This window comes from Nicotiana tomentosiformis, chromosome 3, assembly GCF_000390325.3.
Source record: "Nicotiana tomentosiformis chromosome 3, ASM39032v3, whole genome shotgun sequence".
NCBI lineage: Eukaryota > Viridiplantae > Streptophyta > Magnoliopsida > Solanales > Solanaceae > Nicotiana > Nicotiana tomentosiformis.
The window spans coordinates 141,463,626-141,532,509 of NC_090814.1; the positions used below are offsets into that span (position 1 = coordinate 141,463,626).

General features: G+C 35.6%; 3 protein-coding genes and 1 pseudogene across 3 annotated transcripts; 3 read left to right on the forward strand and 1 right to left on the reverse strand.

Moving 5' to 3' along the window:
* Positions 1-4,309: 4,309 nt before the first annotated feature.
* On the forward strand, positions 4,310-4,873 carry LOC138908592 (uncharacterized). The gene has a single exon (XM_070199268.1). The coding sequence runs from the start codon at positions 4,310-4,312 to the stop codon at positions 4,871-4,873; it is 564 nt and encodes a 187-aa protein (XP_070055369.1).
* A 9,304-nt stretch (positions 4,874-14,177) lies between these two features.
* Positions 14,178-15,997, forward strand: LOC117276480 (uncharacterized). The gene is made up of 2 exons (XM_070199270.1): positions 14,178-14,781; positions 15,357-15,997. The coding sequence occupies exons 1-2, from the start codon at positions 14,178-14,180 to the stop codon at positions 15,995-15,997; spliced, it is 1,245 nt and encodes a 414-aa protein (XP_070055371.1).
* Positions 15,998-18,262: 2,265 nt separating this feature from the next.
* LOC104095012 (uncharacterized) lies at positions 18,263-22,307 on the forward strand (annotated as a pseudogene).
* Positions 22,308-24,419: 2,112 nt separating this feature from the next.
* LOC138908593 (uncharacterized) lies at positions 24,420-25,237 on the reverse strand. Its single transcript, XM_070199271.1, has 2 exons — positions 25,030-25,237; positions 24,420-24,874 (listed from the first exon to the last, which is right to left on the reverse strand). The coding sequence occupies exons 1-2, from the start codon at positions 25,235-25,237 to the stop codon at positions 24,420-24,422; spliced, it is 663 nt and encodes a 220-aa protein (XP_070055372.1).
* Positions 25,238-68,884: the final 43,647 nt, after the last annotated feature.

The following is a 68,884-nucleotide window of genomic DNA, read 5'->3' on the forward strand; positions in this document are numbered from 1 at the left end:
TAGGGATATTTTATTCTTCAGCGTCGTCACTTGGAATTGATTTTTGGGTGTTCCAAGTCATCTTTTATTTGAATTCCTATTCAAAGGAGGAATTGACTCTTTTATTATTTGGTCTGCGAAAATAAAGTTCGGGTAAGGAATTCTGTTGAAAGGGGAAAGGTGTAAGACATTTTTCGAGTCCCGTGGTTCTAGCACGGTCGCTTTAATAATTATATTTGACCGGTATTATTTTTGGACAAAACTGTATTTTATTGCTTCTCATGTTTTACCTATGTCCCTTTTATTGCTTGCCTATTTAAATATGTTTTGAATAAAATAAGATGCTGTAATCACACTACGCAAGCGAATGCGTGATCGAGACAAGAATTATTAATTTTATCATAACAACGCTACGCACGCGAATCCGCAATCATGACAAGGATTATTACTACGATATTACTTTTGAAAAAAATTACTACTTTTTGAGAAAATTAGTTTAGGAAATTATTAGATGCCACTATCGCGCTACGCAAGCGAATCCGCGATTATAGCGAGAGATTAATTAAATTAGAAATTAATTAAGCTATTGGGATTATTGAATTAATTTATGGAATGTTAAACATCATGCTACACAAGCGATTCCATGAAGTTAAAGCGCGCCTACTATTTGCCTAGCATTTAAATTAATTAGAAGGAAATGAGTTAATTTAATTAGTAACAAAAATCTGATTATTATTATTTTCTAGCCTTATTGTTGGGAAAAATTATGCAAATAAATGTTGAACCAACTCTCTATTTTTAAAAAATGGGTCAACTTCTTGTAAAAGGAGAAATGGGTCTGTTTATGGATTATAGAGCTATTGGGATGCTGGAATTTATTATAAAAAATGGGTTCAACTAAAATATTTATTAACTTGGTTCATGATGTTCAATTTATGTGGTCCAAATTCATTATTTTGAACTCTAATAACCAAATGGCCAACTGAGTTTGAATTCGAGGTATGATATTCTTGCCTGGTGCACAAAGTATCTCGCGTTCATGTAGGATTCGGAAAAGGGACGCACCCCAATGGGGTGTGACGTAGACAGTCTACTCTAATGCAAACATTAACGATTGATTCCACGGCTCGAACATATGACCTAGAGGTCATACAGAGACAATTTTACCGTTGCTCTAAGGCTCTTATTCCGGGCAGAGGCGGACCTACGCTATACCGAGAGGGGTCACCGGCACTCGTAAAGTTCGGCAAAAATTTCATGTATACATGTATATGTCTTTAGAAAATAGTGATATATTAATAGTCGGAACCCTATATACAAAGTAAATTTTGGTTGAATCCAAAAGTGCATCCCAAAATAATAGTTCATTTTACTCTGTAACAACTTATATAAAAAATATCCTTTAAATTTTAACATGCTAAATCATGGCAATAGAGAGACCCTCATATGAATCAACAAATTAAATCAATCCCATGCTCAATCAAGAAGAGAAGTACATTGGCAGTCTCACACTCAATTTTAGAGCAAATGGCCATAATAAATTACATGTGAAAATAACCTTTTTTATTGTAAACCAAGAACCTATATTAACCATATTCATTCAACCTTCAACTGAAAATCCATTTGTAAATGTCTAAATAAGTCTACTACTGCAAATGAGACCATTTAACTTAAAAATGAAATCATAAGTATGACCAAACAATGGCCACTGGAAAAAAAAAGGTTTAGCTTTGGCAACTAACAAAGGTCTGGAAAATTCTCTCTCTAGAATTTTTTCTCTCAAATTTCCGCCGTCACTGTAGCAGTGAACAGTGCCAAACAGTACCGTGAACAGTGACTTCGTTACTGCTCATCGCGGACAAGCTGGAGCTTTAGGCTTCAATGGTCACAATAGCCGGCGACCAGCCATTTTTTCCGGCTGGTCTGGCCTCCTCTAGCGTTGCACAACAACATACAACAACTAACTCCAACCCAGCTCCTCTAGATTACTCTAAGATTTTTAAACCAAATTCTTTAAATCCTCCAGCGATGGCTACTGCTGCAGCTTCAATTCAACTCATTCCACTGCGACGAGCAGTGTATTTGAATGGCCAACCAGTGGTTAAATTCACAGAGGCAGAAAATGAACGTGATTGAAGGCCTCCAATATGATGTCATTGGCAAGCTTTCATATAGATCTCCAGAGATTCACTAGCTTCGCCGAATAATTCCAACTCAATGTGGTATCAAAGGTGAGTGTAATATCAGATTCCTTAGAGATCGTCATGTGTTAATTAGATTAACTCTATGGCAAGACTTCTTAAATTTCACATCGAAGAGTACGTACTACATCAAAGCCAAAGATGGGTATAAAGACCAATTGCGTACTCTTATCTACGATGCAAAATTTAAGGCGGGTGAAGAAACTCCGATGTCGATGGCGTGAATTTCTTTTCATGGACTGCTGCCTACCTTTTTTGTAAAGGAAACTCTATTTTCTTTGGCTACAGCTGTGGGAAGGCCAGTGTGTCTTGACGCGACAACTACAAATAAAACTAGGCCGAGTTGCGTAAGAGTAAAAGTTCTTGTCAATTTGTTGGCCGAAGTACCTAAAAAGGTGTGATTGGATATTGATGATGAAGCTACTGGTGGTGTTCGAACAGAATGGATGAGAATTCAGTATGACATGCTACCAAAATATTGTAAAGAGTGTAAACTACAAGGACATGATGAAATTGAATGTTGACGTTTACACCCCGAGCTTATTGAGAATCGAAGCAGCAAGAAAAGAAATGATCTTGCTGAGTCGAACAACTTGAATACTGCTGCTGATGAACAAGGAAAAACCAAAAATCACACTACCCCTTTAATGATTCTCATGAGTGGAAAAGTAGTCAGGAACGTAGGTGAACAGTGGAAGGAAGTTCGGGATAATCGAGGAACCAACAAAAATAACAAAACCCAGGTACAAGGGAAAACTGGCTGGTGTACAGCAAGTGCACACTACTAATAACTTTGCACTGGTTGATGTTGAAGAAGATCAGACAAACAAGGTTCAAGAAAGGAATAAATTTTTTCAGTATTAGAGGAGGAACAAAGTAATATAAACGAGAACAACCAACTGGTTTTGTTGGGGACAAAACCGGTCTTCAGTTCTAAAGATGGTCCTACTCCTTCTGGGATTCAGTCCACAATCGACTGGGTTCATAGAAGGTTTGGGACTAGCAAAGAGGAGCTAAAACAACTCAATGTGATCACAGACCAATCTTGTCATGAGATTCCATCTCAAACATTTAAAGATTCTGGGCAGATTGAGGATCTTGATGAGGTAAACTCTACAAAGGTCTTATGGAGCGATGCAGTTGTGGTTAAGGATTATCACCTGGGCAAAACTAAGATAACAGAAGACAAGGTGAAGAAGGACAACAAGCCAAGCTCACTTGGCGATTGCCTAGCGATGCCAGGCCTAAAGCCAGGCTCACCAGGCGTTAGGCTGGCGATGCCAGGGCTAAAGCCAGGCTCCCCAGGCATTAGGCTGGCGATGCTAGGCCTAAAGCCAGGCTTCCCAGGCGTTAGGGTGGTGACGCTAGGCCTAAAGCCAGGCTCCCCAAGCGTTAGGCTGGCGACGCCAGGCCTAAAGTCGGGTTCACCTGATGAGGCAGCTACAATAAACCCCAACCTTAGTGCAACTGGAGAGATTTTGGCCTATGTAGATGGTGTTCCGGTGTATGCATCAGAGAACAAACTTGATAGAGATGTTGATGTGAAGATTAGGGATGATATAGTGGGTTCAGACCAAATTTTAGACAATGGGAAGAGTGGTGATCTCACTAGAACAGTGCTTTCAGAGCATACTGCTACAGTAACTCCTGGGCTAGGTAGTGTCTATGATCTACAATTCAAGGAGTATGAACAGGCTGATGAGCGGGCAATTATTCCAAGAGCATCTGGGGAAATAGAGGAAGTGCCTATGGAATCTGGCACTGATCTAATTTTGCAGCTACATCTTAATGTTCCACTTAAGACTCCTCTACAACATTTACATGATTTAGTTACACACAATATGACAATTGATGAAGACTTATTGAGACAAAATCCAATGGAGGATGAAGGAGATGATGAATCAACTGCAGAAAACTTCAAACAAGTGGCTAGGGAAGGGGATTTATCACCCACAACTAGTGCTAAAAGAGGTAAAAAATACTAAGAAGAATCAGAGTAAAGATCCACCACAACCTTCAAGAATAATGCCCAGGAGGACAACTTCTCTATCTAAATAATGATGATCAAAACATTAATATGGAACATAAGGTCTGTGAATACACAACAGGCCTTTTCTAGGGTGATCAACATGAATAGGAAGCATAATTTTTGTGTAGTTGCATTGATGGAACCTTTTCAAAAGAAGGGACGCATTGATAGATATAAAAGGAGGTTGAATATGGAGACTGCTTATGCAAATATTAATGGGCAAATATGGTTGTTCTTCGATGCAGTGGTGGAATGGAAATTAGTGGAGGATACTGAGCAACAGGTGACTGTGAGAGTGTTTGACCATGACCTAGGGCAGCACATGATGATGACATTTGTTTATGCAAAATGTTCAGCAATGGAGAGGTTGGATTTGTGGGATCACTTGTATTACTTAGCAAGTGATTTGGAATTACCATGGTTGGTAGGAGGGGATTTCAATGTGATACTGCATGAAGATGAGAAAATAGGGGGACTTCCAGTACACCCTCCTGAATATGAGAATTTTGCATTTTGTGTAAACTCTTGTGATTTGTTTGAGCAAGGGTACAAAGGAAGTTCATTCACATGGTGGAATAAGAGATCCAATGTTGAGTGTATATTCAAGAGATTTGATAGGATCTTTTGTGAATTTGCCATTTTAGAACATGTTGCCAACTATTAAAGTTGAGCATCTAATTAGAACTGGATCAGATCATGCACCATTGCTAATGACATGTGGGGTGTAGACAACCAATTTTGTCAAGCCTTTCAGATACTTGAACTTTTGGACAAAGCATGCTACATTTATGGATGTGGTGAGGCAGAATTGGGAAGCTGATTTCATAGGGGATCTGTTTTTGATGTTCAAGCAGAATATCAAGAGGGTGAAGACAACACTCTCAAAATGGAGTGGGGAAATATTTGGTGATATCTTCAAGCAATTGGCTATTTTGGAGGACATTGTTAGGGTGAAAGAGATGTTGGTTGAAGAAGAGCCTACAACTGAGAATAGGATTGTGCTTCAAAAGGCTCAATCTGAATTGAAGAAATACTTCAGTATTGAGGAGCAGTATTGGAAGAAAAAAGCTGGGATGACTTGGTTTGCTGAAGGAGATAGGAATACAAGTTTCTTTCACAATCATGTCAATGGAAAAAGAAATAAATTGCAACTAAAGAGGATCAAAAGTGGCAGTGGGGTATGGATTGAAGATCAGGAATAATTGGCTACAACTGCAGTGGACTTCTATCAAAAAAAGTTCACAAATGAAGGTGATGCTTCTGAATTTTCCTTACTCAATAATGTACCTTCAATGGTCACTATGGATCAGAATTTGGAACTTAGCAGATTGCCAACAATTGAAGAAGTAAGGGCAGCAGTTTTTGAGCTTAGTGGGGAAAGTGCTAGTGGTCCTGATGGATTCACTGGCCTATTTTATCAAACATGCTGGGATGTTATTGGTGCTGATATACACAACATGGTGCTACACTTATATGGAGGAGCTGCATTGCCTAAATCCATCACTCACACCAATCTAGTGTTACTGCCCAAGAAACCTAGAGTTGAGACCTTCTCTGACTTAAGACCTATTAGTTTGAGCAACTTCATTAACAAGGTCTTGTCTAGGGTGTTGCATGACAAATTTGAGAGTTTTTTGCCATCTCTAATAACTCCTAATCAATCTGGATTTGTAAAGGGTAGGAGTATATTTGAGAACATCTTATTGACTCAAGAAATTGTCACTGACATAAGGTTAAGGGAAAAGCCATCTAATGTGGTGATCAAGCTTGATATGGCTAAGGCTTATGATAGGGTTTCATGGAAGTACTTATTGCATGTGCTAAGGAAGATGGGATTTTCTGAACACTTCATCAACATGGTGTGGAACTTGATGTCAAATAACTAGTATTCAGTATTGGTGAATGGGCAGTCCTCAGGTTTCTTTAAGTCAACAAGGGGTTTGAAGCAAGGTGATCCCCTATCTCCAGCATTGTTCATTCTGTCAGTTGAGGTACTTCCCAGGTCTTTGAATAAGCTCTTTGAAGACAAGTCATTTGTGGGATTTGGAATGCCTAAGTGGTCTGATCCTTTAAAGCACTTGGCATATGCTGATGATATGATAATCTTTGCATATGCTCATCCTCCCTCTTTGGGCAAGATTATGGCAGTGTTGGGGAACTATGAGAAGATATTAGGTGAGATGATCAACAAAGATAAGAGTTCATACTACATGCATTCAAAGGTTGCTAATTGATTGTTTCAGGCAGTTGGAGCTATTACAGGATTTGCAAGAGGTAAATTCCCCTTCATATATCTAGGGTGTCCTATTTTTTACACTATAAGGATGAAGGACTATTATGAGGATCTTATCAAGAAGGTGAAGACTAAATTGCATTCATGGAAAGGAATTTGGAGGAAAGGAAGCACTCATCTCTAGTGTGTTGCAAAGTATGCCAGTTCATATGTTATCTGTCCTTGATCCTCCAAAAAACATCCCAAGATATCTACATAAGACTTTTGATAGGTTCTTTTGGAGCACAAAGGAAGAAGGGAGAAGCAGACACTGGGCTTCATGGCAAAATCTTTGCCTTCCTAAAGAGGAAGGGACCCTAGATTTTAGGTCCTTACATGATGTCTCAAGGGCACTGTTTGCTAAACTATGGTAGAGGTTTAGGACCACAAAGATTTTGTGGTCTAATTTCATGTGGAATAAGTATTGCAAGAAGGAGCTACCAACAATGGTGTATTTTAGGGAAGGGTCTCATGTTTGGAGACAAATGCTGAATGCTAGGGAAAAAGTAGAACATGAGATTGTATGGGAATTGAAGAGTGGAACAACTAATATTTGGCATAAAAATTGGACTGGATTGGGTGTACTTTATCATGTATTACCTGAAGACTTTCCAATCAATGAAGATCTTCAGGAGGTGGCAGAACTGCGGCAAGGGGAAGCATGGGATGATCAACTGCTAGATCAAACTTTCAATGAGGAAATTGCAGAACATATAAGGCTAAATATGCATTATGAAGGTAGTGAGGGATATTGGGATAGGCCATACTGGATGCCAACTCCTTCAGGCAAGTTTAGTGTTAGCAGTGCTTGGAAAATATTAAGGCATAAGGCTGATCCTAATCAAGAATTCAAGTTAATGTGGATTAAAGGTTTGCCATTCAAGATATCCTTCTTTTTGTGGAGATTGTGGAGGCAGAAAATAGCCACCGATGACATGTGGAGGAGGCAAGGGCAAATGGTGATATCTAGGTATTGGTGTTGTAAGCAGGCCCAAGAGGAATCCATTGAGCATATATTTGTCACAAGTCCTACTGCCTCTAAGGTATGGAACTTGTTCATGAGGGCTGCTGGAATTTCGGTGCAATTGATTCAATTGAAGCAGATTATAAGGCATTGGTGGTATGCTCAGTGTTGTCCAAAATTAAAGCCACTATTTCAACTGGCAAGGGTGAGGTATGCTTGTATCCCTAATATTCCATTGTTATGGCCAGACATGATTCAATACTTTGAAGGATATAAACCTATATTGATCGCTACAAGAGTAACATGACAGCTTCCTTTTCATGGTTGGTACAAATGTAATACTGATGAAGCTTCAAAGGGCTAGGCTTTTGTGTGAGGGATGATGAAGGTGATGTAGTGTATGCTAGGGCAGTAGACCTGGGAGTGACAACTAATGTGGTAGCTGAAGCTAAGGCTATTCTTCAAGGATTGGAATACTGTGTGGAGCATGATCTTCACCCTCTCATATTGGGGACTAATTCATTGGTGATGAAGAAGGCGATAGAAGGAGAATGAGATCCTTCTTGGGTAATTGCATAGGATGTGAAGAAAATTATAGAGATAAAGGACAACTTCTATGTGATATTTCAACATGTGTTCAGAGAAGGCAACTCAGTGGCCGATGTTATAGCTAACATTATGTTATCTTTTGCAGGTACATCTGAGTTTCATTCATTCTTTGAACTTACTAGTGCAGGGATGAGGTTGATCAATCTAGACAAATCTCAATCACCTAGCCTTAGGGTTAGGATAGCAAAGAGAAGAAACCCAGACTGATGGCTTCACAGGATTGGACTCTGCACAAACCTGTATGTTTCTTTGTCTCATTCAGTATGCTATTAAGGTACTTTCCAATGGTATTAGCATGGTCCCATGCTCATTTTGGGGGTGCTTTGATAATGTACAGAAAAAATGCGATAAACAGGTGTGGGATGGTACAATTTATCCTACTTCTGATATGTCCAAATGCTAAGGAAAATGCTGAACTCATCATATGGTATTTTTGGAGATTGTTGAATCATTTCTCAGTGGTATTAGCATGCTTTAATGCTCATCATGAGGATGTTTTAGCAATATTTAGAATGATGTCTACATTAAAGGTTCTAGTAGGGAATGATCTGAGCTTACAAGATCACAAAAAAACACAATTGTAATGCCTGACCTTTGCCTTGCAAAGCCTGCTTAAAGCCAGCTCATTCCTGGCTTTTGCCTTGCAAAGCGAGCCTAAAGCCAGCTCATGCCTGGCTTTTGCCTTGCAAAGCCTGCCTAATGCCAGCTCAAGCCTGGCTTTTGTCCTGCAAAGCCTGCCTAAATCCAGCTCACGCCTTGGCTTTTGCCTTGCAAAGCCTGCCTAAAGCCATGCTCCTCTTCTACACATTAATTTTGATGAGTGAGAACATGATTAATACTTGGACAAAATCAGTCCACTGCATATGGAGATCATATAGTAGCTACACTTGGAAGACTATGCTGGCTTCAACTCTGTGGTGGAGATGTTTGGAATTCATTTTAGCCTATGGATGGTATACCCTGGCGCCTGGTGAGAGCTTGATAGGTGCTTCTTGATATTTGCCAATGACAATTGGATTCACATACACTAATATGAGAAGGAAGCATTCAACTTATCATGTTGTGATAGCTAGTTCATTAGATTTTAGCTTTTTTATCTTTTTAATAGCTACTAGCTTCATGCAACTTCTATTTTGGTTTGGACATCTTGTAAGCTTTGGACCCATTTTGAGATTTTATTTATATATTAGCCACTAGGCAAGTGCTGCCGAGTGGTATAGTTGCTTAAAAAAAATAAAAGGACAAACACAAAACTGCATGGGTTCAAAATTTAATTCATGCTCCTTTTACACAACCAAACAACTGAGGGCCAAGCAGAATTATATCCTAAACTTTGGCATAAGACTAAAGTTGCTTGACACAGTTTAATTAACTAACATATAGTCATAATATTATCCAACATTCAAGAGCATGTAAAAATAAATTACAATAGACGAATGAAACTACTAATATTTTCAAGCATCATTGGCTTTCATTCCAATTTCATTTTAGGATTTTACATGGTCCGAAAGTTGCCTGGACAACAAAAAGAAGAACAAATACAACAAAGTCAGTTCTTTCCAAAATCAAAAAGTGGACAGCAGAACAACAAAACAGTGAAGCAGCAAAAACAACAACAAATGGTAGATTTCGAACCCAAGAAGATCGACCAGAAATACCCAGCAGTACAACACTTGAAACAAGTAGCTTATTTGCTCCAGAAATTGACTAGAATCCCTCTATTTCTTACAAGTTTTGTACTCTAAGAAACACTCACCAAGCTTAGAAATTTCAGCTTACTATTGGATATGTTTAGCTATTTTTTGTGTGTGCCTTTTTTAGTGTGTAAAAGATGGGTTCTCAGTTTAAGTAGGAAAAATAAGTCTTTTTGGACAGATTTTGGTTCACTAAAAATTGTCCAAAAGGACTACCTTTTGTGTGCCAAAACAATCTACTTTTCACCAAAAATCTGACATAAAGCAAGGTAGTTGTATTTTCTAGTATGCTTAAACAGTAAAAGTAAACAACTATGTACTAAACCTTTTTTAATTTCAGCTTTTATCAACACAAACTCAAATACTCAAACTTAATCCAATCATGAAATTGATAAAGCATCAAAAAGACAACAATTGCAACCAAACTAAATATCCAATGAACTAGAATAAATAAGTTTGATTTATGCAACTAACAGAAACAACAATTGAAATTAGGAAACACTGCCTAACACTTAACTTAAATGAATATTGGTAAGCTATCGAACAACATTAAATATCAACTTAAACAAACGACTAAACAAATGACGATTCGACTACACTTAACTAGCTAGATCGATAAACAAGCTGTTAAACAACTAGGTAAACAGAGATAACTTAAATAATCAATCATGCTAACATGAAACTCTGATTAGCAGCGATTGATAAAAAATATAAAGAAAAATAAAAATAAAAATTAGGAACTAAACTACTACTACTGAATTAAAAATAAAACAAAGGCATGACGATTATACCTAACAAATATACTGGATGCCAAATCGAGCAATGGGGTGAACTTCAAGCACAATTTTCTAATTAGTGGATCGTGACAATAATTTCCGGTGAGCCAACGGTCAATCACGATATCACCAACAAGAAACTCGTGCTTTGAGGCACGAGATAGGCCAAGACAGAGGCGTGGTAGTAATTTTAGGGGATTTTTGGGCAGTGGTGGTTGCCTATAAAAAACACGCCAGAGTTTTAGGTCAAGACCAATGTAAAACGATAGCCTTCGTTGAGCTCTGTCATGTATGTGAACATTGGGGAGGAGAAGATGACTCAATCTTCACGAATTTAAAGAAAAATGGGCGGCTAGGGTTTCGAATTAGGCCAAATTCGTGGAGATTCTGAGGATTTGAGTCATGGATTTTTAAAGAGGAGGAAAATACAAGGAGATTTTGAAAATTTTAGGGCATTTGGATCACTTCCCTCAGCAGTGGACGATGGCAGAAATGGCGGTGCGGCAGGCGGCGACTGAGAGAAAGGGGAGATAAGAGAGGGGGCTAGGGTTTGTGTTATGTGAAAATGGCCAAAAATCTGATTTAAAAGACATTATATACCTTAGAGGAGGTTAAATTAGGACCGTTGGATCGTGAGAATTGAAGGGCTGATATTGGATATTGGTTTCACTTAATGAAACAACATAGTTTAATCATGGAACTAGACCATTTTGGACCAGGTCTTGGCATGCCATTTATTGGACCGAGTATGACCGAACTGGGCTCAAATTTGGGCCAGTTTTGGCTCAATTTTAATTAAAATATACTATCCCAATCCCTTTTACCACTAATGAAATTATAGTCTTATTTTGTCCTAAAGAAAATGTACAGGTAGAAAGAAAATCTTTTTGGTAGATATAATCTAAAAATGCAAACTAAAGTATACAAATAAAAGCTAAAAAATATTTTTGGTACTTTATTTTAGTAAGTAATTCACATAAAAATGTACAAATAAATTAAAAGAAAAGCAACAAAAATAGTTAAAACCATCCAAAAGTTAGTTTTTTTTGTCGGAGAATTAAAAGCATGCAAAAATTAGTTATTCACAGCTGTCCCTTTTTGCTCGAGAACATGAAAAGTTTCTATGCAAAGAAAAGTGAATGTCGTGGCTAATTTTCGGTCACATAATACTCCAATGGAATCATTTTTTGAAAAAAGGTGACCGAACCTTGCTTCCGAGGTTGCCTACAAATCCTTGGCTATAAAGGAATCAAGTCAGTGTAGTTCTGAAAAGATTTGGTAGCTGGGACTACCAGACAATGGATCTAAGACTGTTGTTGTTGTTGTTGTTACTATTACTTGCATCAAAAGGAAAGAGAAAAGAGTTGCATATGTCTGCAAACTAGGAGTTACAAAATTCCTATCTATGTGCCTTCTGGAGTCAAATTTTGATTCTTGACATGCTCGCCTATGTTGACCTAAGATTGGATCTTGTTGATCTTTGAAGAAAAGATTATGACTCAATCTCAGTTGCTTGCTTTCCTGATACAAAATTGAGAAGATGAATCTTGAGAAGCTGGATTGCGACAAATTGTCAAAGTTAACTCCAACAATCCTGTGATTGAAAGACTTCTTTCTTCTGATGATAACAGAAATTGCAAGCTTTAATCGTCACAACCTGTGCTCTACAGAGAGACCTGCAAAGCCATCAAAGATGAATAAAACGAACAAAATCTTCTTCCCCGGTTTGGCATTGAGAAAATTTTGTGAGTTATTGGGTAAACCTGCAGATCAGCTTATTTTATTTGAAAGATGCAAAAATGATACTGAATACTCCAAATAGAATGTGCTTCTCTTAGGTGTAGAATTGATAAAACTTAGACTAGGAGGTGCATCTCCCATGGGTAGCCCTGGAATAACTGCGAGATTGAAGGACTCGAACTAGGAATTGCGTCTCCTAGGATTAATGATTCATATTAGGAAGTGTGTCTCCTATTGGAATGAGTAGGGTTGAATCAAGCTAGGAAGTGTGTCTCATACAAGTGAGGTTGAAAGACTCGGATTAGGAAGTGCGCGTCTCCTTAGGAATAAAATCTCCAAAGTTAGTTGCGGCGAAATTTTCCATCGCTAGTTTCCTAAAAATAAAATTTCCCTAGTTATTTTTAGCGATAGAAATTATGTTCGTCGCTATTTCCGTTGCTAAAATTTTTGCCCTTAAAATAAAATTTTCCTAGTTAACAAACATTCCAAAAGTCTAGGGCACAAACACTCCCACTTTCTCTCATCTCTATCAAACTCTCACTTGCACTCCTCTTCTACAATGCGGGTTTTTTCTTCAAATGCAAAAAATTGAGCGTGAATCTAAGGCTCATTTGCTGCAGAATTCTGAACTTGCCAAGAAATTCGAAGTAGTGTGCGTTCCTGATCCTCGTTCTTCCCTTTATGTTTGCTGCTCCGCAAGATTCTCAGACGAAAGCCCTCATTTTTACTATTTTTTTCATTTTGTCTATACCATTATTCCTATCTTTGGTGAGGTAAAGTTTCTCTGTTTTTGTTTTTCTTTCTCTTTATATAATTATGTTGAGAAATTTTTGATATGGTATTTTTTGTTTGATTGATGCTTTGATTTTAGGGATTGTATGTCCTTGAAGCAATAAGAGTTAGATTAAAAAATTTCTAGTTATAAGATTCCCTAATTTGCCTTCAAAAGATGAATCGTCGTTTTGCACTGATGAATGAGTCTCAATGGAGCAGAATTATGTGAATGATTCATATAGGAAAGTGAATGCGATTTACAATGGAAAAAGTGAGTGCTTTTAGCCATGTAGTGCAAGATTTTGGTATGGACGCGAGAATTAGGTCGTTGTTTTGAGCTTTAAAGTGTTTTTGTGTCGAAATTATGGCTCGGATTTGTTTGGGTTGACACCAAAAGTTTTGGAATAGGAAAAGATTGGGTGTTCTCCAAACTTTTTCTTTGGGAAGATAAGTAGAAAACTCGTCAAAATCCTCACTTAGAGTTTCTTGTGGTTGTTCACTATTGGATTGGCTTTTAAGGAAATATGTTATAGTCATTTTAAGTAGTGTTGCTTGCTAGCTGAATGATGAATGGATATGGAATTGATTTGCATAAGAAATTAGAGCTATATAAATACTAGTAGTAAAATGGTCTAAGTTATTATTTCTTAACTTTATATCCATGAAAAACATGAGAGATCTAATTCAAAATATTCAAAGCAAAACAACTTTTAATACGCTAATTTTGTGGCTAAAAGCACTCACTTTCTACATGGCTAAAAGCACTCACTTTTTCCCTCATTTGTTCTTGGATTTTGGTTATTTTTCCATTGTAACTTTTCACTGTTAATTTTCTAAAGTAGGATTTTTCCAGAAAAAAAGGCATTCTGATGTCAACTTGTTAATTATTACCTTTAGAAAGCATTCTAATGTCTTATTAAATAAAGAACTCTAAGATCTTATTTATTTTAATATTAAATAGGAACACGGATAATCTAGAGCGTGATTGGATATACAAAAGGTTGGATGGTCGAGGGGGAATTAATTCAAGTTTCATAACTGGTGTGAACAAGTTTTTACAGTTTGCTTGTTCTCAGCGCAATCGCATGAGTGGTGATGATGTTAGATGTCCATGTAAAAAATGTCATAACATTAAATACATGGATGTTGAAACTATTAAATTGCACCTTTATCGGTATGGATTTGTTGAGAACTATTTTCTTTGGAAGTATCAAGGAAAAAAAAATGTGACTGATGAAATGTCTTCTAGTGATGATTTGCATGGTGGCTCTCAACCTGAATCGGGATATGAGAATCCATATCGACAAATGGTCTTGGATGCAGTTGGACCCAATTTTGGCCCTGGTTTGAGCTGGAAATCTTATAATAATACTGAACCTGAGTCGTCTAATTTTTATGAACCTTCAATGGAGGCGGAGCCTAATCCTTCAATGGAGGAGGAGCCTAATCCTTCAATGGACGAGGAGCCAAATCTTGAGTGCCAAAGGTTTTATGATTTGCTACAGGCCGCTGATGCAAAATTATACCCTGGTTCTTCCCTCTCTCAACTCGTAGTAGTTTTCAGGATGCTAAATATTAAAATGGAGAATACTTTATCACAACGAGGTTATAACCAAATGATACAATTGTTGAAAGAGGCTTTACGAGAAGATAACACAATACTTGATAACTATTATGAGACCAAGAAGCTAGTGCGTAGCTTGGGTTTGCCAGTTAAAAAGATTGATTGTTGTAATTCTGGATGTATGTTGTATTGGGTGAAGATGAGGACGTCACATCTTGCAAGTTTTGTGGCCACCAGAGGTACAAACGTCGTGTCGGTTCTCGTAAGAGTAAATTAATCCCTTACAAAAAAATGTATTATTTTCCTTTGATTCCTAGATTGGGGAGATTATATGCATCTCATGCTATAACCACTGATATGAGATGGCATCATGAGCACATACAAGAGGAGGGTGTAATGCGTCATCCATCAGACTCTAATGAAACTCATCCCTTTTTTGAAGAAATGTGAGGTTGGGATTATGTACCGATGGTTTTCAGCCCTTTGGTCATTCAGGGAGGAAATACTCTTCATGGACAGTGATTGTCACTCCTTACAATTTGCCTCCAGGGATGTGTATTAAAGAGGCGTACATGTTCTTAACTGTCATTGTTCAAGGGCCAAACAACCCTAAACAAAAAATGATGTTTATCTACAACCTTTAATAAAGGAATTGACCTTGTTTTGGGAGACGGGTGTAGAAGCATTTGCCATCTAAAAAAGTAAAATTTTCAATTAAGGGCCGCTTTGATGTGGACAATCAATGACTTTCCAGTATATTCTATGTTATCTGGATGGAGTATTGCCGGTAACTTAGCATGTCCTTATTGTATGGAGGAATCACAATCCTTTAGATTGTGTCATGGTGGGAAAACAACTTGGTTTGACAGTCATAGAATGTTTCTTGACCAAAATCATCTGTTTAGGAGAGATCGTAAAAACTTTCGTAAAGGTCAGACTGTTAGAAGGCTACCACCACCTCTTAGAACAGGGGAGGAAATCTTGAGCCAAATTTGTGAGTTGGGACTGAGGAAAGTAACTGAGCTAGATGCACAAGAAGTTAATGGGAGAATTTCTAGGTCTTGTGGATGGAAAAATAGAAGCATCTTTTGGGATTTGCCTTATTGGAGCTCTAACATGATCCGACATAATTTCAATGTCATGCAGATTGAGAAGAATGTCTTTGATAATGTATTTAACACAGTTCTTAATGTTGATGGCAAAACAAAAGACAATCCAAAGGCACGTGAAGATATGGTAAACTATTGCGATCGACCGCAATTGGCAAAGAATCCTATTGATGGAAGCTATCCCAAAGCTGCATATACAATAGAGAAGAATGAAAAAATTGTCTTGTTCAATTGGTTGGAAAATGTGAAGTTTCCAGATGGGTATGTTTCGAATTTGAGTCGATGACTAGACACAGACAAGTATAAATTATTTGGTATGAAAAGTCATGATTGCCACGTGTTCATGCAACGATTAATGCCTATTGCCTTTCGTGAGCTACTTCCTAGTAACGTGTGGCAAACACTTACGAAATTGAGCTTATTTTTGAAGGATCTCACCTCGACTGTTCTTCGAGTGGTGGACATGGAGAGATTAGAGGCAAACATCCCACAGATCTTGTGTAAGTTAGAGCGTATATTTCCTCCTTGATTCTTTAACTCAATGGAACATGTGCCTGTACACCTGCCATATGAAGCAAAGATTGTTGGACCTGTACAATATAGATGGATGTATCCTTTTGAGAGGTCATGAACTTTTTATGCTCTTATTATGACATATATGCTACACATGACTTTATGAATTTAATAGTTTATCCATTTAATTGTATAGGTACCTTCGAACTCTTAAAAAATAATAGGGAATAAAGCTAGTGTCGAGGGTTGAATTTGTGAAGCATACTTGATGATGGAATTAACACAATTGTTTTCTCATTATTTTGAACCTCATGTCATGACACGTAATCATAATGTGGCTCGTAATGATGATGGTGGTGTTATGGAAAATTTTGAAGGAAATTTGTCAATATTCACCCGTCCAGGCCGACTATGGGGAGAAGGAAAAAAGAGAATTTTGTCCCTCGAAGAAATCAAGGCAGCACAAACTTATATTCTACTAAATTGTGTAGAGGTTGAGCCGTTTGTAAGGTATTATATTTTAATAATAATAAATATATCCATATATTTTGAGTCTGTATTTAACTTATTTTGTTGCAATGAAGTATGTACATACAATGGTTGCAAGAAGAATTCCCCAATCTATCTCTGGATCAAATAAATGAGAGTCTCGAAATGTGTTTTGCTATATGGTTCAAGGAATATGTAAGAATATAAAAATCATTATCTTTTAAGCAATTATGTACTTGAATTGGCTTGATATATTTAACTAAGTCTTATAATTTTTTTGAAATAGGTTCGATGCAACCACATTGAGAACCAATTCTTGCATAGTCTTGTTCATGGACCATTAATAAGCGCAAAATGTTATCCGGTGTATTTTGTTAATGGATACAAATTTCACACGGAATGTTATGGTAGTACAAGATCAATAATTAATAGTGGAGTTTGTATCTCGGATCCAAATATTGGTGACTATTATGGACGGATACAAGAGATTATACAAGTGAAAACCGCGAAGAACCTTTAAAGCAAATTGTATTATTCTAAGTGTGAATGATTTGATCCAACTATGAATGTTGGTGTCAAGGAGCATAATCAATACAAATTAGTCGATGTGAGTCATCACCGTTGTTTTAGAAAGTACGAACCTTTTATTCTTGTGATGCAAACAACTCAAGTGTGTTATATGACAATGATGACTGGATAGCTGTTTTGAAAATTAAACCTAGGGATGTTATTGAACTTCCTGATGAGGCAATAACATCAACTCTAGAGCCGAATCTTCCGTGCCAAGTAGAAGAAGTTGAAGTCCATTTGATAGATATGAATTTCACCACTGATGAGAATATAATCTTACATGATCTAAATGGGGATGTAATTAAAATGGTTGAACCCATTGATGATGGATTATTGATAGAGCATCAAGAATTCGAAGAAGAATCTTCAGAAGACGAGTATGAAACTGAGGATGAAAATGAGGAGGATGATGAGGAAGAGATTGAAGAAGAAACAGATGGTGACTAGTGTGTTGATAAAAATGCACTACTATATTTTTATTGAGTTTTATTTTTCTAGTAATCTGTGCGGTATGTTATAAGTTATGTATCCATTTTATAGTATAATCTATAGAGAATCAAATCGAATATCACGTTTGTAGCAATCTAAATGGTATAGTACTCTTCTAGCTTACGTTGTGTTCTGCCTCTTTTTATATTAGTCTGACTCTTTTTTTGTAGGAGTAGAATAGTATTTATTATCAACTTAATCTTGTTACCTGATTAATCTGTCTAAATTCAGAATTAATTGGAGCAAAGATCATTGTATTTTGGTCTAAAGAAGTTATCAAATTCAACAATTCAGTGAGTAGTTCAAGCATTGGATAGTGCATGTATTTTTTTTATTGTGTTATGTCTCTTTGTATCAATTTAATAGTGCCTTTCTGATATTGTCTTTAGCAGAACATTTTATTTTGAATCTTCATAAGCCATATGTTATTTAGATATGCATTATTTCATATCCTTCTTTTATTTATTTATTTTGTAGATATGCCTCGAGGTAGCACATGCCGTGTAGGTAAATCTTCAGTTAGGAGTAATTTTACTACTCGTGAAAATATGCCTACTGTTCCCATTCCCACAATTAGTCCTCAACAAGGTGGTACGAGTTCCTTAGGTGTACCGAATCACATCAATCAAGTTCAAACATTAGGTCCTAGTTGTACGCCACCTAATCAAACATCAGGCCATGGTAGTACCCCAACTATTAATTTGGAACCATCTCCAAATACCCCTAATCAGAGCAACACAATAGGCAAGGGTACATCTTCTCAAAGCAACATAATAGGCGAAACTGAGTGTAGCAGTACCCGCTGGCAGCGGGCGCTTCTTATTATTTCTCCTACAGGATTAGTCCATACTTGTACTATTACTTTTGGTATATTTTTATTGATATATGATATGCTTTTAAATAATGTCTTCTAATTTGTTCAGGTTAGAGCCTTCATATGAATGCTCTGAGTGTATAACTAAGTCTTTTAAGCATGAACTTGATCCTAATGGAGTCAACTGGAAAAGCGTCTCAGATGAGATAAAAAAATTTATTTTGGAGAATTCAAGGTATAATCCATCATAATTGGATTTAGAAAGTATATTAACTTTTATATGTAACTTATTAATGTTATTACTTTATAAAATTATTTCAGAAGGCATTCTACTGGGATTCTTCAATTGATAGTGTTGTGCGGAACCAGTGGGAGCGTAGGGCTGCAAAAAGATACAGTGATTTTGTTAGCAAACTAAAATCAAATGGGGTACAACCGGACTTTATTCTAAATAATGTGTGGCAAAATTGGATGAGACTTTGGAAAGATCCCAAGTGTGTTGAAAAATCAGAAATAAATGCAAAAAATCATTATACCTGGAGCGGAGCTTCCACTGGGACTCACACATGTGGCTCTATCAGTGTTGGGGAGCATCGCAAGAGACTTGTAAGTGTATATAAAATATCTGAAAATCTCATTTAAGTTTGCTCTAATTCGAAAATGAATCTCATTTAAGTAGGTTACCTGAAGTTGTGAGCTGCAGATTGTCTCTTGTTCTATTTTTAATATTTTGTGCTTGAAATTATGGTTTGAGAATTTATTTTTGAAAAATATTTGCTGGGCTGCACCAGATTTTCCTGAGAAGTCAAGCACCTGCCCAGTTCCTTTCTCCTCCTCCTCTGTTAACTTATGTACACTAGTTTGCCCTTGTCCATTAGATGCTTGATGCCTAGCTTCATCAGCTTTTTGTGCAGCAATTGGAATCTTAGAAATACCAGCTGAACCTTGATCTAACACAACTGTAGCAACCTTCAAGTCGTTAGCAACCCTATAAAGAGCTGCTATAACTGGAACTGTTACAACAACATTAACAGTTGTTCTTTAGCTTCTAAATTCACTTCCTTATACCCTGTAGTAGCTTTATCCTCTAATGCCAAAACACCAACATATTCTTGCCCCATAACATCCACACCGTTAGCCTTCACACCTGCTGAATTATCTAGTACGATAGCTGGTTAATCACTAGATGCCACTTTACCAACCCGAGAACCTGTAATGCTATCAACTCCCCCTGAACTTGGCCTTTAGCACACCATTGTTATGCCATCAAATAATATTGACCAAGGAACATGCATTTATAGAAAGCCCCAGAACTTTTAGGTGCTTGCTAGTAGTACTATTACATGCAAGAATAGCTAAAGAAATGTAAAACAACACTAGACAATTCCAAAAAAAAAAACAAACTAAATGACTAAGGAATAGTCAAGGAAATTTGAACGATACCGCATGAAGGTACTCAATGGAGAAGAATGTCTCATATGTATCCTGAAAAGAGCAAAGTCATCAGTGAAATAGTAATTCAAATTTGAGTAGAAATCAGTATCTTCTTATTCAGGAAGCTTCTGATGGTACTAGTATGGTTGCTTATAGTATTGTCGGTTGTATGTTGAATAAGTTTGCTCAGTTGGATGGGCTACAGTTATCTGATGATGATGTATCATATCTCCAAGGCAATACTTCAGATCCCAAAATTTTTGAAGGTATCTGAACATAGAACTCTCCTTGTGCTGCTTCTGAGTCTAAACAATTGGGTAGTCACTGAAAAAAGATAATGTTTTTTGATTGTTTTAGAAAGATTCTCCATTCCTGCCTTTGCTTTTTCATATTTTCTATGTCTAAATAGCACTCCATGGGCATTTAAATTTCTAAGGTGTCACTTAAGGAACATCATGCTTGGAAAACTCTCGTAAGGTTTAGTTACCTGCATTTTGAGTTACGGGAAGCACTATGCCTGCCTAGTGAATTGGATGTTCTGAATATCTTGTCCTGATCTCAACTGTTCAATCTTGCTCTGACCAACAAGTCACACCTTTAAATATTATCTGGGGGGATTATGCACTATATGAGCCTACTCAGATGTAGCATGAAAATATTTCTATCTCGTCTCGGATCGGTTGAACTCTTTCTCAAAGGCAGTTAAACATGCCTGAAAATGCCTTTGGAAACACAGTCTAGGGGAAAGACCTAGTGCGAGTAAAAAAGGGAAACAATTATTACGCGTTGGTGATAATGCAATTTGTTCTGATTGTTGTTTTATCTTTTCGGTGTTCTGTTTCTTCAGGTCAATTTATCTTCCTATTTTGACTTCTGAATGTTGTCAAGAATGTTTGGGATGTCACTTATGTGATGCTTTTGAGGTGGCAGACTCTACATTGTATGAATGGTTGTATGTATGAATGGTTGTTTATTATTTGAATGGGAGTAGAATGGTTTCTTATTATCTGAAGATAATATGCTTAAGTGAGCACCATTCCACTCAAAATTGATTCGGCTTATATAATCTAGCCTATTAAACTTCCTTTGTCAATTAGGAATTCAAAGCTTTTTCCCAGCAATTGTTACCAATGTGGCGGCTAACACATTCAGTTGCTATTCCCGTAAATTTTATGATTCATTGTGAAGTGTCTTTCTTTTATTAGTATGCTATAAAGGTATTAAGTCATTGTTCAAGTTAGGTTGGCTAGTCAATAGCTTTCTCATGAATGCTACATTACAACATATATAATTGGCAGTACATGAATGCTACATTACCACATATATAATTGAAAATTTCTAGATGCTATGTTTCTTCAGAATGAAATATGAGGCAAAAATAGTTGGCTATAGTTGTTATTATGGATCAACAAAGACTAGTATTTCCTTTGTGTTATTTCCAATCTCATTTTTACAGACATTTTTTTGCAAATCTTCTTAATTGAATAACTTTTGTATAGGCTGTTAAAAATGGTCGAGATCCAACACCAAGTGAGTTGCATTTACACATCCATACACATGGTAATGATGAAAAATCTTTTGTTGTTGAGAAATCCCGAATAGTACATGTAAGATAACTTTTTAAATAATTTTTTTGGCTTTACTTTCATATATTTTTTTATTTTGTAAATTGAATGCTCAATATTCTTTAGTCTTTCTATTTCATTTTCACTAATTATTAACTCTTCTACAGGAAAAATATCAGGAGATATTACAACAACAAATACAGACTCAATCTGATATTGATCAGTGTATAGCATGTTATCAAGCCACGAGAGGAGAAAAGAAAAGAAGAGTATATGGTCTTGGATCTCAAGCAAAATGCTACTACGGGCCAAATCTTCATGACTCTTTTGGATCTGATGCTACATCGTTAGCAACACCTCCAAATGCTCAATCAACATCGACAAGGAATCTGGATGAGTTAGTGATGCGATGGATTCCTGCACTAATAGATCATATAGTTCTTGTAATCGTTGAGCGGGTAAGCGAATTAGTTTCCTTACCCTCGCATCAACCAAATGATGATCTTACCAACCACCTATCAGATATGGCACCTACAGTTCCTACATCTTCTACTGCTGCTAACATTGATGAGGTTCATGCATTGGGTTCTGATGATGACCGTAACTCTCCAGCCTCGCATAGTTAGCCTATTTTGTTTGGACTTTAATGTTGGTCCTTGTGGAGTTTTTGTACTTAACGATACCGTTATATGCATTATGCTATATATTTTGGACCTTGTTGAATATATGGTTAATTTATATTAATATCAGTGACTTTTTATTAAGTGTATTAAATAGCTTTAATGTAATATTCTTGAACAGAGTGTATTTAAAATAATAAATAAAAAGAATTTTAAAAAAATAGCAATAGATTAAAAATAAATTAGCGACTGATACTTTCTGTAGCTAAAATTACTGCGCAAAATTAAATCTTGCAACGAATTGGCGACAAAAGGTTTTTGTTGCAAAAAGCAGGGAGAATTAGTTATAACACCACTAGCGACGGACGATTTCGTCGCTAGTAAGAACAAACGACGAATTTTGTTCTGTATTGTAGCGACAAAAGTCGTCAAAATAGCGACAGAAACAAGCAATATAGCGACGATTATTTCCATCGCTAAACTTTGCTACATATATATTCCGTCGCTAATTCTGCGACGGTTTGGTATTTTTCATCGCTATGAGCCTAGCCACGAGCATTTTAGAGACAAACTTGAATCTGTCGCTAAACAACTGTAGCGACGAAAAATAGTGGTTTAGCGACGGAATACATCTATCGCTAAACACTATTTTTTTTGTAGTGGAGGGAGCCGGGAGTCTATCGAAAATAGTCTCTCTATCCCAGGGTAGGGGTAAGGTATGCGTACACACTACCATCCCCAGACCTCACTAATGGGATTATACTGGGTTGGTGTTGTTATTTTTTATAATCAAATTGTCCTAGCTCTTATTTTCTAGTGTCATGGATCTTCGATTCTTCTTTTTTTTTATTCTATACTTGATTCCAAAAAAGGGGGGTTAAAGAAAAATGAAGTATGCTCAAACGGGGTAACGAATGGTATAAAGTGTTTGGGTAGTAAAAAAAGGGCCTCCCAGTACGGTATTGATGGACATGACTGTCTTCTTGGTTTTGTTAGTTGTATAGCTCCGTAGTCAATATCTTGTTCGCAACAAGTGACCTTTGACAATTTGGAGCCACTTTCTGTTGGTCTTTGTCCATATGTGGAAGGATGCACTTCAATACCATCTAATCCATTTTAAATTCCCCGGATGCACCTTCTTTGGGATTTGGATCATCTTCCCTGATATGATTGGATTATGCAGGACATGGCAAAAAGCCTTACATATATTAGTCCAACCAGACTTCAAAACTTTCAATTATCCTTAAGCCGGTATTAAGGATAGGTTCGAAATAAACATCTTTAACCTCTACGGAGATGACTGTTTTGGTTCCATGTGACACATGCTTATCATCAAAGTTCTTCAACCTCTTATATATCGTGCAAGAGTTTTTTCTTAATTCAATTCAAGATTGGGCATGCTTTCTAAAATCTAGCCGAAAACTCTGCATGAAAAGAGCTATATATGCAAAAGAACCATACACAATGGATTAAAATAACACAAAGCGAAAAGTTGCATTTTATTGATTAAAGAATAGAGAGGTTTGATGACAGGACAAGCAAACAACATCTAGATCAGAACCTCAAAATAATCAAGCTCATCATAAAATAAGTTACCAAGACTCCTTACCGACAAGGAAGGGAGTGGCTTTCGAATTATCAAGCTCATCATCTTAGCTACGATTTTGCACATCAGCAGGACCTTCAACAATTTTGATTGCCTTACATTCAGTGGACATGTTCTTGACATTTTTCACCAAACTGTCCCCATATTCTTTATCATTGTAAATCATCCTAACAATGCATGCTTGATCATGACGTTTAGGGTGCCATTATCTTGGACCGCAATAATCCCTTCTTGACTCAACATTTCTATTTCTTTTTGCAAAGCCCGAAAATCCCCAGTGTTATGCCCCTGGACATTAGAATGGTACATGTACCGTACAACAAGGTCAAAACCTTTTGCATATGGATCAAGAACATACCCTTATAGCGGCTCAATCATGCCATAATGTTTCAACCTTTCAAATAAACTTGTGTAGGATTCTGTGATTGGCATGAAATCGTCCCTCTACTTCGATTCCCTTTCATACTCCTATTTTAGACGACAGTTGTAGGGTGATTGAGAGTTTTTTTGTCGCGGGCGAAGGTCTTTGGGATCTGGGGACCGTATTTGTTGCTGATTGGATGGTTTGGCATAAGACTGAGCATTGAATGATGCGTGATGCAGAGCAACTAAGTGTGAGGATCCGTGGGTGGATAGTAGTGATGTGGAGAACCATAGGAAACTTGATGGGAGTGCCTATATTGCTGAGATGCTCTCTTTTGACCTACTTTCGACCCTGATGTCAGCATGGTCTCTTCATCTTTCTTCTTTTGGTTAGCAAGGTTGTATGACTTATTCTGGATTGCTTGGATGGCTGCTTTGAGAGCCTCTTGACTTATAATTCGGCCCATCATGAGGCCATTCTCGACCATTTCTCCTATCTTGATTACTTCAGCAAAAGGTCTGCCCATTGCAGACATCATATTTTGAAAATAGTCAGGCTCTTGAGCTTGAAAAAAGACAATGATCAACTCGTGGTCGTCCATGGGTGGCTTAACTCTAGATGCTTGCTCTTTCCACTTAATGGCATATTCCCTGAAACTTTCAGTCGGTTTCTTCTTCATATTTGAGAGGGAATTGCGGTCTGGCGCAATATCAATATTGTATTAGAATTGTTTGACAAAGGCTTGGGCCATGTCATCCAAACATGCCAGTGAGAGATATCTTGGTCAATGAACCATTTAGAGGGTACTCCCACCAGACTCTCCCCAAAATAAACCATCAACAACTCGTCTTTACCTCCTGCGCCTCTCAGTTGGTCACAGTACCTTTTCAAGTGGGTGATAGGGTCACCGTATTCATCATATTTCTCAAATTTTGGTGTCTTGACCCTGGGTAAATGGATGTGAGGAAACATGCACAAATCGCTGAATGAGACACTTTTGTGATTACCTAGTCCTTGTATGTTCTTTATATTCTGCTCAAGACTTTTCACTTTCCTGGCCATCTCATCTGGCTCTCCCGTCTTGACAGCCTTTTAATCTTCAGCAGGCGACTCATACCGTGGGTTTATTTGTGTGGAGTAGAAACCTTGAAAGCCATATCTGAAGAGTAGTATTTGCCATCATAAGCACGATATAGTAGCTCGATGTTTGGCCTCGTCACAGGATTTGGTGGCGCGCCAGGCATGACAAGAGGGATGTTCCTAACTGGTGCGGCAAGAGGTCGCACATTAAAGGTACCAGGGGCGACGGGGAAGCTATAGTTTGGCATATACTCCGTAGGTATAATGTGATCGCTCGTTTCAGGGAGCGGTGGTTGGGTAGCCAAGGGTATTGTGGAATTTCCCTCTAAGGGACCCTGAGGCGGAGGATGACCGGAGACCCAACCTTATACACATAAGATAATTGTTATTTCAATCTTCTTAATTCCTCCGACTCTTGCTCAACTGATTGACCCTGAGGGTCATCACTAGCCACCTCATTTTTATCATTGTTAGTCATTGCTACCTTTCTCTTAGATTAGGTAAAGTAATGATGTGTTGCTAGTTTCACCACAAACCAACCACCTTAAGCTTACTAAATAAGAGACAACAAACGTGTTATGGTTAAAATTTTTACAGATATTAATTACACGTATTATGCCACGCTCATAACAATATCACCATTTCTAATATGCTTTGGGAAAGTTTCATGTTTCATTCCGTCTTATAAGGTTGTTGTTTATTGACGCTCTTTTGTTCTTCTTTTTTATACCTTTTTATCTTCATCCCTTATTTTGGTATTATTGAAAAATATTTTGATCGAACCTTTTGGGGTTGCCTACGTATCATGTCGTTGTATGAATGGGTTCATTTTCGAATTTTTCTAAAACAAAATCTTTTTCATTGAATTTCGGATTGTTTCTTCTCTTTTTTTTCTTTTTGATACAAGGCTCAAAAACAAAAATTACATAAAGATACAACTTAAAAAGATAAACATTTAAACAAGACCGGACTCGACCCCAAACAAACTTTTACAAATAAAAGGCAAAATAACAAGACTCAAAATACCAAAACACTCCTACATACTTGATGACAATAAATGAACGATCAAAAGAGACTACAACTAAAAGGAGACTCTGATCCCTGCAGAAGAATCCACCAGTATCAGTGTAGTCGAGGTGCTCATTCCTGCGTCTGCCCTCCCATATCATGTTATATGCGCTTCAAGTTTGTGGAAATGTGGCGTGCGGAGTTGGGTGCTACTTAACAAATTGCTCTCGAGTCAAACCCTTACAACTCACACACCCATCGGGCGGTATAAATAGCCACTTTATAGACCCTACTTCTAACATGCTCTTGGCTCTAACTTAAGAATTGGATATGTCGCTCATGGTTGTTGGCTATGTCCGATATATCTGCCTCGCATTGTAACACTATATTCAGCTAGTCCTGGATCCTTGCTAGATCATTCTCTAGCTGGTTCTTACTTGATTCTGCAACCCTAGCCCGAGCCCTTAGATTGTGGATGATAAGGTTGTAATATATTTCTTCGTGCTTTGGAATGGCTGCATGTTGCTGAGCAGCAACCCCTATTCTCACTTGCCGAAGTTATACTTGAAGTGCTTGAACCTCATGTGTTAATCTGATTTTCTCCTCTTCAAACTCAGGGTACTACAAATCCCTATTCACGTTGATGATACTTATATCCCTACGTAGAGCTCCGATGGATTCATAGTCTCTTGTTATTTCCTCTATGACCTGCCCTACTCTTGTTCTGATTTCAGTCTCCCATTCTACTGTGCTCTTCAGAACTGTCTCTTGCCTAGATCTAAAAGCATCTTGGTCATAGAACCATTCAAAATATGCAGGGTCTATCTCTCTTCGATCCCGATCTTCTACAACAGTGTGAAATTTGAGCACCTTATTTTCATCCCAAACCTGTCGAGCATAAGCCTCATGAACTGGATCCTTGGATGTTACCTCCCATATTAAGCTCTGCATATGCTCTACTGTGGGCACTACATGTTTTCGACCTAACTGGCATAGGGCTCTCGTAGGCACATACGACTGAAACCCCTTAAGACCAATAAAAATAAATAGTGGTAAGACCTATATATGACCTCTTTTGGTGAGAACCAGTGGTATTTCCATGTGATTTTAGAATTAGCCACGTTATGAAGATGCCCTCTCCGTGCTTCAACATCGTTGAGGAAGCTACTATATTTGGTCAAATCTTTAAACCTATCTTCAAGCTCATTGCTGCTTTAACGGACGCTAAAGTTTACCCGTACGGGACGACGGAGAAGGTGCTCTAAAAACGATACTTGGAGTATGATGTTATATCCCTAAAAGAAATCTTCTCCTTCCTGGCATTTGGTTAGAGCACGGTAAATATCTGACAATACCATAAGAATGATAGTGACATCCTTTTCACACAATAAAGCGGTGGCTATGCCAGATAATCTGATATCAATAATTTTGTTATGCCTCGGGAAAACCATCATCCCTAGAAATACCACTAGGAATGCTTTCCACCCATGACTTTGCCAAGCATTGTATCCAATTTTATTATCAAGTTATTTACCATGATTTGAAAATCCACCTGGACACCCATACCTCTCGTACAAGAAACCCAATTGAACGTGCCATCGTTCTACACTTGCTATTTTATTTTGGCTGATTGTCATCTGCTCAAGGAACTTACTGTCAGTGATATCCCTTGGGGCCAGAGGTCTCTTCTTTCAAAGCTCATCGTCTAACCTTGCATATCAAGCTAACTTCTCCAAAGAGAGAGTCAATTCAAAACCATTAATACATTGTTATTAGGATCCCAGAAATGCACCAACGCCTCGATTAAGTCCCTCCTTAGGTTGATCTCCATAATGTTCACAAAGTGACCCAGATGGTCCTTTATCTTTTCTTGCTCACAAATGCCAATATTTTTCCACCATTGCCTCAACAACCAGGGTGTTTTATGCACAAGCCAAATCTCTAGGGGATCGTCATCTTTTGGATTTTTGTCAAATCTTCTTCTCATTGTGTCCATATTGCACCTGAATGGAAGAACATGAGGTTAAGACCTAAGGAAACTTAGAAATATAAAAATCGTTGATACCCTAGATTTGACTCATGAAAATTTAGAAATAGGACTTAAGTAACCGACCCTTACCATGTTTTGAAGTGAAGGTTTACTGAAATTGAGCGGACACTCTCATTGGGAGATGATACAATTTCGAAAGATTTGTTAATTGTGACCAAAATGGTAAGACTTGATCGATTTGGACGGGCCACCGAACCATAGAAGGGATGCCTAGGAATCTTGCATAGGGTCAGGAATCGAGCGCGTATAGTTCGTAAAAATCAGGATACCTATTATTACAAAGATTGTCCTCCACTATTTCTGAACAGGGTCTTAATAAAAATGGTCGTGTCAAGAAAAACATGGTAAAGGGGCAAAAATGGATATTATTACGGAAATAACCTTTTTGATTCTTTCGAGAAAAGCTTTTAAAGCCGCCTCGGTAGAAATGGTTGGACACAAAGGCAAAATGATAAAGGTAGATAAAAATAGACAACATGGCTATTATTACGAAAATGATCCTTTAATACTTTCATAAAAGGTTTAAAGGTTGTCTCGGCAAAACGACCAAAATGGAACAAAATAATAACAAGTAGAAAAAATAAATAAAACGATTATTTTTAAGAAAACAACCCTACAGTATTCCCGAGAGAGGTTCAAAAGTTGTCTCGGCAAATATGACCAGACAACTAGATAAAATGACCATTTTTATGAAAATAGCCCTTCAGTACTTCCGTGGAAGGCTTAAGGCTGTCTCGTCAAAATGACCGGACAAAACTAGATAAGATGGCTATTTTGCGAAAACAGCCTTTTGGTACTTCCGTAGAAGATTTAAAGTTGTCTCAGCAAAAATGGCCGGACATAAGGGCAAAATGGTAAAAGGTAAAAAAAGATGGACAAAGTAGCTATTTTACGAAAACGACCATTCAGCACTTCCGAGTATCATTTTAAGGCTGTCTCGGCAAATCGGCGGGACAAAACTAGATAAGATAGCTATTTTTGCGAAAACAGCCTTCCGGAACTTCCGTAGTAGGTTTAAAGTTGTCTCGGCAAAAGTGGTCGGACATAAGGGCAAAACGGTAAAAGGTGAACAAGAATGGTCTAAGTAGCTATTTTTACAAAAAAAAAGGGCTCTTTAGCACTTTCGAGGAAGATTTTAAGGTTGTCTTGGCAAAAGCACTGGGATATGAGGTAAAACAGTAAAAGATGACCAAAAATAGTAATTTTTATTTTTTCAAATTTTTTATGCATATGCGTAATTTTTATGCTTCTTTTTTTTCCTGAAAAATATGGGTCGAACGTGATGGAAGTTGCCTACATATCTCACCGGGTAGTGAGAATCAAACCCGCGTAGTTCAATGAAACCGACTATGTTTTCTCTTTTTACCTTTGATGAAAATTAATCTTTAAAAAACATACGCACTAGACCACATCAATGTTTCTAGAATGACGGACATTTGTACTGAAATCGAGAGAATGCCTTTTTATTTTTATTTTTTAACTCTTTCATCATTGAACTGATCAATTCTAAAGGCGGTCGACATGCAAGCCTCCTAAATAATGTAACATGCAGCACATAACATGAACATAATGGTATTAAAGCGAACCTACTAGGGATATTCGCCATGAGGTTTGTTCTTCTAGGTTTAAATCCTGGTTGAGAAGGTATCTAGACAAGCTTACTCGAACGGACAACTCGAGCCGAGAAGGGTCAACGTACCGGTAACATTGCTTTCCGGCTTAGCTGGTGGTGCTTCCCGCCTAAAACATGTGTGACTAAAATTCTTCAGAGGATGGCAAGCACCTCGGCTATCTCAAAGAAAGCAGGCTATGTCAAGCAAATGCCCAATTTTAATTTCAAGAAGACTTAGAGCGGGTGCGTGAGAAGACAATTTATGTGTACGTTCAACAATATCAAAGCGGTTAAAAGCAGACAAGTAGCACATTAGGCCAAAATAAAACACAGTGTATACAAATTAATAAAGCCAAAATAAAAGTCATCATGTACAAGCTTGAATTCTGGATTTCCCCAGCGGAGTCGCCACAGTTGTCACACCTCTTTTTACCCCAAAAGATATGGTGTTATGGATTGTTATCAACACAAACTCAAATACTCAAACCTAATCCAATCATGAAATTGACAAAGCAACAAAAAGACTTCAATTGGAACTAAACTAAATATCCAATGAACTAGATTAAATAAGTTTGATTTATGCAACTAACAGAAATGACAATTGAAATTAGGAAACACAACCTAAAACATAACTTAAATGAACATTGGTAAGCTATCGAACAACAACTATATCAACTTAAACAAACCACTAACCAAATGACTATTCAACTACACTTAACTATCTCGATCGATAAATAAATTGTTAAACAACTAGGTAAACAAAGATGACTTAAATAATCAATCATGCTAACTTGAAACTCTAATTAGCAGCGATTGATAAAAACACAGAAATAAAAATAAAAATAAAAATTAGGAACTAAACTACTGCTACTAAATTAAAAATTAAACAAAGGGATGACGATTATACCTAACATAGACACTGGATGCCAAATCGAGCAACGAGGTAAACGTCGAGTACGATTTTCTAATTGGTGAATCGTGACAGTGATTTCCGACGAGCCAACGGTCAATCACGACATCATCAACGAGAAACTCGTGCTTTGAGTCACAAGATAGGCCAAGACAGAGGTGTCATGGTGATTTTAGGCGATTTTCGGGCAGTGGTGCTTGCCGGAAAAAAACTCGCCGGAGTTTTGGGTCAAGACAATATCAAAAGATAGTCTCTATTTAGCTCTGTCATGTATGTGAACATTAGGGAGGGTAAGATGACTCAATCTTCACGAATTTAAAGAAAAAAGGGTTGTTAGGGTTTCGAATTAGGCCAAATTCGTGGAGATTGGTGACGATTCTGAGGATTTGAGTCACGGATTTGGAAAGAGGAGAAAGATACGAGGATATGATGAAATTGTTTAGGGCATTTGGACCACTGCCCTCGACAGCGGCTGAGAGAAAGGGGAGAGAAGAAAGGGGGCTAGGGTTTGTGTTATGTGAAAAATGGCCAAAAATCTGATTTAAAAGGCATGATATATCTTATAGGATATTAAATCGGGACCGTTGGATCTTGAGAATTGAAGGGTTGAGATTGGATCTTTGTTTCACTTAATGAAACAACATAGTTTAATCATGAAAGTATGTCGTTTTTTACCAGGTCTTGGCAGGCGCCATTTATTGGACCGGGTATGGCCGAATTGGGCTCAAATTGTGGACCAATTTTGGCTCAATTTTAATTAAAATATACTAGCCCAATCCCTTTTCCCACTAATGAAATTATAGTCTTATTTAGTCCTAAAGACAGTATACAAGTAGAAAGAAAATCTTTTTGGTATATAGGAGTATAATTTAAAAATTCAAACTAAAATATACAAATAAAAGGTAAAAAATATTTTTGGCACTTTTTTTATTAAGGAATTCACATAAAAATGCACAAATAAACTCAAAGAGAAACAACTAAAATAGTTAAAACAGTCCAAAAGTTAGTTTTTTTTTTGTCGGAGAATTAAAAGCGTGCAAAAATTAGTTATTCATAATAATCACAACAAATGGATCAAAAATCAAAAAGAAGTGCGATATAACGAAGTCAAATTTCTAATCACAACAAATGGATCAAAAAACAAAAAGAATTGCGATATAACGAAGTCAAATTTCTTTTCTTTTTTTAATTTATAAAAAAAAGGTATTTTAGAATACCTTATTATTTGTTGTTTGTTTGTGTTGTTGTTACCTAGCCTTGAACCCTTGATCAAGTAGGTGGAGAGAAATCCCCAACCACTATGAACAAGGATGGCTGGTGATTTCGGACGCTAGGAAATATTATTTATTCATTCTACTGACATAAAATGGGTCACCCTAGCAATGGGCCAGTTTCCATTTATTAGGCTTTATGGCCCAAATGGACAAGGCCTGCAAGTATTTTGGTCCTTCATATTTCAACAGAATTTCAATGCTCACTTAATTTCATGAAAGGAATTATCTGTATTCAAAGAATCAATTTAGGACCCAATTCATGCTCTCTTTTTTCTGCCTAATAAATTTGGTTGAGACTCCTTCAAAACCAAGGGCACCTAACTTCAACAAAAGGATAAGAAAAAAAATAAATAAATAAATAAGAGTTTATATTTCATTTTTCAATATTTGACACAATGAAAATTGAAAAGAGTAATATTTCTTTTCTGGCAATTGAATTTAACTTATAATTACTAATAATTGAATCTTATGGCCATTAAAGATTGTGATGTAGTGATAAGTATTCCTCTATGTTTTATCGGAGAGTTCGGATTCGAGGCTTGGAAATAAAGTAGCTTTTGGTGAAAAGCGTTATAACCTCAAAATTTTCAGATGCGAGTTCAGATTAATCGGGCTCCAAAATGGATATCATACACTGTGTTGGAGAAAAAGAGAAGAATGTCACGACGTTTGGACTCATTTGAATTCTTATTTACACTTAGTTTTTCTTGGCATTATACAACGTGGTCCTTAGATCTAATTCTTATGAGAGAGACGCATGGTTCTTTTGAATCCACATGGGTAATCTTTTGGGTAAATTTCACAAATGCTCATATAGCTATGACTTTTTTTCACTAAAGTTATATAATTTTATTTTTTCACACAAATATTATTTAATTATGACTTTTTTTCACCAAAGTCATATAACTATATTTTTAAACACAAAAATCTTAAAACTTTTACTAACTCACACAAAAATTATAGTGACTGGAAAATATAATTGTTCAGTACTATTTTTTTATTTTCAATCTAATAAATAGTAATCCAATTAAAATAGGGATGGGCCAACCCGACATGGCTCACCCGACCCAATACTCATATATAAAAATTAAAATAATACTAAAAGTGAATAGTAAATCCTTCAAAACATGATACTTCTATCTTTTATTTTTATTTTCAAAATTTTTATACAAACTGATTGCATTTTTATTTCAAGTGCTCTCTAATTATACCTTTTATTTTATTTTATTTTTTTTATTTTTTTGCATTCCACTTATGAGAAAGAATTCACTTTTAGTATTATTTTAATTTACGTATATGGGTATTGGGTCAGGCTGGGTTGGGTCATTCCTATTTTAAGGGAAAAATATAAAATTAATCGGCAGGCAGAAACTAATTGCATTTACTATATATATACATATATATATACCACTATGATTTTTGTGTAAGGTAATGAAAGTTTTATAATTTTTGTGTGAGAAAACAAATTTATATGACTTTAGTGAAAAAAATCATTGTTATATAACAATTTGTGAAATTTACCCGTAATTCTTTTCGGTAGCCAAGAATGTGATTGCTTTTGAGTTTATACATTTTTTGTTAAAACTCTTTTTTATTGTTATATTCTCAATACCGGGTGTCAGATTGCTTTCCACCCAAAAAGGAAAAAGAAGTAAAAAAAGGCAATTGATGAGACGGTAGTTGATACTTGATAGTACCAAATGTGAGATGATTATGGTTTTAATTAAATTCACTAAAGAAAGCAAAGGTTGTTTGATTTGGTCACGTGTGGTCTTATTGTATAGCGTGTCGAACATAATGACGTTTGCCATTCGGTTAGGCCTCATAGACTAATCGCTAATTTCTCGTTTCGTAATTGTTTTTTTTTTTGTTTTGTTTAATTAACGACTATAATTCTTTGTGGCGTGTCCACTGAACGAATAAAATCAAAGAGTAATCCCATTTTATTTGATTTTGCCTTTTCATAGTCTGTTAAGCAAGATTAGCAGATTACCCCAAAGTGCTTTAATCATCGCAGCTACTGGTATCTATGAGATGCAAATATATCTTTTCCTATCCTCCAAAAGGAAGGTGGCATGATAGTAAGGTACTTATTTAATCATAGTAAGCAAAAACTATACAGTTATAGGACGAAGAGAACAAACTGCAACTCTGCAAGTAATGACTATACAAAACATGAGTTTTTAACTTCAGAAAAGATACTATTTTGCCTCTTAAAAGATTTATTTAATAGAAATAGTAGCATATAAAAATGAAAGATATTGTATATAAAAAATATGACGTCTTTGGTATATCCCAGGAAGTTGTTTTAGAGGGATCATAATTAATATACTACTATAAAAATATAAAATAATATCCACGTGGTGGAGTGTGTCAACTTTGGCATGCCATAAGAAGTTCAAATGAAAATAAGGCAGTCAACGGTTTTTATCCCCAATTCCAAGTGCACGAACCTTGCCTTTGTAAATGTAAACTCGTGAGAGCAAATTGGGAGGTGACCTAACTACAAGTATTAGTACTACATATCTTGCGCTGCACTATGCTTCTCCAACAATTTGGCCAGCTACCACTTGCTTTGCCTGCTTATAAATTCCACCTTTAATACAAACTACTTCTGATCTTGATGTCTATCCTTCATATTATTAGAGAAGATGTTAAGTAATACTTCCTTCTTTTTATATTAAAGTATGGGCGAATTCATAGGGAAGATTATGGGGCACGTGCTCTCCGCAAAATAAGATATTTTATGTATATATTTTTTAAAATTGATATAATATTAACTGTTGGAACTCATGCTTCAAAAATATTGAATAATGCACTTGGTTGAAGGTTGAGTTATTTATCAAAAGAAATAAGGATCAATTCTCATATAATGCATTTTTCCTTCTTTTCTTAGTAGTGCACCCATATACTAGAAATGCTAGATTCGCCTCTAATAAAATAACAATTAATTTTAACATTCTCATTCTATTCTTGATGAGGTTCTCAGACACGAGTGACGATCCTAAGAATATTTTCAGTATGTTCAACATATTAAGCTTATGATTTTTTTAGATTAAAGTGCAAAGTGTGTCACCATATGTCATGTCGTGTGTTAATTGGGAGCTATGGGCAGCGATTGCTTCAAGTGCTCCATTTTTAAAAAATATTTACTGATATCTTGTCCAAACTGCCGAAAGATATACTGACCTAGATATTAAGAGAATCCAACAATTTGGTTATTCCCAACTTTATGTGGCTAATATTTCATAACCTCGTCATTTACGTATAATCAGCCAATTGTTTATTACCACTAACGAAAACCAAATTTGTTTCTTTTATTAAGATTAAGATTTAGAATTATGCACCACAACATTCACCAACCATTGAGTGGATTACTTGTTCATGTTTTTGCTGCTATTCCAGTTGTGAAAAAGACAACAAATTAGGAACATACAGGAAAACAAAACTTGGAAAGGAACAATCTAAAAGGAGAATGTACGACTTCGCTCATGTGAGTAGAAGTGCTAGAATACTTAAATAATCAAATCAAACTTCTAAACATTCGTAATAAAGGGAAGAAAATTCATGTACACAGTCACGCCACTTGAGAATTATTTTTAATGACACAAGCATTACAAAATAATTTTGGGATTTCTTATCAAGTGAATTGACTTACTATACTACAACGTATGACTTGTTAGTGAACTGTGTTTATAAACAGAATTAAAAAAGCAGAACTTAACTAGAAGAGAATATAACTTCTTTTCTTCTTCTTCTTCTTCTTCTCTCTCTTTTTTTTTTTTTTTTTTGGTGAAGGAAGTGATAAATAGATAAGCACAAAACTATAGAGATATTAATTGGAGTCACAAACCATTACTACCAATTACCATAACGCCTAATAAGTGGAGCACTAGGTACATTATTACGGCAAGCATATATAACATTAATACACGTTTCCCACCTAAGAATTTTGAGGAAGATTAATTAAGAATGCGACTCAAGAGCTTTTGGTGGGACCAGATTATGTAAGAACCCCAAATTCCAAGTTGCAATGCTGATTAAGAAATACAAAGTATTGACAAGACTTCATTCATATTCATTATTAATTATTAACCCCTTCTGCCTTTGACTCAACTAACTCCAAATCTTGCCTTTTATTTGACGCCTTTTGAGCCTCTTTGAATATATATCGCCATTTCACACACATTACAAATGACCAATGTAAAGAAAATAAAAGACAGAGATCCTTCAAGCGGGTGAAGTGATTTACAATTTGTTACTACCCAAAATCATAAAATCATAATATTAGTACACATGATATAATGTTGTTTCGCAAAATTGTACAGGAAGTTGAGTCAGATTCTAACAAAAATTTGTTATTTCAAGTTCACTAGTTAGGAGGTGTGACCAATTTTATTACATCTAGAAACATGAATAAAATCTCATACACAATTGTAAATGCGATGGCAAAATTAAACTTATAATATGAAGGTAAAGAAAAGATCATAGGTGTAAAAATGTTTCAGAACTGCTTAATTACAAAGGTTCACTATCTGATACAGTCACCCGGGATTTACAGATAAAAAATATTAGCTCAATTGAAGGATCTAACTGCTAAAGAAAACTTAATAAAACACCTGACAATTCAACATTTATATACCACCTTCAAGAAAAATGGTTCTCCTTCCAACCCTATCAACAATAAAAATAGAAATAAAGGTAGGATTAAGGCTGACAATCCCAGTTATCACAACAGACATAAGTGAAGCAGTATTTCCAACACCGATGGTCTTAATAAACAGTGACAATTGCTCATTGATCGAATAGATAGATACGAAACCATCTCCATTCTTTGGATTTTATTAATCAGATGAAAAAACGAAAGAATTAAAATCTTTGCAACTTGACAATTTAAACAAACTTTTCTAGTAATTAAATTTAAAATATTATTTAAGGGATGAAAACGAATTTTTTTAATCTTGATCCATGTCGTAACATTATCTTAAATTCATTCAATTTGAATTGGTATTTTCTCCGTCACAATTATTATGAAGAGACATTTAAAATACTTGGTCTTGGACAGTATATTTGTGAAACTGTATATATAGCAAAAAATGAACCACCCTAATCGGATCAAGTTATTCTTGTTCAAGTTGATCCGATAATGATACGATCAGCTAAGCCTTATTTGCCCACCCTCGGAGTAACTGTTCATGGTCATTATAGGGAAACCCTTTATGAAGGAGATACAAAAGAACGAGTGAAAATTTACTCGTATCTAATGTTTAAATCAAATTAATGAATATAAAATATACTCTCTTTACTCCACTTTAATTGATTTTTAGTTGTTTTCGCACATACTAAGAAATTCACCTTTTAACATTAATTAATAATAAATTTAACCATATTAACTTTTATCATCTCTTTAATTTATTCATTAAATATATAACACATACTCTAACTCTTTAATCCAAGGGTAACTTTAAAAAAAAAATTAATCCCTTCTTGATATTTGAAAAAAATCAAATATTGTAGATCACAAAAAATGCCAAAAAATCAATTAAAGTGGACCGAATAGAGTATATCTTTATAAAAATTTAATTATGGTTAAGTTTTATACATTTTAATATAATTATTGATTTTAAGTTTAATTATTTTATTTGATATAAATATTCGGTGCGAGTATATATATATACCAAAAGAACATGTGCATAAACACATAATATGCATCCCAAATGAAGCAATCAACATCGTAAATATCAACTAAGGCGTGTGCTTTGGTTTCAACAAATTTTTCCAAGGATGCTTGACTTCCATTTCGCTCATATTTTCAATTCCTCTTATTTTCTGGAGCCTTTTTTTTTTTTTTTTGCTTTTTTGCGTTTGCCTCATTTCCACGTTCAATTAGGGAATTTAGAGCAGTTGTACCACCTTTATGTTCATCATTGATTCTAGAAGTTTGATCAGCTGGCGTGAATTTTGTTGGGAATAACCCCTATAGAAATAATATTCACATTAATAAAAGCGGAATAATAACGTATCATCGAGATACGGTAATTAACAAGAATAAAAGAGTGATTACGATATCAAAATTTTACGTGAAAAACTCTTTTGAATAAGGGAAAAAATCATGATCCCGAGACGAGCAACTGATATCATTATAACAAGGAATTTTACACTTTGTAGGTCCGAGTAAAATACTCCAAAGACCATTACAACACTTAAAAGAAATAATTCGTTTTTAATATTCTCACCTCACTACAATATCGCTCACTCTCTATTTTTCTCACAGACTATTTTCTTATACCTTGTCTCTGAAACCTCACTCTTTCTTTCTCTCTTTGTTGATGTATAGAAATGAGAGTTGAAGCTCTTCTTTTATAGTCAAGTCTCACTCTCTAAAGCCTACTATATTTGATAATTTGCACACACTTTTCCTTCTTTTTCTTCAATGTTGACAATTTAACAAAGTTGGCTACCAAACCAAAGAAATTCAAAAAAGTTGGCTATCAAACCAAGAAATTCAACAAAGTTGGCTACCAAACCAAAGAAATTTTCCTTAGGCACATGCCTATTACTTTGGCTTTTGAATGAGATGGACCCCATCAATCTCTCCCTTCGGTCTCATTCATCTAGATGAGGTAGCACTGTCTTCTAGTTTGAGTGCATGCTGACAAGTTTTTTTCATAGCTCGAACTTGTCTCTTGGTACCACCTTGGTCAGCATATCTGCGGGATTCTCACTTGTAGAAATCTTCAAGACTTTTAGAGATTCATTCTCTACCATTTCTCGAATCCAATGATATCTTACGTCGATGTGTTTGGTCCTTGCATGGTTCATGGAGTTCTTGCTAAGGTCTATTGCACTTTGACTGTCACAATAGACGACATACTCCTTCTGATGCAATCCAAGCTCTTGAAGGAACCGTTTCAACCATATCATCTCCTTGCCAGCTTCAGTAGCGACAATATACTTCGCTTCAGTTGTAGAGAGTGCGACACATTTGTACAACCTCGACTGCCATGATATAGCTCCTCCTGAAAATGTAAACAAATATCCAAGAGTGGATTTTCTGTTATCAATGTCACCTGTCATATCAGCATCTGTATAGCCTTTCTAGATTGGATCAGATCCTCCAAAGCACAAACAATCTCCCGTGGTACCTCTCAGGTACCTAAGTATCCACTTGAATGCTTCCTAGTGTTCTTTTCTAGGATTTTTAAGAAACCTGCTGACAACACCAACTACGTGAGCAATATCAGATCTAGTACATACCATTGAATACATCAAACTTCCAACGGTAGAGGAATAAGAAACTTTGGTCATGCTTTCCCTTTCCTCTATTATTGTAGGACATATCTTATTTCTTAACTTCAGATGACCAACAAGAGGTGTGCTGACTCGCTTAGCATTCTTCATGTTGAAGCGTTCTAGTACACGCTCAATGTACTTCTCCTCAGACAGCCACAACTTTCTGCTTGTTCGTTCTCGAACTATCTTCATACCCAGAATTTGTTGTGCTGGGCCCAAGTCTTTCATATCAAATGACTTGAACAAATCTCCCTTCAACTTTGCGATCAGCCCCTTGTATTTTCCTACAATTAACATGTCATCCACATACAACAACAATACAATAAAGTTATTCTCAGAAAATCTTTTGAAGTTTGCACATGGATCATAATAGGTCTTTATGTATGTTTGAGTTTTCATGAATGAGTCAACTTCATGTACCACCGCCTTGGTGCCTGCTTCAATCCATAAAAACTCTTATTCAATTTTCACACCATGTGTTTCTTTTTAGCTACTTCAAATCCTTCTGCCTGCTCCATATAAATCTCCTCTTTCAAATCTCCATGAAGAAATGCATTTTTCACATCCAACTGCTCTACTTCAAGATCTAGGCTAGCTGCTAAGCTCAAGATTGTTCAAATATAAGTCATTTTGACAACAAGTGAGAAAATTTTGTCAAAATCAATACCTTTCTTTTGTTCGAAGCCTTTAACCACCAATCGAGCTTTGTATCTAACCAACTTGCCATCTCCATCTTTCTTGAGTTTAAAGACCCACTTATATTTGAGTGGTCTTTTTCTGCAGAGATTCCATCTTTTTTTGCATGGCTTTCATCCATTGGTTCTTTTCTGTATGAGACAACACCTCTTTAAGACTTTCTGGCCCCCCCTCATCACTGATGAGGACATACTCTATGGCAGGGTACCTGCATGACTCTAGCCTTGGCCTCCCTGATATCCTCAGAAGTTGAGATTATTCTCCTCAGAGGTTGAGGTTATTCTTCTTCTTGAGTGGGGTACTCCACTTGCTTGACATTATCATCAAGTTGCTCCCCTACTCAATAACCTCACCAGGTTGCTCTCCCTGTTCGGCAACCTCGTCGGTCCTACTTTCTACACTTGTGAGATTGTTAGAAGTATAAGGAATAGTAACAAGGTTAGGAATTATACCTTTCTTGGCCTTGTCTGGCATATCATCAGCAATTCCAACTTCACTTTCTCGGAAGACTACATCTCTGCTTCTGATGACCTTCTTCATTACAGGATCCCACAATATGTATCTGAACTCTTCATCTCCATATCCGATGAATATGCAGGGAACAAGTTTATCATCCAGCTTTGTTCTCTACTCCTTTGGTACATATGCTAAAGCTCTACAACCAAACACCTTTAGATGCGAGTAGGACACCTCCTTGTTGGTCCAAACTCTCTCTGGGATATCAAACACCAATGGATCAGGTAACAAGTTGTCTGAACTACTTCACCCCATAATGGCTTAGGCAGTTTAGCCATTCTAAGCATGCTTCTCACCTTCTCCACAATGGTGCGGTTCATTCTTTCGGCTACGCCATTGTGTTGTGGGGTTTTGGGAACTGTCTTTTCATGTCTGATCCCATAGCTCTAACAATACTCTTCAAATTCCCTTGAAGTGTACTCACCTCCATTGTCACTTCGGAGACGCTTTAGCTTTTGGCTTGTCTCATTTTCCACCAGAGCATGAAACTTTTGGAAAACTTGAAACACCTGATCTTTGGTTTTTAAAATATAAACCCATAATTTCCGTGAAGCATCATCAATAAAAGTAACAAAATATTTGTTACCGCCCATCGATTTAATTTTCATTGGACCACAAACATCAAAATATACCAAATCAAGTATATTCAATTTTCTTTCAGACGATGTCTGAAATGAGACTATGCTTCCAAATAAATAGTAGTCACGAGGTTTTATCGGTGTACCTTTGGCATAAGAAATGAGTGATTTCTTGGCAAGAATCTACAATCCCTTCTCGCTCATATGACCTATTCTTTTGTGCCACAAATCTGTAGAAATCGCATCTTGTGCCACGTTCAATTCACCTTGGCATATTTCTGCATTTGTCTTGTACAACGTGCCACGAGCAACTCCCTTTGCAATCACCAATGATCCCTTAGCGAGTCTCCGCTTTTGATTTGCAAAATAGTTCTCGTATTTATCTCGGTCTAAAGCAATTCCTGAGATTAAGTTCATTCGTAAATCAGGTACATGTCGCAGGTCCTTCAGAACCAATGTGCATCCGACAACTGTCTTGATACAAATGTCGCTAATACCCGCAATCTTTGAGTAACTTGTGTTACCCATTCTCACAAGGCCGAAATTACCTGCTACATATCTGCAAAAAAGATCTTTTACCGGTGTGGCATGGTAAGATGTTGTTGTATCAACCACCCATTCCAACTCTGGACCTGATAAGTGCATGCATTCCTCTTCCTTGTTTATAAAGAGGACAACATTATCATTATTTTGCACCATGGCGGTTGTGTTATCGTCATTCTTCTGGCCACTAGTTTCACCTTTGCCCTTCCTTGAATTTGGGCAATCTCTTTTGAAGTGATGTGGTTGATCACAATTGTAGCAATTTCTAGCTCTTGATTTGGATCGATTCTTAGACTTTCCACGAGCTCCGAATCTACCATAGTTGCTCAAACTCCTTTGATAACTCTTGCCTCTATCTTCTGTGATGAGAGCATGTCCTTGATTTTCAGGCTTCTTTCTCATATTCTCATTGAGTAGAAGAGTCGATGTGACGTCTTTCAACTCAATGGTAGTCTTACCGTGCAGGATGGTTGTTGCCAAATTATCGTACGAAAATGGCAACGAGTTCAATATCAAGATGAATTTATCTTCTTCCTCGATTTTCACTCTGAGATTAGCGAGCTTAGTCCGTTAAACACATTTAAATGTGACAAAAAATCCGTACCTTCACCAATGTGTAGGATGTATAGCTGCTTCTTCAGGTACAATTTATTTGTTAGCGTTTTGGACATGTATAGGTTTTTCAACCTTGTCCAAATGCCACGTGCGGTATTTTCATCAATGATGTTATTTACAACATCATCTGATAAGTGCAACATGATTGCACTGGCAACCCTTTCATCCAAGTCAGCCCAATCTTCAGCTTTCATGGTATAAGGCTTTTTGGCATCACCATCTAGTACCTTGTGTAATCCTTATTGGATGAGTAGATCTCTCATCCTTCTTTGCCATGTTGAGAAACTGTTATCTCCGTTGAATTTTGCTACCTCGTACTTTACTTCGAATTTTTTTTTACCGAGTATTGTACTACCGACAGTGAATAGTACTTCTGTGAGCGAGCAAAACTTGTGCTCTGATACCAGTTGTTGTATGTGAATGGCATGTTAATTGTAACAAAAGACAAGGGGTTGATCGCAAAGTTGAAGGGGGATTTGTCCAAGTCATTTGATATGAAGGACTTGAGCCCAGCATAACAAATTCTAGGTATGAAAATAGTTTGAGAGCGAACAAGCAGAATTTATCGTTTAACGTGACTTTCTAACTTTTTCATTGTTGAAGTCTTCACAACAAAGTTATGTGCCTTCATGTTTGGTCTCTTCATATTCTTCGTCGTTTTTGTTCTCATCATGACCTTATTCATCTACGACTTCATTCATGAGGCTAAATGGATCCCTATTGATGAGATAGTAAGTTTTGGAGTGATCATTGGTATTGAAAATTAGATACCTCTTAATTTTTTATATCTATGTTTTTCTTCTAGTTTAGTGTCACGGGTGGTATAAATTAAAATGTTGAGTCTTTTTTGTTATTTGTTTGTGGTTAAATGTGAATACTAGAGTCTTCATTTCAGAGATAATTTTCATTATTCTCTCGTTTCGTTATAGTTTCTTGGTTCTTTGAATGGCATCACACTATTTAAAATAATTTTAATTATTGCAATCTTATAGCGCTAAAGGGGCGAATATTTTCTTTTGCTCTATCTCCACCTATCTTTTATCCCACATAGTTTTTGTATAATCGAAAATAATTACTTTATTTCACTCCGATTAATTAGATATCTCCAGAAAGACTTAAACAATTATACAAAATCTATCTATAGGGAGGAAATTTCTGATTTTGTTGAAGTAAGGTTGTGTATGTCACAATTTGAAAATAAGAAATATACTATATAATTTATTTCAAGTTCAACTTAAAATTCAAAGTTCCGTTTTCCTTCTTTCTTGTTCTATTTTATTTTTTCTTGTCTTCCTCAGTATATATAATCCACCTCTTTGTTATCTTCCTTATAATTACTTTTAAAATTCTTCGTTATCTAAATAACAACACAAATGTCGTAAAAGTGTCATAAATCCATGAGTTGAAATAAAAATTGTGCCGAAAATAGTTATTAGGTAGAGTATTTTATGAAACTTGAAAATATTTAATGTTTACCACATTGACAACATGCCAAAAAGCCTAACAATAAAGGGAAAGAACAGATAATTTAAGATGTTATCAAATATAGTTATGTTTAATTATTATGTATTAAATAAGAGGTAATTGCTTATAACAACACCATTGGGTAACTGGAAAATTAGTAAATAATCTGCTATGATAGATTAAATTATATTGATAGTGTAAAAATTTCTTTCATTGTTAGTTTTATAAAATCGTTTACTATTTAATCGGACATTAATTTTCAAATATTAGAGAATTGATTCCTACTTGTGAAAGTTGCTAATAGATAAACAAGTTCTGCCGTTCAAGGAGGAGGCATTGGAGTTGCAAAGTGGTTGGATTATGTATTTAGTACTCAAAATTTTACTTTGTATCAAATTTGTACAAAGTTCAAATTTAAATGTCATTGGCCTCTTAATAGTTCACTTTATAGGATAAATTCAAAAACAAATCACTTACCTATATAAAATAAATTGCTGAAAAAGAAATACTGCATTTTTTTGTCCATATATGCGTAAGATTTTGTTGAAATAGTATCTTGATTACTGTTATATTGACTACTAGTATTAGCACCCGCGCGGATGCGCGGACACTAATCATGTCAAATATTTAAGTTATTTGGATTATATGTAAATAATCTTAAAATTTAAACTTTCTCAGTAAATATAGATAATCATTGGATATTAATAATAAACACTACATGAAACAAATTAACCATTTCTTCTATTTTCTTTTTTGATACCATTCTCGCCGGTGTCATTTGATCCTAAAAATAGTGAGGAAGCAAAATAATAACTCATATTTATGGCAAAACAATCAAATGTTGAGACTATGAATGACTCTTTGGATACGACTTGACTCTTTTACTACTACTTAAACTCTTATTTTTTGTGTTGATATCTCTTAATTTATTTATTTTTTAAATCAGTTTCTAAAACTTTATTTTTCAATAATTATTATTTTTATTATAATATAAGTGAAAATATTATCCTTAATTCAAAACTCATTTTAGTTGGCTATCTAAAAATTTTAAAAATTCTTTAGCCAGTGAGTGTTTTTTCTAGTATGATTCCATTTTGATAGTTGACATTAACCATGTTAAATATCTGAGTTATTTGAATTATATGAAAATAACCTTAAATTTTAAAGCTTCTAAATAATTATAGATAATCGTTAGATATTAATTAAGAAACACTATATAAAAAAAGACTAATATTTTCTCAAACCTTGTAGTGATAATTTTATTTCTGCATTATTCTCATTGGTATCATTAGAACCTAAAAATAGTCACAAAGCGAAATAATAACTCGTATTTATGGCAAAGCACAAAGGTCTACACAATATAAACGATTCTTTGGTTACGACGTGATTCTTTTACTATGACTTGAACTCTTATTTGGTATGATATTATCTTTCAAAAAATATTTCTATTTTGAAATTCCAATTTCTAAAACTTTATATATATATTTCAATAATGATTATCTTTATAATGATGCAAGTGAAGATATTATCCTTAATTTAAAATTCACTTTGATCGGCTATCTAAAAATTTAAATGATTCTCTAGCCAAAAAAGCTTTATATCAGTATGACTCCATTTTAAGTTTATCGATATCTCTAGCCACATATTTTGAATTTTTAATACCTATATATACAAAAAAATATTGTTCTTTGGATCAGTAAATGTTAAATTAGTTGATTGTTATTATATAATATTGCATATATTGTCTTAAAATTGCCAAGCAGTTTATTTTTCGACACCATACTTGGCTTAACCTAAATACAAACTACTCAAATTGTATTTAAATTCAAATTCGAATATCACTTCAGTTTGTTAGTAATAGTGATTTCTTAAAAACTACACACAATGTAAATAAAATAATATTTTAACATATCTTTATCTTATAATCTATGTATTTGAGTTTAAAAAAATATTTGATATCGATTAGATTAGCTTTCAAATTTTTTATATTGAACAAAGATGAAACACAAGAAGAAATTCGTTGTTAACTCTTATTTCTGGTTTTTAGATCTTTCATAAAAAAATATTCAATATTTATTTTCTTTTATCTTATTTTTTACGTCATTCTTTCTTTTGTTACAAACAAATAATTGATTTCACTATAAAATGACGAGTTTTAATAGAAATTATCTACATAAGAACTTTATTTATATTTTTAGTCTTAGGTTGAAATTCTTTCATATTTTTATTTTGGATTTATCTAATCAACCTAAATAGGTGCTCACCCAATCACTTAAATTAAAAAATTGAAGGATGTGTAATTTATATATAATCCATATATAATATGTATATAATCGTGTTTTGTCGGTATATCATCTATTTATATTAGCTATAAAAAGTAAACAATAAATCTGGCCAGATATTTATGTAAATATTCTATAAGATTTCGGTTTTTTGAGTTTATCCATGATATTACTTCTATTATAACAATTTTAAAAAACTCTCTACTGATGTTCAAAAATATCTTATCTTTTTAGTATCTTTGAAGTAGAAAAAAGTAAAGAGTTTTTTCGAAAGTTTACATTTAAAAAACACAATTCACTCCATACCAATTTGTTTTTAAAAATATACTCTTTGTTACACTTGAAAATCGCTATAGAAACTATCAATTAGAAACCAATATCTCTCTTGTTGAGTTTGAGGGAAAACAAACCTTTCACATAATCTAATGATTCAAAACTAATATTCTTCAACTAAAAAAATATTATACCCTTGCAATATTGGCTTGACTGCAGCTAAATGAAGGGGTTTCAGCTTACACCCTTCAATTCCTAGAATGTGCTAAATTGAAATTAATGATAGCAATTGTATAGCAAAAGTTTTGTTATTTGTTTGATGTCCATTTATACAAATTGACTCTTTAAACAAATATTCTTGAAAAAGAAAACACAAAAACAACTTTTCTTTTTTAATATTGACTGATTTTGGTGATGTTTCTTTCTCTAGCATATATGTTTACTTCATTATATATGTAAGTAAACTTTTATTCGATTTTTAAACTCTTTTTTGTTATCCATAGACGTGTACCCTATATATTATATTTATTTTAAAAGAAATTCGCTTTATTCAAATCTAGCTACAATGTTTTAAAGAACTATAATTATAGGATTTTAAATATGAAAGAGTTTTATAGTTATATAGAGTAGTTTTTTTTTTTGCCAGACGCGAAGTAGTATTTAAATAATACTACTTTACTAGTTTGCCACTTGGCTTAACCATAATGCCAATTATATATGGTAACTTTACTCCTTTAATATATATATATATATATATATATATATATATAGCTTAACCATAATGCCAATTATATATGGTAACTTTACTCCTTTAATATATATATATATATATATATATATATATATATATAGGCTTAACCATAATACCAATTATATATGGTAACTTTACTCCTTTAATATATATACTAGTATTAGCACCAGCGCGGATGCGCGGACACTAACCATATTATTACTTTGAGTTATTTGGATTATATGTAAATAATCTTAAAATTTAAACCTTCTCGATAAATATAGTTAATCATTGAATATTAATTAGAAACACTACATGAAAATGATTAAACATTTCTCAAATCTTCTAGTTATAATTCTTTTTTTTTTTTTGGTACCATTCTCGCCGGTGTAATTGGATCCAAAGAATAGTCACGAAGCAAAATAATAACTCATATTTATGGCAAACCAATTAAAGATTGAGACTATGAAAGACTCTTTGGATACGACTTGACTCTTTTACTACTGCTTGAACTCTTATTTGGTGTGTTGATATTTTCAAAAAATATTTCTATTTTAAAATTTCAGTTCCTAAAACTTTATTTTTCAATAATAATTATTTTATAATAATGTAAGTGAAAATATTATCCTTAATTCAAAACTCATTTTAGTCGGTTATCTAAAATTTAAAAAATTCTTTAGCCATTGATTGTTTTTCTAGTATGACTCCATTTTGATATTTGACATTAACCATGTTAAATATATGAGTTATTTGAATTATATGTAAATAACCTTAAAATTTAAACCTTCTAGATAATTATAGATAATAGTTAGATATTAATGAAGAAACACTACATGAAAAAAGGCTAACATTTTCTCAAATCTCGTAGTGATCATTTTATTTTTGCATAATTCTTATTGGTGTCATTGGAACCTAAAAATATTCACAAAGCGAAATAATAACTCGTATTTATGAGCTATGGCAAAGCACAAAGGTTGGCACAATATGAACGATTCTTTGGTTACGACGTGATTCTTTTACTACCACTTGAATTCTTATTTGGTATGCTATTAAGTTTTAAAACAATATTTCTATTTTGAAATTTCAATTTCTAAAACATTATATATATTTCAATAATGATTACCTTTATAACGATGCAAGTGAAGATATTATTCTTAATTTAAAATTCACTTTAATCGGCTATATAAAAATTTAAATGATTCTTTGGCCGGTGAAACTTTATTTTAGTATGACTCCATTTTGAGTTTATCGATATCTCTAGCTACAGATTTTGAGTTTTGAATACCCTAAATATACAAAAATTTTGTTCTTTGAATAGTTAAATATTAGATTAATTGATTGTTATTATATAACAACAACAACAATTGTCTTAAAATTACCAAGTAGTTTCTTTTCGATACCATACTTGGCTTAACCTCAATGGAAACTACTTAAATTGCATTTAAATTCAAATCTGAATATCATATCAGTTTGTTAGTAATAGTGATTTTTTTTTTTAAAAACGACACACAATGTAAATAAAAACAATATTCTAAGATATCTTTATCTTATAATCTATGTATTTGACTTGAAAAAAATATTTGAAATCGATGAGACCGGTTTTCAAATTTTTTACACTCAATAAAGATGAAACAGAAGAAGAAATTCGTTGTCGTCTCTTATTTCTAGTTTATAGATTTTTCATGCATTTTTTTCTATATTTATTTTCTTTTATCTTATTTTTTATGTCTTTCTTTCTTTCTTTCTTTCTTTCTTTTGTTACAAAAAAATATTTTATTTCGTAATAAAAGGATGAGTTTTAATAGAAATTGTCTACATAAAAACTTTATTTATATTTTTAGTCTTTGGTTGCAATTCTGTCATATTTTTCTTTTGGCTTTATCTTATCAACCTAAATAGGTGCTCACCCAACCACTTAAATTAAAAAATTGAGGATGTATAATTTATATATAATTCATATATAACAGGTGTATAATCGTGTGTTGTCAGTATATTATCTATGTATATTAGCTATAAAAAGTAAACAATAAATCTGGCCGAATATTTATGTAATAATCCATAAGATTTCGGTTTCTTGATTTTATCCATGATATGACTTCTATTATAATTATTTTAAAAACTCTCTACTAAAATTTAAAAATATCTTATCTTTTATTTTAAAAATTACATTTTAATTTAAAAAATAATCCCATTTCGAAATAATTTGTTTACATTTTAAAAATAACTATTTCACGTCATACTAATTTGTTTTTAAATATACCTTTTGTTACACTTAAAAATCGCTATAGAAATAATCAATTAGAAACAAATATCCCTCTTGTTGAATTCGATAAAAAAAATCTTTCACATAATCTAATGATTCAATACTAATATTCTTCGGCGAAAAAAATACTATACCCTTGCAATGTTGGTTTGACTGCAACTATATGAAGAGGTTCAGCTTATACCCTTCAATTCCTAGAGAGTGTTAAATAAAAATTAATGATATCAATTGTATAGCCAAAGTTTTGTTATTTATTTGATGTCCATTTATACAAATTGACTCTTCAAACAAATATTTTTCAAAATGAGAAAAAGCAACTTGTTTTGAATTTTGACTGATTTTTGTAATATTTCTTTCTCTAGCATGTAGGTTTACTTCATTATATATGTAAGCAAACTTTTATCAACTTTTAAACTTTTTTTCTGTTATCTCGATAAACATAGACGTGTACCCTATATATTACATTTATTTTAAAAATTCGCTTTATTTAAATCTAGCTATAGTATTTAAAAAAAATATAATTATAAGATTTTAAATGTAAAAGAGTTTTATAGTTATATACATTATTTTTTTTCTTTTTTTGTCAGATGCGAAATGGTATTTAAATAATTTGAATTAAGATAACAAAGTTCCTAATATGACTGAATATGATCATTAACCGAATTAAGTATGATAACATGATAACAAAAGATAAATTTCTTTTTTATTTTAATTTTAATTTAAAAACTTTATTATTTTTATTTTAATTCAAATTTAAAAACTTTATCTATAAATTTAAAATATCTTTTAATTCATATTCAGCTTTTTTTAGATATATATGTATTTGACTAACATAGTCAAATATAGAATAAAGTTACCATATACTATTGGCATTTATTAGCTTGCCACTTGGCTTAACCACAATGCCAATTATATATGGTAACTTTATTCCTTTAATATATATATATATATATATATATATTATCTTTATATATATATATATAATATTTGTATTTGACTAACATAGTCAAATATAAAATAAAGTTACCATATACTATTGACATTTATTAGCTTGCCACTTGGCTTAACCACAATGCCAATTATATATGGTAACTTTATTCCTTTAATATATATATAGATTTTACCCCAACACATATATATATATATGAGAGAGAGAGAGAGAGAGAGAGAGAGAGAGAGAGATAGATTTTATCTTCAATTCTTCATTTTACCTAAATCCACGATCTTTTTTTCTATAACTGACATGGAACTTAAATAGTTTAAAATTTTTGAAGCAATAAAATGAGGAAAGAATATTATAAAAATGATGAAGCATATTAAAATCTAAGTTAACAACTTTATCATCGAATCTGATATGGAGTATTAGTAAATAGCGAAGCCAATAACTGACCTTTCTAAATGCTGAAGTCTTCGATTTGAATGGTGTACTGAGTATTTATTATTTATTGGAAAATGAATTATTTACATCCAAAATTATTTAAACTCTTAATATGACATCAAAATAATAGTTCTATGCAATAAAGCGCCAACTTTTAATTATGAAAACAAAATTAAATTACTTAAAACGCAACAAAACCGTTGAAATTGAGTTCTTGGCAAACTACATTATCATATAATCTGCGACTTTTTAAGATTATTTTAAAGAAAATCCACTTGTGCACACAATTAAGGAATTTCCAAAATAAAACAAAATTCAATCGTAATCCGAAAGTCAAATTTCGTGTAAACCAGTTACCGGCTATTTTCGGTTAACCACCTCGATCACCCTCTGTTATAAATAGCTCAAACTCCTCTCCTCCTCTTTCACCAGTTGCTCACAATTCATTAGAGCAAAAACCAAAAACAGAGGAAAATGGTTCTGCTAACACCACCACGAACTCCGGGCCGGGCCACGGCTACGGCGATAGCGGGCTCGTCGAAGCGGCTTATGGTGAACTTTATTGGTTCGATGTCTTTGTTAGCTTTGTGGTTGAAAAAAGCTAGCCGAGGAGTTAAAACCCAAAAACTCGGGGGCGATTCGCCTAAATCGCCGTTGGCGAAGCCGAAGAAGTTTTTCGCGACGATTAGTAACAAGGCGATTAATTTGAGGCACAAGAAAAAAGCGGAAGGGGAGCTGGTTGATGAGGATTTTGGAGATGGAGGATTGTGGCAGAGAGGTATATTAATGGGGGATAAATGCCAGCCGTTGGATTTCTCCGGCGTGATTTATTATGATAGCAACGGGAATCGTTTGCCGGAGGTGCCGATGAGATCGCCGAGGGCAAGTCCATTGCCGAGTTATCTTTACGCTTCACCAAAGTCCGCAGAAGTGAATTAGAGAAAGTAAGTTTTAAAAATAAATTAGCATCAGTATTAGTTGATGTTCTGCTTAGGTTTCTGGTGGCATGTAGTTGAATTTGGAAAATATTTAAATCTTTTTCCTTCTTTTTTTTTTTTGGCCTTGATGTCCAGCGGTTTGTTTGGTTTGGGTTATAGGAGATATGGGCACCCTGGACCTGAAAGATGTGGTAAAAACAGTGTATAAAAAGGTTTTGAATTTGGTGGAATAAGCTTAATTTGAGCTGTTTTTGCTTTGCTGGGAAATTAGTTGCTATGAATTTTTAAGTTTGTGTGTATTAATTAACGCTATTATGTTCACTTGTTGTCAATGGTTCCAATTTATAGACAGAGACCATGACACTGGCGGAACCGTGGCCTGTTATATCTATATTTGAGGTTTCACCTTTGGTGGAGAGCAAAGTGAAATTTTTTGATGCTAATCCGAATTAGGCGACCCCTAAAGCAATATCCAAGTCTAATGGAAAACAAAACAAAAAAATAAATTCTGCAAAATTAATATAGTTCTCCCTCCTATCTCTAATATAACATTTTTGTTATTAGTTTTTCTTAATGACATGTTTTTATTTATATCCGTCGAAGTCTCACAATATGTTTAAAATTACAAGCTTTAAATTTTTTTAATTCGATAATAAATTTAAATTATGTCACATAAATTGAAATAAGAGAATGTTACGTTATGGGTAATGATCTGAGCATGCCAATTTCTTTTCCTTTTTGTCTCCGGAAGAAAAATGAGGCAATGGTAAAAAGGTTGAGGTCTTGTACGAACTTCTGTCTAGTTCAACAAAAAATTATGGTTACGCTTGCAACCGTTGCCCCATACTTGCCTTTGTCGTCGCACTTAATCTATTCGAGAAGGCAAAGTTGATTACGATTTACAGGAACTGTAAAAGTAGTTAATGTTTATGATCTTGCCCAGGATTTAAAGTTTATAAGTTTAACCTTTAAGATTTTTAATATTGAACCCGTTATATTTTTAAAGTTATGAGTTCATATCCACTCGTTGTTGCAATTTTAGTAAATATTTATGCATAAATTTATGCACGCCGTCAAAAGTTATGAGTTCAATTGAACCCGTCGAAATTACATTATATCCGCCCGGATGCATGTTAAAATTTTATGAGAAGTTGTTGCTTCTCTCTCTTTTCCTTTTTCAACTATTTATTCTGATCCTCAAAATATAGAAAAAAAAAATAGTTTTTGTCTTCAATATGTAGAAGTTGCTCCATCTCAAAAGGCCACATTATTCATGTCTTAAAATTATATTATTACTACTATTATTATGATATACGCTTGAGGGATTTTCTGAAGCGTTGATACTTGGTGATTAAATCGTTTAAAATAATTTCAGAGGAGACAAGAACATTAGGGTTTTGATTCCCTTTCAAAACCTACGTACACATTAGATAGCCATTATCAATTGCAATAAAGAAAAATATAAATCAAACCGATGTATGGAAAATTAAGTTCTGCTTTGAAAATATTTGTACCGAAATAAGTAAACTTTCTCCAGTCATCAGCCGCAATTCTATTTTGTTAGAAATAATTGCGATTAAGTAAGTGACCTGGTCAACTTAATACTTGTATAATAGAATGAATTAAAATAATAAGAAAGTGACACTCTCTCATGCGAATTTCAGTATAAGGTAAACTGTGGTTGGAATTGAATGATTCAACTTTTCTTCTGCTACTTTTTTCTTGTTAAACAAAGCATCATAATAATGGACTTGGTCTGCGGGAAAATCTGTGAACACTAGCCATGTAAAATATTATATTTAAAAAAAAAATGAAAAATCAGTATGAAAATTCTGCGTTTTGAGAAGACAAGCTAAGGAACGTACAACCACAGGCCATTGATGACATGAGATCAATCTTTCCAGTCAACTATATATGAAAGCTCACACAAATTACCAATGGGCATGAGTCATGTCATGACTTAGTCCAACTGCAATTTTTTTCTTTTTTCTTAAAACAAGAAATATCTAAGGTCAAAGTCGATTTGTGTCGCATACTATTTTTTCGTCTCCTAGACAGTATTAGCTATTAAGCTAGTCATAATTCTTACATATTCCGAAGCATGGGCGGATGCAGCTTTTGCGCCGTTGGTTTATGGAACCCAATATTTTCATGCGGAAAATGAATTTATGTATAAAAATTTACTAAAATATATATGAATAAGTAGTAAATCACGTATTGCTGGATTGTCAGTGTGTAAAAGCTTCTTCTTGATCAGCTATTGCTATTGAGCAGGGTACATGCAACTGGTGAATGTAAGAGAACTTGTGGAGGGACTTCAAATCAATCCAATAAAAACTCTGGAATTTACGTACGGGTCAACTCCACGCCAAAGGTTAAAAAAGTACTCGCCCCTTTCTATTTTATGACGGTATTTAATAGCATAAGAAGTAGTCAATTTGATTATATATCATATTATTGCTAATAGGAAAAAGATATTGAACTAACAGTAGAGAAATTAGCTCCCATTTGGACATTTCTTTAAAAGAAATTGATTTTTTTTTATTGATGGAATTTGATCAGTTTTTTAAAAACAAATAGAAGAAAAAATTTCTAAATTCCAAAAATTGATTTGCGCCGGTACCTTTTGGGTGAAAACCTTTTTCTTCCACTAACAAAATTTTAAATTGTTTTTCAAGTAAAATGCACGCAAACACAACTTTAACTTTCAAAAATCATTTTTCAACACACATTTAAAAAATTCTTTTTTTTAAAAAGTTTAGCCAAATTTATGTCCAAATACACTAGCTTAGTTTGACATAAAATATCACATAAAATCTAAATTTAAATAACGTCATGCATTTGAATTTCATGAACACTGTGATAACTGTATAATATAAGAATAGAGGGTGTCAAACATATTTGAAAACGTTTCAAACTAAATAGCCTTATAAATTCAAAGGGAAGAATGTAAATTAGACTATAACCAACTCTTGTTCCAAAAGTAGTTCTTCGTGAAAGAGTGGGACACCAAAAAAGCAATTGATGCTCAACGTTTTCACTTAATGGTTTGAGTAATCAGTTGAAGAACTTTTGAAAGAATTAATCCGAATATCTTAGTACATTTGGACATCTAGCTAAATTTTACTGGTTTATTGCAACTGTTCTTTGCTGGAATAGGGATGATACGTATTATGCAAACTCGGAAAGAATGTTCATGACTGGACAGGAAACTAATCACTATTGTTTGTGGAGATCATAGTCACCTTCATTTATGGAATTAGCCATAAAACAAATTATTCTATGTCTGTTTTTTTATGGTGATATAGCTTTTTTAAAAGGGACAAACTACCAAAAGCTCCTTTCAGAATTTCACCACGTAAAAGAGCTAAATTAGTCAATTTCTCAAGAAAACGTATACATAACTAGGGCGGTGCATGGATCGAATCGGGTCGAATTTAGCACATTTCGAATTGAAATTTCGGATTCTACAAAATAGAATCTGAATCCAATCCAAATTAATATCGGATCCGATCGGATTTTAAAGTTTGGATCGGATAAATATTTCAAATTTTCGGATCGAATTATACATATTATTAAGGCTATTGCTAATCTAATCGGCTAATGCATCTGCCTTATCTTCTTCTTTTGTGTTTTGTGCTAATACAAATATCTCTTTACTTTTCATCCCTTTTATCAGCATTGCATCTCTAAGAAAATATTTCTTTGGAGGTTCGAGTTGTTATGCCTCTAAGTTGCAAAACTCATACTTATATTTTCTTTGTAGAAAAGGCAATACAGCAAGACAAATTCATGTTTCTGCAATTATGAGGGTACTATGATGCTAATGTAATTAAATCCAGTAATTGTAAAGGTAATAACTTGGAGGAAGATGTAAAGGAAGTATTGGCTATCCGAAATTTAAGTTTAGGATTTATACATGCCCTAAAATTTTTGGATTTCGGATCGGATCTGGTTAAAATTATACCAATCCGAATCTGATCCGGATATCCGAAATTTTAATAAACAAAATCCGAAATCCGGTCCAAATATCAGAAATTTGAAATCCGAAATTGAGCGGATCAGTTCGGATTTCGGATATCCGAACCACATGTACAACCCTATACAGAGATCGGTCTACCTTGTTTGAACGTATCAGAGATCGGCAGTATGACGACCCTCATTTGTTAGTCCTTAGGGACACAGTGCGGCATGGTGGGGCCAAGCAGGTTACTATTGGAGATGACAAAGTTTTGAGGATGCAGGGTCATGTTTGTGTGCCTAAAGTGGATGGACTTCGTGAGATGATTCTTGAGGAGGCTTATAGTTCCAGATATTCTATTCATCCGGGCACCACCAAGATGTATCAGGACTTGCGGCAGCATTATTAGTGGAAGAGGATGAAGAAGGACATAGTTGCTTATGTAGCTCAGTGTCTAAATTGTCAGCAAGTAAAGTATGAGCATCAGAGACGTGGTGGTTTGTTTCAGAAGATAGAGATTCCTGAGTAGAAGTGGGAGCGTATCACTATGGATTTCGTTGTTGGACTCCCATAGACTCAGAGGAAGTTCGACACAATTTGGGTCATTGTGGACAGGCTGACTAAGTCAGCGCATTTCATTCCTATGGAAGTTACCTATTTTTCGGAGCGGTTGGTAGAGATTTACATCCGCGAGATCGTCCGTCTTCATGGTGTGCCCGTGTCTATCATTTCTGATCGAGGTACGCAGTTCACCTCACACTTCTGGAGGGCAGTACATCATGAGTTGGGTACGCGGGTTGAGTTGAGTACAGCGTTTCATCCTCAGACGGATGGACAGTCTGAGTGCACTATTCAGATCTTGGATGATATGCTCTGCGCATGTGTTATGGACTTTGGAGGATCGTGGGATCAGTTCTTTCCCCTCGCAGAGTACGCCTACAACAATAGCTACCAGGCGAGCATTCAGATGGCTCCCTATGAGGCATTATACGGTAGGCGGTGCCGGCCGCCAGTTGGGTGGTTCGAGTCGGAGGAGGCTCAGTTGTTGGGTATAGATCTAGTACAGGATGCCTTGGATAAGGTCAAGATTATTCAGGATCGACTTCACACAGCTCAGTCCAGGCAGAAGAGTTATGCCGACCGTAGAGTTCGTGATGTTGCATTCATGTTCGGAGAGAGAGTGTTGCTTCGGGTATCACCCATGAAGGGTGTAATGAGTTTCGGAAAGAATGTCAAGTTGAGGCCTAGGTATATCGGGCCCTTTGAGATTCTGGAGAGAATGAGAGATGTGGCTTACAGGCTAGCATTGCCACCTAGTTTAGCAGTTGTTAATCCGATATTCCACGTGTCAATGCTCCGGAAGTATCACGGTAATCCGTCTCATGTGTTAGATTTCAGCTCTGTCTAGTTGGACAAGGATTTGATTTACGAGGAGGAGCCGATGGCTATTCTAGCTTGGCAAGTTCGACAACTGAGGTCTAAGAGTTATTATTCAATTCGAGTACAGTGTAGAGGTCAGCCCGTTGAGGCAGTTACTTGGAAGTCCGAGTCAGATATGCGGAGTAGTTATCCATATCTTTTTACCAGCTCAGGTACTATTCTATGTCCGTTCGAGCATGAATGGTTGTTTTAGAGGGGGAGAATGTGATGACCTCATATGTCATCTTATGTTTTAAAACCTAATTCTGTGATCTGAAGCCTTAAAAATCTCATTTTTACCCTCTTCGAGTTGCGTGCGTGGTCCGAGCGTGTTTCCGGAAAGCTTTTATGTTAAAAACTGTGAAAAATATGAAATATTGCTTTGAAAACTATTTGGGTTGACTTTGGTCAATATTTTGAGTAAACGGACCCAGATTCTAGGCGTATGCCCGGAATCGAATTCCAAGGTCCCTAGCTCGAGATATGGAATTTTGATGGAAAATTAAAAGTTGAAAGTTTAATGATTTTTTAGTTGTATTTCCTTCAGACTATTACTTGTTGTAAATTCTAGAATGCTCGTGAATTGTGACTCCAGATCCGGTGGTAGTAGTAATACAGATTTATGATATTCTGCACTGATTATATTTCATTGTAGTTAATTATTGTTAATTACCGAATGGAAATAAGGAATTTGTAAATGATTCACTAACGTTGGCTTGCCTAGCAAGTGAAATGTTAGGCGCTATCACGGTCCCGTCGGTGGGAAATTTTGGGTCGTGACAACACTGAGCACCCGAAACCCGAACAAAGGGAAGCTGGGACCGAATTGGGAAGGTTCATATCGAATTATGGAGATCACCGGCAAATGATCGTACAAACTCGAAACAGTGAACGGTGAGCGGCTACCGAACAACTAGAACATAACCCACTTAAAATAATATTACTGCTAAGGTACGTCCCCATTCATTACCTTTCTTTAAATATATTACGGATGGGACTAACACTTGCAGGAAACAACCAAGGAATGATGCAACTGTTAGGCCTTAGAGCACATGTTGCACTCTTTTTCCCTTGAACCAATTTTGTCCCTAATGGGTTTTCCGGCAAGGTGTTTAACGAGGAACTAATGGATCGTGCTAACATATAATTGAAGACCGATTATGAACCGGAGTCAAGGTTCACATCAACAGTATCCGAGCGCTCTCTAAGATCGACCCCGAATAACTGGGGCCATCACCCTCGAGTAATGATTTTAGCAAGGAAGGAAACTTCATGCTCAGACAAGTCTGGGCTTGGTGGATAGGATTTGTTGTTAGGACCAAACGGTCAAATGAACCGTGCCCACATAGACTACTTAAGCCATAACATGAAGCTTGTACACATTTGTAATCTTGTATGTTGAACATAAATAAAAGAAAGTTTCTACCTTGCAGATACATATTTTGTCTCTTAAAAATATTGCTGTATTTTATTCCTTAAAGACATCAGGACCAAGGGCTACCTCTGTCTGAATCCAAGAGATCACCCCCGCTCGGAGACTGCTGTCAGGGACAAGCCCAGACGGCTCGGGCAATGAAGCCTGGAAGCACAAATCCTATTAGGAAGTGCCCGAACTTTAGAGGCTACGGCCATCCCCATTCGGGGACTGTTGTCCCAGGCGAGCCCGGATGACTCGGGGTAATAAGTCCATTGGACAACACCTGAACTTAAAAGGCTACGGCCGTCCTAGAACGGATCAGAGACGTTCGAGATTCGTAACCAAAACATAAGGCCTTCAAAATTTCTAAACCGGTTCAAAGGCTACCCTCGGAAAAATTATAATCTAAAAATTCTAGGTAAACACTTCGGGGAAAGATTCCAGTCATACCGAGCCCCCACGAGTCTTAAACAAAAATGATTGTTGTTCGAACCTCCAAACAAGACCTAATTATTACGTGCTAAGGCATTCAAAATCTCTGCGATCGTAAAGAAAGAAGCAAAAAGAAACAAGCTTGAAATTTGTCGAAGGGAAAAAATGTTGTATATATACATAAATTTATACAAAGGCCAAACGGCCTCAACAAAATACAAAAGTGCAAAAGAAAAGAAAACTCTACAAGGCACCAAAGAAGCCCGATCTTCGCCGCAGCCCACCTCATCACTGGAACCATCGGGGTCTTCCCCATACTCGGATATGTCTGAACCCTCGGAATCATAGTTTTCCTTGGAGTATGCCAACTTCTTGGCCTCAGCCTCGAGACTCTTAACATTTTCAATCTCGTCCGATAAATCGAATCCCTATGCATGAACTTCCTCGAGAGCCTTCCTCCGGGACTACCACCTGACATATTTGACGATGGCCTTCAGGCGTTCCTGAGATGCCTCATGTCACACCCCAGACCTGAAGGGATGTGGCCGGCACCCGGTACTATACTCGGTCCGAGCGTACCACTCTGTAACTGTGAACTCTAGAGGAATAACCCTCAACCTAGGCCGATGAGGCCATATTCTGAATCATCTGAAAATATCGTCTGTCTCATCTAAGGGGTAAACATACCCAAAAACTCATATAGTGTTATACAAACTATACAGAACTTGTCTACAAGCCTCTACAGATAGTTGAACTGTATCATGGTCGGGATAGGGCCTCGACCTACCCATCAAACCTGTATATATATAAAACGGACTCCAAGGTCTAGACCTGGTAACTCCGGGGAAGTTGAGCTTACCAACCAAGCTGATATTTGGCTCTGTCTACTGGGAAGGTCTATCCAGCTATCTATCAGGACCTGCAGGCATGAAATGCAGCGTCCCCAGCAAAGGGACGTCAGTACAAATAATTTACTGAGTATGTAAGGCAACAGAATAACTGAAAGCTAAAACTAAACTGATGATATAATAACTGAATGTAACTGGGAGTCAAAAATAATATGAAGATATGCTTACCTGCTGATACTGACTCAACTCTCTGAATATAGTATGTAAAATAGTTTTTTGGCTCTATAAGGCTCGATATGTGTAACTGCCCTGCCGTAGTAGGCTCGCTCATAGGCGCTCGTCCATACTAGGCTCTGTATCTCGGCCATTCTGGGCTCGCTCATAAGCGCTCGACCACAGTAGGCTCTGTATATAACTTACCATCTGATCAGAGGTTGCCCAATAGGGGCCTGCCCACCAATTATAGCTCGATGGTGGTAAACAAATACTGTAACACTGTATATATATATATATATATATATATATATATATATATATATATATATATATATATACTCTCTGCTCTCTTAGCTGAAATAAGATAATACTAAACTGAATATGAAGTCCCGATATGGGAGAATACTGTAACTTCTGATACTAGGATAATGTGAATAAATTCAGGAATACGAACTTCTCTTTATGCCTCGTTATCAAACTCATGTAGTTATGAGATCATGCCAAAATGAAGAAAGGTTTAGCCTTAACATACCTTATCACAATATTTTCAATCACCAACTTGAACTCGCCTCTTCTCACCTTAATCTAAAACAACGATAATAATACTATCATTAAGTTACGAAAGGTACAACTAACGCACAACGAACGATAAGCTTATTTTATATTAAAACGGACAACATCTCCCCTATAATCCTTACTTCCTCCAAATTCAAGATAACACCAACAACACCAAAAACAACAATAACAACATATATATATATATATATATATATATATATATATATATATATATATATATTATTTTCCAACCTTATGTGCATCACACAATACTACAAAACAGCCCAACATAACACAATCTCTTCATACACAAAACGACCACTGTAGTAGTGTCAACAACCCAAAATTGTTACGATGAGCCACCAGCCCAACATCTTGAATTTATGTGGTGTTTCTCCACACCCTTCCTCCTCCAAAACTCCACAAAATAGTAGTAAAACACGCTGCCCAACAGCACCACAAAACAGTCCATAAAATAGTCCACAAAATAGTCCACAAAACAGTCCGCTACAAGTGAATAACTCAAACTCACAGCTTCCGATCACCGTCCCGTGAGTTCTTACAAGTATAGAACGACTTACCATGAATTTATAGCAAAAAAATGGATGAAAGAGAGAAGTAAACTCACCTTATTTGTTGGATAACTCAGCTCCTATCTTGGTTCTTCAAACTCTAGGTTTTACCTCCAATTAGAACTTGAAATGGAGAGAAAATCAATTAGGATTTGTGGGAAAGTTTTGGGAGGAATTTTGTAGAGATTATGTCTGGTTATTATGCCCTATTTTAAGTCTAATATATGAAGAAAATAGGCCTTTAAAAGGCCTCTTTGGACGACCCAAAATGGCCCATTTTTGGGCTCTCATTTAAGCAAGTAGGTGACACACCTACTTGTCACCTAGCAGCTTGCGCAGTATCGCAACAATGACCATATCTCTCTACTCCAATATCGTATTGAAATACGGTTTAATGCGTTGGAAAATAGACTCATAGATCTTTAATTTGATGTGTATAACACCCCCATAACTCTAAGTATATTGGGAGAAAATTGCAATTACATTGGACCTAAAGTTTCAGTAAAACTTATGAATGTAACTTGTGATGACTTTCATCGACTTTTGTTCCACAACTCGCTTGACTTCAAAACATAACACACGGATGTCATACGACTAATATAAATCATAACATAATCTCTTTATCATGTTAATCACCATAGTCTCACCCTAAAGGTACATGTTATAACATTCCCAACTTGTCGACTTTCAACGAAATATTGTTTTCTTCAATTGCTTTAGCTTCTGAACCGTCCAACCCTCTTTGTACTTGTTGTTCATGATCTTTAATATTTGTAACCTCTGAGGTAACATGATTATCTTAATTTATATACTTTTAAAAAATGATTTCATTTCTGAGCTTACATCAATTGACTTACAACGTACTCGTACGTACGAAAACATGGGTTGTAACATCATTCTCCCCTTTGGAACATTCGTCCTCGAATGTTGACTGGTGCACTTATCAGTCTCATAACCTATAGCTCTCATAAATACTTTATTGCTGGCATTTCCATCTAGGCAACTATTCTATGAATAAATCCATAGGCCAGGGCATTCCCTACTTTAGGCCACTTTCTGACACCACGACTTTTGGTCTGAATCCTTCCAACCTCGTAATTATTGCGACATTCTGTCATGCATCCTGTACGACTTTGTCCTTGTATGTGCGCCTATGTGACTCTTCTCTTCCTTTTCCTCCAGCTTTTAGCCAATCTCTAGGCCTCACTTTGGGAACATATATAGAACTATGACAAGTTGTTCCTCCCGATATATATAGGTGTAGTTAAGTTCTTTGCTCGGTACTTTGTCAAACTTACGACTGTTGCGATATCTTATTTCGTAGCCTTATAAATATATCCTTATGGCTTTACTACATCTAGGTAGGTTATACTATACCATCACACTTACTTCATTTTATTATTGTCGAGGTTTTCTACCGAACTCCAGGTTACCCTCTCGTTTCTTATCCTTTATGTATAAATCTAAGTCCTTTAGTTCTTCCTCATTACTGTTCATCTTAAGAATGACGGCCTAATATCATCTCATACTTTGGAACTTTTATCTGCCTATTGTTGATTCATCTTAATGTTGATCTATAATCTACCACTAATAAATTGAAACCTCTTAGGTAATACATTGTCCTTAGGGATCACGTCTCATCAGAGAACATCTGAATTTGCTCGATCCACCTAGGGGCGATACTATACTTCAATAACCGTATTTCATCGCATCCCAATGTGATTCGTCTTATGAGGGGTATTCTAATATCATGCAATTCTTGAAATCCCTTCTTTTTGAATCATTAACCAATCAATGGCCTTAACGTCATCCTCTTATCTATCACAATTACACCCTTATTCTACTACCAGGGCAACATTTCATCTCTTCAAATTGCTCATAGTCTTAGACTCCTCTAAGTTCATTCAGGCTATACTGAGTTTTTTTTTATAACTTACGGAAACCATCAGCTCTCTTGTTTTGATGGGCTTAATTCTGAGGCCTTACCTATTCTCGTCAGCTTCTCAATCACCTCTGCTTATCCTTACTCATGTCCGCCTAAAACCCTGTTGCTCTACCATACTTTATCTTGCGACCTACACATATTTATTTATAGTACTCACAACCTTCCTTTAACTTTCTAGCACCATACATTTCATTATGTTATTCTGGAACTTCAAGCGAGACATCAAACCGTCTCTAACTCTTCTTTAATCTCTTAACCAGACCTCTCGGTACTTGGAAACTATAGGCTAGAAGATATGCCACTGACAACACCACTATCATTTGTGGATACTGAATTACAATGCTTTTAGCCTTCTATCTGATGTATAGACTATTCATAACCTCCTAAACTTATGCATCTCGTACCGTCTTAACCTTTACCTTACTTAGCTTTTAATCTCATATTGTATCTTCTGTCTCTTTCATAACCTCTCTTCCACATAGGTAGAATTCACATCCACAACTTGAAGCTCTACTATAAACTTGCAGCTCTAGTGCGTACATAATCTGGTGGGAGCTTCATACTTACTCCTTATGAGACTGGTACTTTTTTTTTTAATCTGGCTTTATAGATACGACATTGAATTTCCTATGCTGGGTTTCACTTCGTTTATCTTGCATAATCTACTGATTTATCTAAACCTCTTGTCTAGCCATGACTAGGCTCTTCCTCGATTCCTGAATGAACTACTAACTACTCGTCAGTCCATGCTCATATTTACCTTATGGGTAACCACTCTTGGGTTATGTCTTCTACCTTAACTTAACTTTTGCACTGGCTCCTAATTCATCAAGTGTTCATTTGTTTTTATTTATCAATAACATCTAGTGTGGGAACCCTTACTGCCTCCCCTCGGTGTCGTGCTTGCATAATGTTCTGGACTCGTATCATGTCTGTAGGATCTGAATAAATGCAATATCATTCCTTTCACCATTTACTGCATTCTTCCTTTACTATTCCATAGTTACCTGAACCACTTAACTCTGACTTAATACCATATTACACCATCTTCCCCCCTTTAGTGGAGTATTAACATGTAATGCTATGAAAACTTACTTCTAAATATTTTACCTCTTCATCTTCAACGTCTTTTCACGTCTTTACTGACTCTTCCTTGCCTTGCAGTAACCCTTATGTAACAAGGATAATTAAATATCTTACACACGACGGTATAAGATACCTAGTGTAACTAGAACACTTAGTCCCTTAAGATTAACGTTGCTCAAAGTTCTTACTTTAGGGAAGAGTCTTATGTTGTCTATTGTATTATTGCCGGAATGTGATCTTTGAAATTCACTTGATGTCGACTATCACCACCTCATTCGATCCCTAATTGATATTCAGTTTATCTTGTTCACTAGCCCATGCTAATTTCTATTACTCATGGGGTCTAAATTGTTTTGTCTTGGTAATCACGTTGGACGCACCAACTCATTTCTCGAAATTAGAATATGACTTTTGGCCTATACTCTTTTATTGTCTCAAGACCTCCTGTCACCTCTTGCTTTTTTTTTTCACTTGACTATAGTCTCTGTCATCATATCATGATTTGATTTACCATTATCACCCATTTATCACATCTTACTCATAATACTTCATTTCTCTCTTCTTATTCTCTTGCTAATACTTCTGTTTATCGCATTATTCTGAAAACTTTAACAAAACATTGTTTCACTTTTAGCTCCCCTGGCTCAATCCACCATTTCGAGTTACTCTAACCCAAGCTGGATCTTGATATCCCATCCTTCTCTTAAACTATATATGTTAGCTCCCATAGGGCATAACTGAGATGGGTGTGGCCAGTTGTACATACCTCTATTTCTGTTGAAGGTAACTTAGAATCCTTTTATTTCTCTGCCTGACGTGGAAATTCGAACAGTCTTCATTAACTAGGTACCTCGTACCCTTCTTCACCTTGCTTCTGTTACATGTTGAAACTTAAAGTTTTACCTTACGATACTCCCATGGCCTGCTATTCACGGGGTATGTTAGATATTCCTGTCTTAGGGTAAATGGGAAATTCGCACATATGGTAAGCACAATCTAATAGGGTCTCAAACAGGGCCACATAGTCAAGAATTCTCTCTCTACTAATGCTTTTACATGTTGTTGTTTTAGACCTTTAGCTAGCTATAATTATTCTAATTGAAAGCATCGCTATATCATTAGCAAACATAAGCTTTGGCTCGAACTCTTATGACTCAGCTCTATAGCACGATTTGGATTTGAATGAAGGGTAACAGACTCTTAAATGCCTTGTAGCCTCCTGCTTATAAGTGTGGTGCACAACACACCGATAAACAAGACTTTACCAGACACGGCTTGTAGACTCCCTAGGATAGAACTGCTCTGATACCAAGTTTGTCACACCCCAGACCTGAAGGGATGTGGCCGGCACCCGGTACCATACTCGGCCCGAGCGTACCACTCTGTAACTGTGAACTCTAGAGGAATAACCCTCAACCTAGGCCGATGAGGCCATATTCTGAATCATCTGAAAATATCGTCTGTCTCATCTAAGGGGTAAACATACCCAAAAACTCATATAGTGTTATACAAACTATACAGAACTTGTCTACAAGCCTCTAGAGATAGTTGAACTGTATCATGGTCGGGATAGGGCCTCGACCTACCCATCAAACCTGTATATATATAAAACGGACTCCAAGGTCTAGACCTGGTAACTCCGGGGAAGTGGAGCTTACCAACCAAGCTGATATTTGGCTCTGTCTACTGGAAAGGTCTATCCAGCTGTCTATCAGGACCTGAAGGCAAGAAATGCAGCGTCCCCAGCAAAGGGACGTCAGTACAAATAATGTACTGAGTATGTAAGGCAACAGAATAACTGAAAGCTAAAACTAAACTAATGATATAATAACTGAATGTAACTGGGAGTCAAAAATAATATGAAGATATGCTTACCTGTTGATACTGACTCAACTCTCTGAATATAGTATGTAAAATAGTTTTTCGGCCCTATAAGGCTCGGTATGTGTAACTGCCCTGCCGTAGTAGGCTCGCTCATAGGCGCTCGTCCATACTAGGCTCTGTATCTCGGCCATTCTGGGCTCGCTCATAGGCGCTCCGCCACGGTAGGCTTTGTATATAACTTACCATCTGATCAGAGGTTGCCCAATAGGGGCCTGCCCACCGATTATAGCTCGATGGTGGTAAACAAATATTGTAACACTGTATATATATATACTCTCTGCTCTCTTAGCTGAAATAAGACAATACTAAACTGAATATGAAGTCCCGATATGGGAGAATACTGTAACTTCTGAGACTAGGATAATGTGAATAAATTCAGGAATACGAACTCTTTATGCCTCGTTATCAAACTCATGTAGTTATGAGATCATGCCAAAATGAAGAAAGGTTTAGCCTTAACATACCTTATCACAATATTTTCAATCACCAACTTGAACTCACCTCTTCTCACCTTAATCTAAAATAATGATAATAATACTATCATTAAGTTACGAAAGGTACAACTAACGCACAATGAACGATAAGCTTATTTTGTATTAAAACGGACAGCATCTCCCCTATAATCCTTAATTCCTCCAAATTCAAGATAACACCAACAACACCAAAAACAACAATAACAACATATATATATTATTTTCCAACCTTATGTACATCACACAATACTACAAAACAGCCCAACATAACACAATCTCTTCATACACAAAACGACCTCTGTAGTAGTGTCAACAACCCAAAATTGTTACGATGAGCCACCAGCCCAACATCTTGAATTTATGTGGTGTTTCTCCATACCCTTCCTCCTCCAAAACTCCACAAAACAGTAGTAAAACATGCTGCCCAACAGCACCACAAAACAGTCCATAAAATAGTCCACAAAACAGTCCGCTACAAGTGAATAACTCAAACTCACGGCTTTCGATCACCGTCCCGTGAGTTCTTACAAGTATATAACGACTTACCATGAATTTACAGCAGAACAAATGGATGAAAGAGAGCAGTAAACTCACATTATTTGTTGGATAACTCAGCTCCTCTCTTTCATCCATTTTTAAACTCACATTATTTGTTGGATAACTCAGCTCCTATCTTGGTTCTTCAAACTCTAGGTTTTACCTCCAATTAGAACTTGAAATGGAGAGAAAATCAATTAGGGTTTGTGGGAAAGTTTTGGGAGGAATTTTGCAGAGCTTATGTCTGGTTATTATGCCTTATTTTAAGTCTAATATATGAAGAAAATAGGCCTTTAAAAGGCCTCTTTGGACGACCCAAAATGGCCCATTTTTGGGCTCTCATTTAAGCAAGTAGGTGACACACCTACTTGTCACCTAGCAGCTTGCGCAGTATCGCAACAATGACCATATCTCTCTAATCCAATATTGTATTGACAAACGGTTTAATGCGTTGGAAAATAGACTCATAGATCTTTAATTTGATGTGTATAAAACCCCATAACTCTAAGTATATTGGGAGAAAATTACAATTACATTGGACCCAAAGTTTCAGTAAAACTAATGAATGTAACTTGTGATGACTTTCATCGACTTTTGTTCCACAACTCGCTTGACTTCAAAACATAACACACGGATGTCATACGACTAATATAAATCATAACATAATCTCCTTATCATGTTAATCACCATAGTCTCACCCCAAAGGTACATGTTATAACATTCCCAACTTGTCGACTTTCAACGAAATATTATTTTCTTCAATTGCTTTAGCTTCTGAACCGTCCAACCCTCTTTGTACTTGTTGTTCATGATCTTAAATATTTGTAACCTCAGAGGTAACATGATTATCTTAATTTATATACTTTTAAAAAATGATTTCATTTCTGATCTTACTTCAATTGACTTACAACGTACTCGTACGTACGAAAACATGGGTTGTAACACCTCAGCATCAGGTTTATACTTGGCCACCATCTCTTCAGCGTCGTCCCTGGTTATTTCTACCGTTGTCTTGCCCACTTCAAGCTCCTTGGTAAGGTTATCCCGTACGTCGACGACCGAGCCCAACTGAGACTCGAGGTTTCTATTTTTTGGGATCGGGTTTCAGCCTTCTCCTTCATCGATAGAAGTTGGTCCTCCGCCGAGGCCAGTTGCTCCGGGGCGGTCTCCTTTTCTGAAGCCAGTTGGTTCATCTTGCCCTTCCACTCCTCGGCCATGGCCTTGACTTCATCATCTCAGCCCGGAGCTGATCGACCTGATCAACCTTCTGCTGGACCTGTGAATTCTGACCGTTAGACATCGTGCCAAGCTCATCACTAACTTCAAAGATTTTTACCTGTTCCAACAGGTCGGCGTGCTCCTTCTGAGCTGCGTCCAACTCAGCTTGGAGGCTCTTGACATCTCCTTCACGTTGCTCGCTGAGAATCTTAGATACGTCTCTCTTCTCAACAATCTATTTGACTTCGGCCTCGAGTTGGCTCAGCTCATACCGGTACCAAAGGAAGGTCTCATGGTGGAGCACCGATGCCTGCAAATACGATAAAAGATATTAGAATTATCAAAAAATTAGTTTAAATATTAGAAGAGATATTAGTATCATCGAGGACTATCGATAATTACCATGTTCAGCGCATGTTGTGCTTCATTGAATATGCATGGCATGTCTACCTCATTCATTTTGGCCTGGTCTTCTTCGCTTACCAAACACCAGAGGTAACTGGCTATCCCTACGAGGGAGAAAAGGATCTGGGCATCCTTGGGAATGGTGATAATGACTGTCTGCTTCCGACTAGGATCCGTGCTCGGAGCGGGGAATCGATTGGTTAATCTCGGGCTCAAGCTTGACCCACCAGCAGTT

Bases quoted from the DNA above. Each gene is read 5' to 3' on its own strand.
- LOC138908592 (XM_070199268.1), top strand. From the start codon at position 4,310: ATGAATAGGAAGCATAATTTTTGTGTAGTTGCATTGATGGAACCTTTT.
- LOC117276480 (XM_070199270.1), top strand. From the start codon at position 14,178: ATGGATGTTGAAACTATTAAATTGCACCTTTATCGGTATGGATTTGTT. The intron at 14,782-15,356 runs GTATGTTGTATT...ATGACTTTCCAG, and splicing joins TGATTGTTGTAATTCTGGAT to TATATTCTATGTTATCTGGA.
- LOC138908593 (XM_070199271.1), bottom strand. From the start codon at position 25,237: ATGGCCAGGAAAGTGAAAAGTCTTGAGCAGAATATAAAGAACATACAA. The intron at 24,875-25,029 runs GTAAAGACGAGT...ATATTGCGCCAG, and splicing joins CCAACTGAGAGGCGCAGGAG to ACCGCAATTCCCTCTCAAAT.